The sequence below is a fragment of the Sminthopsis crassicaudata genome, chromosome 1 (assembly GCF_048593235.1).
Source record: "Sminthopsis crassicaudata isolate SCR6 chromosome 1, ASM4859323v1, whole genome shotgun sequence".
In the NCBI taxonomy this organism is placed as follows: domain Eukaryota; kingdom Metazoa; phylum Chordata; class Mammalia; order Dasyuromorphia; family Dasyuridae; genus Sminthopsis; species Sminthopsis crassicaudata.
The window spans coordinates 737,863,337-737,913,964 of record NC_133617.1 but is presented as its reverse complement, the minus strand read 5'-3'; the positions used below and the strand labels follow the sequence as shown (position 1 = coordinate 737,913,964).

Sequence of the window (50,628 nt, the reverse complement as noted above, 5' to 3'; positions counted from 1 at the left end):
AATTCCACCTCATGGTGTTTGTGGTCCAACTAGATCTGGATCTTCCTACCTGAACCTATGGGGATGATCAGTAATATGTTATTTTCTTTCTATCCAGCCAGAAAACTGGAAAATTTTAAAGGTAAATCAGATCTAAAATATTTAACTGATTCATTTTACTAACCAATATAGTCAAAGAATAATGATTGAGATATAAAACATTTCATTCAATGGGGTAGGTCGTTTGTAGGACCTACTTAGATTATCCATATGATACTTGGGTTGCCTAAATGTGGTTCATGGGGAGTCTTTGTAATATTGCCTACCCCTCTTGAAGGGAGACTGATTCCTGCCTGGAAGGCAGCAGAGAAAACCATGAAGTTGGTTTCAATGTTTTCCTCTGAGACAAAGGAGTACCATACTGGAATTATTTCTATTTCCCTTCCCACTAAATATTACTGGTTTAGGGGTGATTTTTAGATTTGAGTTGCTCTCTGTGTTCCTGTCCCTTATAGAGGAAAGGGGACCTCAAGCTTCACTCCTTCCCATAAAATGCTAGTTAAACAAAAAACCATTACAAATAGTTAATGGCAAGTAAACCCACCTGCACAGAGAACAAACAGAAACAAGAGAAGTTATACAAATTAAAATAAACTAGAAAATATAGAAAGTATATGAGTTCTTCCACTGACTGCGACATCTCGGCTCCACTGAATCTCCAACCTCACCCAGAGGGAAATGTCTCGGAAAGCAAATTGGAAATAAGAGACATGCTGATAAGTCGGCTTCCTCCTTTATGTCCAGTTTTAAAGATCTGTGTTATCTCCCCGTGGGTCTTTTTCTGAAGTATATCTGGAATTCTGTATGTCCTCTCCTGAAGCAAGAATGAGAAAAATAATGTCTCTCTTTTCTAAAACATTCATTACAACTTTGCTCCCACTGCGGACACACTGTGCTACGTGACCTTTCTCTCCACCAATGAGGAGAGTCTTCGGCAGATATTCCAGGTTTGAAGCTTAGATTATAATAATAGTAAGGCAACGGAAATTCTCAGCCACTTTTCTGAATGTTCTCATTTGGAATGGAAGGGGCTCAAGTGTCTCCAAAAGTCATGGCTCTGGGTACAATTTCTTTTCTTTATTTTTAATTATTAAAGTTTTTTTTAATTGACAAAACATAATCATGGATAAGTTTTCAGCAATGACCCCTGCAAAACCTTCAGTTCCAAAATTTCCTCTCCTTTCCCCCACCCCATCCCCTCATTGGCAGGTAGTCCAATACATGTTAAATATGTTAAAGTATATGTTAAATGTAATATATGTATACATATTTATACAGTTATCTTGTTGCATAAGAAAAATCAGATCTAGAAAGAAAGGAAAAAAATCTGAGAAGGAAAACAAAAGTGCAAGCAGACAATAAAAGAAAGAGTGGAAATGCTATGTTGTGGTCCACACTCATTTGGTACAATTTCTTTTTGGAGCCAGAGCACATCTAGGTTGGGTCCCTGAGGCTGAGTACTTATATGAATAGCTAAGACAATATAATCTAGTCAATAATCTGTTCCTTTATTAGTCACATTTAATATTGCAGTTCGATCTCTCCAAGGGTGGTTCCTAGTCACCCTTTCTCCAAATAGTTTGCCTCAGACACTGCTTTGTTCTTCATGGCCATAAATTCCAATAAATAGCTCAATTATTCCTCCATTTTTCTAGAAATACTGTTTGCTAATCAACAACTATTTTTTTTTTTCATGAAGAATTAATTAATCAATCAATCAACTTATTTATTTATTTATTTATTTATTTATTTATTTATTTATTTATTTATTTATTTATTCATTTTTCCAAATTATCCCCTCCCTCCTCCACTCCCTCCCCCCGATGGCAGGTAATCCCATACATTTTACATGTGTAACAATATAACCTAGATACAATATATGTGTGTAAATACCATTTTCTTGTTGCACATTAATTATTAGCTTCCGAAGGTATAAGTAACCTGGGTAGATAGACAGTAGTGCTAACAATTTACATTCGCTTCCCAGTGTTCCTTCTCTGGCTATAGTTATTTCTGTCCATCATTGATCAACTGGAAGTGAGTTGGTTTTTCTTTATGTTGAAGATTTCCACTTCCATCAGCATAAATCCTCATACAGTATTGTTGTTGAAGTGTACAGTGATCTTCTGGTTCTGCTCATTTCACTCAGCAACAGTTGATGTAAGTCTCTCCAGGCCTCTCTGTATTCCTCCTGCTGGTCATTTCTTACCGAGCAATAATATTCCATAACCTTCATATACCACAATTTACCCAACCATTCTCCAACTGATGGACATCCATTCAACTTCCAGTTTCTAGCTACAACAAAAAGAGCTGCCACAAATATTTTGGCACATACAGGTCCCTTTCCCTTCTTTAGTATTTCTTTGGGATATAATCCCAGTAGCAGCACTGCTGGGTCAAAGGGTAGGCACAATTTGATAACTTTTTGGGCATAATTCCAGATTACTCTCCAGAATGGTTGGATTCTTTCACAACTCCACCAACAATGTATCAGTGTCCCAGTTTTCCCACATCCCCTCCAACATTTATCATTATTTGTTCCTGTCATTTTAGCCAATCTGACAGGTGTATAGTGGTATCTCAGAGTGGTCTTAATTTGCATTTCTCTGATCAGTAGTGATTTGGAACACTCTTTCATATGAGTGGAAATAGTTTCAATTTCATCATCTGAGAATTGTCTGTTCATATCCCTTGACCATTTATCAATTGGAGAATGGTTTGGTTTCCTATAAATCAGGGTCAGTTCTCTATATATTTTGTATCTAATCTGTTCCACTGATCTACCGGTCTATTTCTTAGCCAATACCAAATGGTTTTGGTGACTGCTGCTATATAATATAGCTTTAGATCAGGTACACTTAGACCACCTTCCTCTGAGTTTTTTTTCATTAGTTCCCTTGCAATTCTCGACCTTTTATTCTTCCATATGAATTTTGTTGTTATTTTTTTCTAGGTCATTAAAATAGTTTCTTGGGAGTCAACAACTATCTTATGAGCACACAATCTCTATGGAAATAGAATCCTTGTTCTCTTTCAATAAGCATTCAAGCTCTAGGTCAAGGCATGCTGGGAAACATAGTCCTTTCCTACGTTGGCCATACGTATTCCTTGGGTACTATATTGTTAAACTCTTTTCACTTATGGCCCTTTAACAAGAGACGACAAGATCAATTTTACTTGAGTAAATTTTTGTAACTTTTAAATTGAATTAATTTCTAATAGTAGTTATAATTATATGTGCATTTTATATTATATGTAAATAATAAAGTAATATAATATAAAAATTAATTTTATTAAAATTAAAAATTAATTTTTTTTACTTGATCTTGGAGAGTGACTCCAAAGGCCAGACTCTCAATAATTAGTCTCTTTCTACCCTTAAAGGCTCACCCTTTAACTTGAGACCATCTCTCCTTTGTCTCATCATATTCAAATTTATATCATATTTATTTGAGTATCTATCATATTTCCTCTCTTATATTGTAAAGTCCTTGAGGTCAAAGACTCTAGTTTTTATAACTTTTTATCTCTAGCACCCAGAACAGTGCCCTTAGGTACTTAAGAAAAAAATGTGTTAAGTCAGAGGCTTGTCATGAAGTAAGTTCTGAGAGAAAACGAGGAGCTCAAGCAGCTGTCTGCCTCCATGCCGCCATCTTGGCCGGAAGCCCCTTTTTCTGATGGGTGAGTTCCTCTTGGATCTTCCATGATAAAAAAAAAAATATATATATATTCTCTTGATCCCCTTTGGGCTCTCTGGACATCTTTCTCCATGGTACCAAATACGGATACCTTCTCCTGCCTTTACCCAATTTTTATATAATCTTTCCCTATTAGAATGTAAAGTCTTAGAATATAAAATGTCTCTCTTTTGGCTTCTTGATGCTTAACATAATGTCTGGGATGGGGATAATGCTTATTGACTTGACATCAATTACGTTTCCTGAGGCTCAGTTTCCTCTTCTGTAAAAGCGAATGAAAACTGAACTAGATGGCCCAGGAGGTGCCTTTCAGCTCAAGATGTACAGTTCCATGATCCTAAGACTGATAGATTCATGCTTTTGAAAGGATTTCCTTTAGAAGACAGATGAACTGTCCTTTGTGTCTGTGACAGGAATAATAGGTGAAGCTGAGAGAATTTTAAGTGAAAAGTTTAAGTGTAAATTTTAAGTGTAAAACTAGAAACTTCCTAACTCTGAGAGCTGTCCAAAGTGGACTGAGCCATGGGGGGGGGGGGGGGTCCAGGGACATGGTGGGTTCCCTCTCACTAGAGGTTTTCAAGGAAAGATATAATACAAACATACTACAGTCTTACATAATTATATATGAATTTATATGTGTATGATTATAGATATCTGTGTATGCATGTCTATATACAGGTATACCTAAATGTATGTCTATATACAGGTATACATAAACATATTCATGCTTAATTGTAGCCATCTTGGGGGATTGAAAGAAGGGGGAAAAAGAATAAAGTAAAAAATGCACAACAGAGAACGAAAACCTACAAGGAAGCAAAGAAAAGATGGCCAGCTCTGAAAACAATGCATGGTATTTATTATATAGGTTTTCTTAATAATAATAATAAAAAATAAATGTATTTATTTCTTGTTTTAAATTTTTTTATTTATTGCTTTAATTTTATTTATTTGTTTATTGCCTTAAATTTTAATCCTCTCTTAGGTTCCAAGAGAATCTCAGAGAGGGCTATGATGATTTTGTTTTGTTCAAAAGTCTTCAGCTTTTTCTTGCTGATTTCAATTCTTCTCTTGCCAAGACATTAAGTTGAAATATTGGAAAATGAAAGCAAATGTGGCTTTGTTCCTTTCTGACAAGTGGGCATTAACTAGAAGCAATCTAACTTAAGGGACAGAACTAGGGCCATGGGCCTGGGTTTTCAATCTGGTACCTCTTCTGCCATAACCTTTGAAACTACTGTCAATGAATAAATGGTACCAACTTCCAGTCATGAAACTGTTGATTTGAGGACTCAGAGAACCTTGGTTTGAATCCCAGAACCATCCCTCACTGACTGTGTGACATTAGTTAAGTCACAAACTCTCTGGGTTTCAATGTCCTCAGGTATATAATAAGAGGGCCCCTTCTCTGTGACCCTTCCACTGCTTAATTTATGGTTCTATAGAGAGTGTAGAATTTTGGAAAGGATGAAGGGACCTTAAGGCTCATCTAGCCTATCGCTCTCCTTATTTTTTTTCAATAAGTTTGTGATGAAATTTTGTCCTCAATAATAATAATAGATAGCATTTGTATAATGCTTTAAAGTTTGCAAAACATTTTTAAAGCTTTTTCTTTTCAAACATATGCATGGATAATTTTTCAACATTAACTCTTGCAAAACCTTGTGTTCCAATGCCCCCCCTTTCCCAACCTCTCCCCTAGATGGCAAATAGTTCAATATGTGTTAAATATGGTAGAAAAATATGCTAAATCAATATATGCATACCTATTTATGCAATTATCTTGCTGCATGAGAAAATCAAATCAAATGAGAAAAATAAGAGAAAAAATGCAAGCAAACAACAAAAAAGTGAGAATGCTATGTTCCCACCCTCAGTTCCCAGAGTCCTCTCTCTGGGTATAGATGTCTCTGTTCATCACAAGATCATCAGAATTGGTCTGAATCATCTCAAAAAGAGCCATGTCCATCAGAATTGATCATAGTATAATTTTGTTGTTGCCGTGTATAATGATCTCCTGGTTCTGTTCACTCGGCATCAGTTCATGTGAGTCTCTCCAGGCCTCTCTGAAATCCTCCTGCTGATCATTTCTTACAGAACAATAATATTCCATAACATACATATATTCATATTTAGCCATTCTCCAATTGAGGGGCATCCACTCAGTTTCCAGTTCCTTGCCACTATAAAGGGTCTGCCACAAACATTTTTGCAAAACATCTTACACATGTTAACTCATTTATCCTCACAATCCTGTGGAGTAGATGATACTATTATCTTATTTTATGGATGAGGAAACTGAGGGATAGGTTAAGTGATTTGTTCTGGGTCATAGAGTTAATAAGTATTCTGAAACAGGCTTTGAACTCAGGCCTCCTTGGCTCAAAGCCTTATTTTCTATCTATTTTTTTCATTTATCAAAATATTCACTTTTTTCTTCTCCCTCCCATCTTCTTCCCCCACCTCTCATCCCCCAAAATTAAAAAAGAAACACTCCCTTGTAACAAATATGCATAGTCCAACAAAACAAATCCCCTTAATGGTCGTGGCTGAAAATGTGTGTCATTCTTCATATTCAGCCTTTCACCTCTCTGTCAGGAGATGGATCATATTCCACATCACTGATCTTCATTGAAGATGGCTGCTCATTGCTTTTTTGTTTGTTTGTTTGTTTGTTTGCTCATTGCTTTTTCTTTGTTTGTTTTTCAGTCAATTGGGCTGAAGTGACTTGGGGCTACCCGGTTAGTATCTGAGGCCAGATTTGAACTCACATTCTCCCGACTCCAGGGCTGGTGCTCTATCCATTGCATCACTTAGTTATCCATTGCATCACTTAGTTATCCTTTCTCCTTCTCATTTTACAAAAGATAAGAGTTCAGAGATTTATAATGCTTTAAGGTCATCATACACCCCCCCCCAAATAATTTCATAAGATAGACAGTGCAAATATGAGGATTTCCATTTTATATATGAGAAAATGGAGGTTTATTCAAAGCCACATGGGAGCTGGGACAGAACTAAGACCCAAATCCAGGTTCTGGGATTCCACATCGGGAGGACAAATGATTGTTTTCTGAAAAAGTTTCAAGCTGAGTTCATCTCCTTTTTTATTGACAGGGTAACCAGACTGGTGGATCAGGGGAATATCAATCTAAATTTCAGCAAAGCTTCTGACAAAATCTCTCACCTACGTCTCTTGATTAAGTAGGGTCTTCTGCATGTTTCTTTCTAAGGTTAGAGATTTACTGTAGAGGGCCAGGAACTACATTACTCTGGGCTCACCAATTCTTCCCAATATACATTTGCAGAGACAGACCTATTGGAAGCTTGATAGGGAATGCCTGTGACTGAAACTAAATGCAAACCTAACTGTATAATAGATCAAAGACAAGCCTTTGAACTTAGGCTAGGAAGAGCAGCCCACCACAGAGATCAAAGACATTTAGGAGAAAAGCACTGAAGACATTGGTATGATAATTTTGCTCTGATGTGTTTCACAACTATTTACAATTCTGTCCAAGTGGCCAAAATCTGGCCTAACCATTTGCATCCCAGGGGATTGGGTTTGTTAGAGCCAGTTACAGGAATATCAAAGAGTGTATTATGTATTGACTCTATAAGCATTGGAAACTTATATAAATTTGTCTCTCAGATCAATAAATTTGAAGACTGAATAGCACATCTTCCTCATAGATCTGTGGTTCATTTCACACCCTTTGTGACACGCTGGACCTGGACTCTGACCGTTTACTTAAAGTTGGAGAAGGTATTGATTAAATTTGGTGTTGATAATTAATATTGATTAAAGAGACAGTCTACCTTCAGACTTAAGACAGAATGCTCAATTCTGAAAGGGATCTGATGGGGGGGGGTTTAATTGGTCTTCTTGATTCACTGGCTGGCGCCCTTGGTAGAAGGCTGATCTCTCCTGATTTCTGATTGCCTCCTGATTATCTAACCTAGATTGCTCACTGCTGACATTCTCGTCATAGAAGATCATTTATCTTCATAGCAGATATTTTTTCAGCCTATAGGTATTCCTCATCATTCAGTCTGTGCCTGCTAACATTCTGACAGAGCCTTGAGTGACAATATTGCTGTTATCATATAAAATGTTTTCCTGGTTCTGTTCATTTCACTTTCCTTCAGTTCATATAAGCTTTTCCAGGTCTTTCTGAGAGCATCCTGCTCATCATTTCTTTCTTTTTAAAAAATATAAGTTAAAAAACAAATTTTCTCACTTAATAATATGCAGCTGGTGACTCAGTGGACCGAGCACTGGGCCTAGAGTCAGGCAGATCTGAGTTCAAACACAGCCTCAGACAGTAACTATCTATCTGTGAGACCCTAGGCAAATTACTTATTCTGTTTGCCTCAGTTACCTCATCTTTAAAATGGACTTGAAAATAGCTCCTGCCTCGAAGAGTTGCTATGAGACTCAGATACTGTTTGTAAAGTATTTAGAATAAAATCTGACACATAGTAGGTACTCTATAAATATTAGCAATAGCAATATTATTGCTATTCCCTTTAGCTTTGGAACCACTACAGTGAGTTTGTATCATCCTAGTTAGTCGTACTTCATGTTCCAACTACTATCCCACCTTATACATAGCCCCCTCTCCTCTTGCTCCTGAAGCAGTTGGGAATCAACATTGCATTTGGAAGAAGTATGACAGTTGATTTTTCCAAGACTCCCCAAAGTAAAACAGCCTTCCTTAGCTATGTGTTGTCGTTGTCTGCTAGAGAGTAAGTTCTTGAAGGCAAAGGTTGTATTGCTTGCTTATATTTGTATTTTAGGCACTTAGCATAGTGGCTCTGAACATATAGAATACATGCATTTATAGTAGCATAGCATAGTGGTATATATAGTAAGTACTTAATTAACACTGCCTTCATTTATTCATTCATTCCAGGTGTTTCCTGTGTGTGTTTTATTTAATGCTTTTAATTTCTTCCCCCCCCCCCCAGGCTGGGGTTAAGTGACTTGCCCAGGGTCACACAGCTAGGAAGTGTTAAGTGTCTGAGACCAGATTTGAACTTGGGTCCTCCTGAACTCAAGGCTGGTGCTCTATTCACTGCACTACCTAGCTGCCCCGCTTTTAATTTCTTTTAAAAGTTTTTCACAATTTTAATATTTGTTTTTCAAAAATTTGAGTTTCAAATGGTCTCTCCTCCCTACCTATTGAGAAGGCAAGCTATTTGTTATAAGCTATACATGTGAAATGTATTTCCATCTGAGTTATGTTGTGAAAGAAAACACAGATGACCCCCTCAAAAAAGCCAAGAAAAATAAAGAATAAAAAAATAAGTATGCTTCAATTTGTATTCAGACTCCATCAGTTTGTTCTCTGGAGATGGATTTCATATTTCATCATCACTGCCTCAGAATTGTCTTGCTGAGAATAGTAAAGTCATTCACTATTAATCATTGATCAATATTGCTATTACGATGTACAATCTTCTCTTGGTTCTTTCATTTCACTTTGCATCAATTCATGTAAGTCCAAGTTTTTCTAAGAGTATCCTGATCATCATTTAAAAAATTTTCCAATATAATAGCATTTAATGTTTTCTAATTTCATGTAAAGATATTTTTAACATTCACTGTTTTAATTTTATTTTTTATTATAGATTTTTATATACAAAACATATGCATGGCTAATTTTTCATCCCTGACCCTTGCAAAACCTTCTGTTCCAACTTTTCCCTTCCTTTCCCCCACCCCCTTCTCTAGATGGCAGGTAGTCCCATACATAACATGCAGTTTTATAACATTTTGAATTTCAAATTTTTCTCCTTCCCTCCCTCTGCTCCCTAAGACAGCAAGCAATTTGATAAAGATTATACAGTATGTAATCATATTAATCATATTTTCACATTAGTCACGGTGTAAAAGATGAATCCAAAAAAGGAAAAAGACCACAAGAAAGAAAAAAACAACAAAAACAATGAAAATAGTATTCTTCAATCTGCATCCAGACAAAGCTTTTAGTTTCTAAATCACAATCTTTGCTGGATATACTTTATCCCCTTAGGTTTCCTGACCTTCCTCCCTGATCCCAACCTCAATCAAACACTGGATGACAAAGAATATGAGCTCAACAGCAAAGCTTTTTGAGGGATCGTCTCATTTTGATTTCATATCCCCAGAATATGGCACACATAGAAATGCTTGTTAAATTGACCTGAATGAACAAAGAAACTCAATTAAGCAAAAACAACTGATAGAGTGATCTCCTCTGATAATGTGGGAAACATCCAGCCCTTAAATACCCACTCTTTATTATCCAGTGTCCAGGACCATTACTGGTTTTTCAGTTACTCAAAAATTTGTTGTCCTTTGAGAAATCTTTTCTTTAATACCATTGTCATTGACTGGTTTTCGCTTCTTATTTCCTTCTGCATCAGTTGAGGCAAATCTTCCCGGGTTTCTCTGAATTTAATGTTATCTGTCATTTTGTACTAAATAATATTCTACTGCACTGACTTAACCACAATTGGTTCAGCCATTCCCTACTTGATTTCCACTTATTTGTTGCCATAAAAAAAATACTGCTATAAATATTTTGGTTTGCAAGGGAGCTTTGTTTTTGTCACAGTGGACTGGGTCAGAGGTTATGAACACTTTTGCACTACTAGGTTCTTAGATCTAGAGCTGGAAGGGATCTCAGGTGTCACCTTGGCCCAATTCTCTCATTATACAGAGGAGGAAACTGAGGACAAGGAGGTACAGTTGGGTCACACGGGTAAAAAGTCTCAGAGCTAAGGTTTAATCCATTTTCTTTTGGCTTTAATCAAGCCCCCTTTCCCTCAATGGAACATGGTCAAACTGGTGTAAATGGGTTGGATGGTTTCCATGGTGCTTTTTTGTTATTAAAAAGGAAAATAAAAGGAGGGAGTTATAAGAATCTGCTTCTAGCCACGCTGTGACTTTTTCCTTCCTCTCTTTTTTTGGGGAGCAAATGATCTGACAAGGTTAGTGAAGCTTCCCCCAGGCTGCAGTTCAAACTCCACAGGAAAGTGATCACTGATATCCAGAGCCTAAGAAAAGAAAAGAACCAATAAGTCACAGACTCTCAGATAGAACTGTATCCATCCTCTACTACTCCTTTTGTAGTTATGAAGGAGCCGAAGCTCAGAGAGAGAAAGTGGCCTGTTATTTGTGGTTGTTAAGTCACTTCAGACATGTCCAACTCTTTGTTGTGTCATCACAACTGGGGGCTTTCCTGGCAAAGACACTGGAGTAGTTTGTATTTTGCTTCTCCAGCTCATTTTACAGATGAGGAAACTGAGGTAAATGGGACTATGTGACTTGTTATACAGCTGGTAAGTGTCTGAGGCCAGATTTTAGTTCAAGAAGATGAGTTTTTCTAGATCCAAATAAATTCAGAATTTGAGAAATCCCCCAAGTTTTAGAAATACTAGAACAGACTCTTGGTCCATCTTGCCCAACATTTATTGCCAATCCCGTGTGCCAAGGGCCAAAGATGGCTGTCCTCCCTGATTCCATGGGACGTCCAGCTAATTACAGATTCAGAGGAAGGAAGGACCTTCTGAGGCCACCTGTTTCAACCTCTTCTTTCACAGAAAACAAGATGGAAGCCCAGGCAGAACAGGTGACCCAAGTTCTAAACAACAACTCCGGGATGGAAAGATCTCCACCTTCAAATGTTTTCCCAGCACCCTCAGAAGTGAGAGTGCATGGGAACAAACTCAGGATCTCTAGAGAAAATGCAAGAGGGCAGACTTACCTCCTCTTCAGGCAACGTGTAGGCTATATGGAAGTGAAAGGTCTTGGCAGAATCTGGAACAATGGAATTGTTTATCTTCTGGCCATGGACCACAATCCTAGGACAAGGGAGGAAAACATCACTGAGTCAGTCTCTGGATTAGAGTCTTGATTGGATATTTATAGGTCTGTCTTTGCTCCTGCCAGAGGGTTGGAATGGGGACACAGCTGGGTTTAATGAGAGGAACTTTGGGCAAGGGGGAAATTCATCCTTCATGACTTTTGGTTTTGAAATAGCTGCTCCAAGGCTAGGGACGCTTCCTCTCATGAGGGTTGGAGGAGCTGGTGAGACTTCTCTTTTCCCTATCAGCAGATGCTGCCTTCCCACAGTGACTACTTCTGCAAAGGAAATTCCCTGGACATCCTGAGGGGAACCAAGGAGCTTCATAAAACAGAAACAAATTCCAAACTTCAGAACAAGAGAAACTAGAGTGAGCTCTTTGCAAATATGCAGAGCTACACACTTAGCTGATAGTGGCGGACCTCCTGGGATGAAGTAGACCCTCGGGCCTGGGGATTTTGATGCTCTGCACTTTGTGTTTCTGTGAACTGGTCTGCAGATGTGAAAGCAGCCAGGGCCCAAAGAAACCCAGACTTCCTGACTGAAAGATGAACTCCAAGGACTGTTTTAAGATGTCTTTGGTGACCAGTTCCAATTGTTCAGTGATGACAGAGACATCTACACTCAGAGAGAGGATGTGGGAACTGAATGTAGATCATAACCTAGCATTCTCACTCTTTCTGTTGCTGTTTGCTTGCATTTGGTTTTCTTTCCTTCTGGATCCGATTTTTCTCATGCAGCAAGGTAACTATATAACTATGTATACATATATTAGATTTAATATATACTTTAACATATTTAACATGTATGGGACTACCTGCCATCTAGGGGAGGAGGTGGGGGGAAAGAGGAGAAAATTTGGAACAGAAGGTTTTGCAATTGTCAATGCTGGAAAATTACTCATGCATATGTCTTGTAAATAAAAAGCTTTAATATATATATATTAAAAAGATGTCTTTGATGGTCCTATCCCAAACTTGGCTATGGTGTAATGAACAAATGATATTATTCACTTATTTTTCAATCATGTCTGACTCTGTGACTCCATTTGGGGTTTTCTTGGTTTATTATTATCTTCTCCAACTCATTTTACAGATAAGGTAATTGAGGCAAATGAGGCAAACAAGAACCTGCCCAGGGCCACACAGCCAGAAGGAACCCAGGAAGATGAAACTTCCTGAATCCAGGCCCAGCGAATGGAGCCATTTAGCTGCCCTTAACAACTTATACCTCATAGCTATTAGAATATTATTTCCTCTGACCAGGACAGGTAGTGTCCCATGGATTGTCTGGAGGAGGTGGCTTTCTGTTCATGTACAGGAAAGGACCTTTCTTCAAATCCCTGATGGATATGGACTGATTTGGGAAATATTCTGCAGGACCCACCTCTCCATTTAAAAGGTTCCAAATTGATTCAGAAATACAATAGAAAGAACACAGACTTTGGTGTCAGAGGATGTAGATTCAAATCCTGCTTCTATCAATACCTATATAACTTTTGGGAAGGACAATGAATCTCCCTGTGTAAAGGGCTAGAACTGAACAGATGCACTTAAGGCTAATTACCCATTGGACAATTCTCTATTAGCATATGCTTGGAGAATGACCCTCCCCAACTATTCTGTGCTGGCTCAATCCGTGGGTGTGGACAAAGAAGGAAAAGAGAGGGATGAGAGAAAGGAGTAAGACAGGTAGGATCATTCTCTCTTGGCTGTGGTGAGAGAGGAAGGAGGTATGGATTGATTTGAGACTCGATGTGACCATTATAAATCTTTTGGTCGTCTATCTTTTATCCACATTGTGGTAGACACCTTTTCAGGATTCACTTTTGCAATACCATCAGCAAAAGAGATAGCCCAACTGGTCACTGAATTCCTTATACAAGCATTTGCAATTATGGGTGTGCCACAAGCAATAAAAACAGGCAATGGACCTGCATATACGTCCAAACATTTTACACACTTTTGTGCACAGTATAAGATTTTACATACCACAGGCATACCCTTTAATCCTCAAGAGCAGGCAATAGTAGAGAGAAGAAACAGAGACATTAAGTCACTCCTCCAAAAACAAAAGAAAGGGGGAGCCACCGGTAACCCTAGAGAACTTCTAAATTTAATTCTCTATACCATTAATTTTTAAATTTTTGACAAAGATGCACTAGCTCCGGCAGACAGGTTTTATAACTCACCGGAAGGACAGTGTCCAGTGCGAGCAGCTCTACTGTCCTTAGATAATCACCAGGTCATGTGGAGAGACCCAGAAAGTGGTGAATGGAAGGGACAGATAGGTTATCTGCTGGGGGAGAGGGTTTGCTTGTATCTCTACAGATGGAGAAGGAATCAGATGGATGCCAACGAGCCATATTCGCCTTGTCCATCAGAGAGAGACAGAACAGACCCTTGAAACGAAAGAGAAGACCCAAGAAACATGGGGTGGTTCTGTTGCTGACTGTGCCCACCACTGAAAGAGCATGGCAGTTATGGCATTTGACTCATGGACATCAAAAATTATTGAACTTGAAAACCCTCAGGAATCATTGGATTCTCTGAGACATGATAAGACTATTGTAGGATTTCTAAACCCTCAGGAATCATTGGATTCTCTGGGACATGATAAGATTGTTGTAGGACTTGAAAACCCTCAGGAATCATTGGATTCTCTGAGACATGATAAGACTATTGTAGAACTTCTAAACCCTCAGGAATCATTGGATTGTCTGGGACATGATAAGATTGTTGTAGGACTTGAAAACCCTCAGGAATCATTGGATTCTCTGAGATGTGATAAGATTGTTGCAGGACTTGAAAACCCTCAGGAATCATTGGATTCTCTGAGACATAAGACTGTTGCAGGACTTCAAAAACTTGTGGGGATCATTAGATTCCCTGACACTTGAAGCAATGGACAATAGATTGGTTTTGGACTATCTCTTGGCTGCTGAAGAAGGTGTATGTGTGACTGATGTTTACATACCCTCCTTCTAGGACTTCTTTAAATCTTTTATAAAACTCTGTTGATTTATATTGTTTGTTATATCACTACTTGCATGTACAATTCATGTTTGTTACATCTCATGGAGCCTGCACTGACTGTGGGGAGAGTCATCACTAATAGCCTGTGCATTATTGCTATGTGCTTGTGTAACACCTCCCATGCTGATGGGTTTATGCATACCTGTCTCTAATAAGACCCTTCAGCCCAGAAACCCGCTAGCAATCCCCACTTCCCTTTGGTGCTTTTCACCTCCCTTCCTGAATAGTCGGGGGAGGGGGGATGTGATCACCTCCTTTTTGGTGTTTTCACCTCCATTCCTGAGAAGTCAGGGAGGGTGTGATCACCTCCTTTTTGGGGTTCTCACCTCCCTGAGAAGTCAGGGATGGTATGACCACCTATGTTCTAAAACAAAAGAAAGCGGGAGATAAAGGGCTAGAACTGAGCAGATGCAAGGTAACCTAGGGCTAATTACCAATTGGACAATTCTCTATTAACATATGCTTGGTGAATGACCCTCCCCAACTATTCTGTGCTGGCTCCATTGGTGGGTGTGGACAAAGAAGGAAAAGAGAGAGATAAGAGGGTGGAGTAGGACAGGCAGAGTCATTCTCTCTTGGAGGTGGTGAAAGAGGAAGGAGGTATGGAGATTGCTAGAACTAATCCCCTGATGGTGACCCCAAAAGGCCAGGAATAAAGACTTGCTTATCCTGACTCCTGCTGATTCTAAGATATCCAGGGTCTCAACATCCCTGGGCTGATGTCTTGTCTTCTGTAAAATGAGAGGGTTGAAGCACATGGTGTCCAAAGTTCCTCCCAACTCTCCATCTATGTTCCTTTGGCCTTTTGACTAGAGGAGCTTCAAATGAAGGCCAGGTGTAGTCTTCCCTTTGAAGTATCTCTCCCTCCCTCCCTTCTTTCCTCCTTCCCTCCCTCTCTTCCTTCTTATCTCCCTCCCTCCCTCTCTCTCTCTCTCTCTCTCTCTCTCTCTCTCTCTCTCTCTCTCTCTCTCTCTTTCTTTCCTTCCTTCCCTCCTTTTTTTCCTTCTTTCCCTTTTTTCCTTCCTTCTTCTATAGAGGCAGATCTGGGATTCTGTCCAGGTTCTCTGACCTCAACCCCATGATTTTTCCACTATACCACCCAGCTTCTCCTTGATGCTGCCATATAGATCCAGGTGTCAGCTGAACAGAGGTGATGACTAAAGTCATTGGGGAGGGGTCAGATTGCTAAGCAGTAGTCTCTCTAAGAACTCTAAGAACTTTGTAAGAAAAACAAAATAATGGTAGAATTATTCTCTGAACTAAATAGGGCAAAATGGAATCTCACAGAAGTTGAGTTTTTTGGCAATTAGAATAAATCCCAGAGCCAACTCAGGGTTCTGGGATGGCTGGTCTTTCATCTGGATGACTTTACTACTTAGTTGGGTGTTAAACCTTCATGCATCCCCTCTGATTTCCTTTCAGAAATGAGCCGGGCACAGGGCAGCCCTTTTTGGGGGGAGCTGCAATCAGCAGGAATTGTGAGTGGTTTAGGCTGGGGTGGGGAGGGAGCTTCTCACCTGTCATAGGCACACTTGGTGCTTTCCTTGACTGTTGTGTCCACATTATCACCGATCAGCCAGACAAACTTGGGGTCCATCCGAAGTCGGATCTCCTTCCAGGACTTCTTTGGGACATAACTACAGCCAGCATTGAAGTCTCCCATGAAGATGAAGTTCTAAAAGATACAAGCTTATTGAGTCAAGAAATATAAAGATTTTACAGATGTTTTTGCTTATAACCCACAACAGTAAAACCAAAGTTTTGTGATTCCCCCATACTCACAGAAACTGGATTTCTTTCTCTTCCTTAAAAATATAAAATCAACAAAAAAGAATATCCTGTATTAGAGTTAAAATTCTCCACTAGTCCTAGTTATGACAAGATTCCTGAGTATAGAGAAAAGAGTGCTACGTTTGGAGTCAGATCCTGAGTTCTCATTATACTTCGGTAATCCTGCACAAGTCATTTGGGCCTCAGTTTCCTCAAATGAAAAAATGAGGGTCTGGATAAAATGGTGTCCAAGGTCACTTCCAACTCTAGCGTACAAAACTGATTCAAGAACTGAATAGGGAATAAGCAGGAGAGAAGTGGCCAGAACATTTGGGGGAACACTGCCCAGCCCTCTCAGCCATAAAGCTTCTCCTTGAGACCGGGGGCCATCTTTTTCACACTGTTCTTTTCTTGGTGCTTTCTGGCTGATTGTATGGAGCGTCTCCACCTCCAAAGAACCAGAATTGTGGATGACAAAAAACGTCAAGACAAGCACTCGTGAAAAGGTTGCGTGGGGTAGTGAGTCAAGCTTTGGGCTAACACTTTGAACTTCCTTGAGCCTCAGTTTCTCTCCTGTGTAAAAATGGAGGTAAAATAGCACCCACCTCCCAAGGTTTTTCTGAAAATCAAACAATATAATAATTGTAAAGAGTTTAGGACATGGTAAATACCAGATAAGCATTAGCTATTATTAAGGCTATAAGTGTCACCTATCTCTATACAATGTCACCCTCCTCTATATCGTAATGCTACTTATAATTATACGATATTACTGGTATCTACACAGTACCCATACCTACATAAAATCACCCGTGTTTGCAGTGTCACCACACCAACACAAAGCTATCCAAAACTATATAATACCAATATCTATATAACGCCGCCCATCGCTATACGACCTTACCCACTGCCCCTCATACAAGATACTGTCGACATCCGCACAGTGCTTTCCTGTCTTTACACAATGCCTATAAACTCTACAATACCGGCTATCCCACATCATCCACATTTACACAATGTCAGGTCTACACAAGTCTCTATATTGCCTCATAGATCTATAAAAAGTTACATGGCATCCTCCACATTCATGCAATGTCACCCAGGTCTACACAATGACTACACAACTCTGACAGATCTTCACCTAGTACATACACATGTGTGGAATTAACTGAGTGAAGACCCTCTCAAGGGAATACGGCCTTAAATTATACCTTACTTGTGACTTGAGACTTTATAATAACCAGTAGAGCTAGAGCTAAAAAAGTTGCAAGGTGTTTGTCCCCTCCTGTTTCCCACTACCTCTTAATTAGCATTTAAGTCCCTCTTTTGAAAGCAATTTATTCTTTTATTTCTGGGTTAGATTTCTGATTAGAATGCAAGCTGGCTCCCCCAAACTATGGGAGAAATGGGGGTTCTGTTGTTCAGGTTATTTAATCTTGCATTTTGCAGTTTTTACTTTGCACTCCTTTTACTGACAAACACCTTGTCAGATGGGAGATGCCTTTTCTCAAGAGATCATAATAAACCCCTTTTTGCTTTTATTTGGAGAGTCTCTGATAGTTTTTGTGGCTGATACTGTCCCCCCCATATTCCTTGTAATCATGTATGAGGATAAATATTTTCTGCCTTCAAGCAGGAGTATTATACTTACTATTTCACTGTACTGGGTTGGGGACTCCTCTCTATCATTTTGAGAGGAGTTTTCTTTTATAAAAAAATGCATTATACTTTAACATATTTAACATGTATTGGTCTATTTGCCATCTAGGGGGAAAGGAGGGGAAAAATTGGAACAGAAGTTTTTGCAAAAGTTAATGTTGAAAAATGACCCATGCATATATCTTGTAAATTAAAAAAAAAAAAAAGGAAAGAAAAAAGGGCAGCTGGGTGGCACAGTGGATAGAGCACCAGCCCTGAAGTCAGGAGGACCAGAGTTCAAATGTGGTCTCAGACACTTAACACTTCCTAGCTGTGTGACCCTGGGCAAGTCACAACCCTAGCCTCAGAGAAAAAAAAAGAAAAAGAAAAAAAAAAAAAAAGAAAACACATGTCAGGAAAGTTTGAATGTCAAACTTTCAGGGTACTTCCTTCTCCCTTTAGGAGAAAATTCTTTTCCTTACCAAGCTGTCAAGTAGGAAATCTCACCTTAGACTTGAACAAGCTTTGTTCTCTGTCTTTCTTTGAGCTCCACTTATGCTGCCTGCCCAGATTTCTAAGGAGTATCAGACCTTGGCCTTGGACATACTGTTCCCCCCAAAATGGTGAGTGTAGCTGGAAATGGCCTTTCAGTGTACACTGCAAAATTAAGTTTCCTTCTCTTCCTGATGACCCCCACCTTCTCTTCTATTTTCTTTCTCTTCTACCCAATTTGCTAGTAATTCTTCTGATTTCCACCTCCTCCTATTACTTTCTCATCTAATATAAAGGAGCCCAGAGAGGTTGCCTGTGATCACAAAAAGGGAAGAAACCTCATACATCATCTCAAACACTCCCTAGAAGGGGAAGGAGCTTTATGCATTCTCACATGATTCTGACATTCTACAGAACAGAAAATGAGCTGATTCTCTTTCTCTCTGAATCCACCTGTCTCCCTAACTTCTCCATTTCTATTAAGAGCACCTCCATCTCTCCAGTTCTCCAAGTTTGCAACTTCAGAATCATTCTTTGCTCTTCACGTTCTCTGCCTGAACCTATCAAATCAACTGCCAAATGTTGTGGGTCACATCCCACTTCTCTTGCATCTGTTCCTTTCTCTCCACTCACCTAGCTGCTTTCAAGGTCAAAATTTCCTATCTTTGAACCTATATCTTCCCTAGAGCTGCCATATTGATATTTCATAAGCACAGGCCTGACTATGTCCAATGGTTTATGGGGTTGCCTCTCTTGATCAATATTTAAACCCCGTGACAGAGACGGTAGTAACCTCAGGCTTCCATCGACGTTTTACATCCATGTAGACATCAAAGAGCTCATCGATTTCTCGAACAGACGTCTCAGGTGTCGTATGTAGAGGGATGATCACAAAATCTCTGACAGCTTTGGGAATAGGAGAGAACAGGGATTTAGTCAAGCTCTCCCTTGTCCAGGTCATAGAAACAGAATAAAAAGGAAACAGCATCCCCCTTATTACTGACCAGAATATATGGTTTCCTTAGCCTAGGATCAGCCTAGGAGTTATGCAGGTAGTTTGATTATGACCTTTGGCATCTTGAATTCAATTCACCATTTAATAAGCACCTAGTATGTATAAGACACTTTTACCCCAATTTGAATCCCAGCCTGGATTGGTCCAGAGGTGATTGGGCTATAAAATGCCTTCTTTCCTCCTTTCCCTTAGCATAGTTATAGGTTGGAGATATTATATATATGTATATGTACATATATGTATATGTATATATATGCATAAACATATATAAATATATACACACAAATATGTATATGTGTATGTGTTCACACATATAGTCAAATGGAAAGATAAAATAAGTGAACTGCAAGTTCTCTTGGTGCTGATTGACAGATGAATTCTCTTAGAGAAAGCACAAGTTGTACTATATGAGGACAGAGGAGGTGCCATAGATCATTCCCATCAATCTGGACACTTCCAATGACGCACAATTATAATTAACACCAAAGGATGCATTACAAGTTAGGGAAGTCATAGGGTTAGAGTCAGGAGTCGGGAGCACATTTAGGGCAAGTTACTTCCTTCTGAGCCTCAGTTTCCTCATCTGTAAAATGAAGGGGTTGAGCTCTGATCTCTAAGGACCCTCCTTGCTCTATGATCATCTGATCCAATAAATTTGGTGCTCTTAGCTGACTCACCAGTTTTAGGGGAGTAGAACCAGACCACAAAAGGTTCTCGGGAAAAGACATCTTCATCTCCTTCCTGGGTGTCATGATAATGATAGCTTTTCTTCACAGATACCATCCTTTCCCTAAATAAAGTAAAAAGGAAACAGAAATCTGGTGTGAGCCACTTCCATTTTAAAAAATTTTTTTAAATCACTTTAAAGACACGAAGACTTTGGACTAATATCCTCTTTGGGGGAAAGCACCTATAACTTTCTGATTTGGCAAAACTAAAACATGTGAATCTCCAGCTTCCCTCCAAGTTCAGCTCAGGGGATCCGGACTTTCCCGAGCCTTGTGCTCTACCCATTTTGACTTTCTCTGCACAATATTACTCATACTTGATACGTATATGCTATTTTACTCCAGCAGAAGATAAGCTCCTTGAGGGTGAGGATTGTTGTGTTTCTTTGCATCCCTATTTCTAGCCCAGTGCTTTGCACGTCCTAGACACTTAATAAATAGTCAATTGAATCCAATAGGCCAAAGGTCAAACTACCTACCCAACTGTTAGGCTGTTCCATAAACTATGATCAACCTCAATAAATATTATGTAATCCAACAAATACCATAAATTGTGCAAGTGCTAGTTGTGATCTCTAGCTCATTTTGCAGAGGCGATGAGGGTTGTGTAGTAATCAAATGGACCTGTAATTTCACTGCTACTATAGGAAATACCCTCTACTAATGAACGTCATCCACCCTCTCTGCAGCTTAAAAGTCTTAAACATTTGGTTGGGGGCACAAGAGGTTAAATGATTTGACCAACATTTTTATTTATTCATAATTTCAGAGATGGTACTTCCTCCCCCTCCCATATTTTCCTGGCTTTTTGAGTTCAGCTTTTTATCCAATGTGTTACACTACCTCTCTGAGATAGGCTTTATAAAAAAAAAAAAAAAAAGTCATTTCTACATGGGGTTATGGGTTCCTGTGATACCTGGAAAACCCTGGGATTTCATTGGAGGTAAAGCCTTCGCCAAATGTACACCCAAAATGCATCTATACCTTTAAAGATAGTTTTTGTGAATTGCCATGGCAACTATAAGAACTGGTTCTAACTGAAAGCTAGTGTCAAAGGAAAAAAAAGATACATTGTCATTGATAGCCATGCTACATTAAGAGACAGATCTAAAAGGATGGAGGCCTTGGAAAGAACCTTGGATTTGGAGGCAGAAGGCCTACATTCAAGTCCCGATTCTGTCATTTACTACTTCTATGATGTGAGCTCCCTGTGCCTCAGTTTCCTCATCTGTAAAGTGAGGGGATTGAGGGACTCTCTCTAAGTCAATGGTCCTCCAACTTTTTAAATAGGGGGCCAGTTCACTGTCCCTCAGACTGTGGGAGGGCTGGACTATAGTAAAAACAAAAGCTCACACTCTGTCTCTGCCCCTCAGCCCATTTGCCATAACCCGTCAGGCCACATAAACATCCTCTTTTTTTTTTTTTTTTTTTTTTTTTTTGAGGCTGGGGTTAAGTGACTTGCCCAGGGTCACACAGCTAGGAAGTGTTAAGTGTCTGAGACCAGATTTGAACTCTGTCCTCCTGACTTCAAGGCTGGTGCTCTATCCACTGCGCCACCTAGCTGCCCCCCACATAAACATCCTTACCAGCTGCATCTGGCCCATGGGCCGTAGTTTGAGAACCCCTGCTCTAAGTACTTCAGCCTATTGGGTCAAGTCTCCCAAAGAGAGAATTACAGAATATAGATAAGAGTATCAGCTAAGAGCTTGAGAAGGGAACATGAGCAACACAGGAAGAGCATTAACATTACTGACCTCCCAGATCCACTGAAATTTGTGCTCACCTATAGAGAAAAGCATACTGTTCCTTGTAGGCATTTCTTCCCAGCCGGTTACTAATTATGCAGTTGTACTCTATGGTGCCTTTTTGGGATTTCCTAGAAGACAGAAAGATTTCCCATGAGCTTCCTAAGTCAACATTGTCCCACCATCTTGGGTCTTTAGTCTTCTCATCTGCAAACCCACTATGTGCTTTTGTTCTTTCTTTAGCTTCTCCTTTCTGAGTCTGGTTTCTGGGATCTTGACACTTAAGCACAAGAGCAATGTATAATGATAGTGCTTTAAGGTTTTCAGGGGGCTGAAGTTCAAGTCCTCATTCTGATATTTATTTCCTGCATAAGTCACTTAATGACCTCAGTTTCCTCATTTGTAAATGAAGGGAACTGGTCTGGATGGTTTTTGAGATCCTTTCCAAAAGTCATTTATTAACAAAAGCATCTATGTGACAAGTGGGGCAGCTAGGCAGTATAAAGGATAGAATGTCAGGCCTAAAGTCAGGAATATCCAACACTTACTAGCTATGTGACCCTGGGTAAATCACTTAATCCTGTTTGCCTCAGTTTCCTTGTCTGTAAAATGAGCAAGAGAAGGAAATGGCAAGCTCCTCCAGTATCTCTGCCAAGCAAACCTCAAATGAGGTCATAAAGAATCGGACAGACTGAAAAATGACTCAAAAACAGTCTGCTTAGGGCTGGAGAATGAAATATCCCTATAGATACATTATATCCTGTATATGTACTGTATATAATATAATGTATAGTTACATTATAACAAGAGGGATAATGAGTCCACATAGAAGTATAAATAGCAATCTATTGATGATTCTTGAGTTAGATATTATAGATGTTATTCCCATTGTACATGTAAGGAGACTGAGGTGTAAGGTGATTAAATGACTCTTCTGATTGCTAATGAGCATCAAGAAAGAATCCAAATCCAGGTCTGACTCTAGGCCTAGTGCTCTCTTCTCTCCTTGAAAGTACTACAAGTTAACCTAGAGCAGATTGCTTGCTGTCTTGGGGAGAGGGGAAAAAGGGAGGGAGAGAGAAAAAATTTGTACCTCAAAATCTTACAAAAATGAATTTTGAAAACTATCTTCACAGATAACTAGAAAAAATACTATTGAGGAAAAAATTAAATTTACAGGTTTTTTTTTTTTAAGTAATGCATGTCTTAAATTGCTTATTGTTTCAGGGAGAGGGGGGAGATGAGGGAGGGAGAAAGAAAATTTGGAACTCAAAAATTTTTTAAATAAATGTTAATTGTTTTTACATGTAAGTAGGAGAAATAAAATATTATTATTTTTAATAATGATAGCTTTTTATTTTTCAAAATGCATGCAAAGATAATTATCAGCATTCATCCTTGAAGAACCTTGTGTTCCAAATTTTTCTCCCTCCCTTCCTTCTCCCTCCTCCCTTGAATAGCAACTAATTCAATATAGGTTAAAATGTGCAATTCTTCTAAATATATTTCCACCTCCATCATGCTGTGCAAGAAAGATCAAGTCAGAAGGGGAAAAAAATGAGGAAAAAAAAACAACAAACAACAACAAAAATGAAAATACTACGTTGTGATCCGCATACAGTCTCCATAGTCTCTCTGGATACAGATGGCCCCTTCCAGTTCCTAAGTCCACAGTGTAAGGAAGGGTTTGAGTCTCTGCCATATGGAAGAGGGATTTAGGCTTCCTATCAAGAAAAACTCCCTTACTGAATTACACTCAAAGTGACCTCTGAGATGGTGGGCTCCTTCTCATTGAAAGTCTTTCAGAACAAATAGGACAGCCACTTATCAGATGTATTGTGAAGGGGATTTCTGTTGTTATTATCCTACATATTTAGAAAATAAATGGAAAGAGCTTTACAAGCTCTTAAAGTACTATTAAAATGTTCATTTTTGTTGTGGTTGGAAGACGTTAAGATCCCTTCCAATTTTGGGATTTTGTGGCTTTGTATGAATGCCTGAAAATAATGACCATTGTAGACTCTTTTAGTGGAAACTGGCCTTCTTCCTTCTGGGCTTCATCTGTCCTTTCTCCATCCCCTTAGCTCCCTCTACTTATTATCCTGAACTTGTGAGATTTTGGTTTTATTCATGTTTGCCAAATACATGCTGGAACCAACTTTCCCCCAAGTTGTAAGAATTCAGATTAAAGTGACTATTTTCTGCTCTCACTCTCTACCAGGAAATGAAGGATTCAGTCCTGGGAAGGCCCCAACAGGGCGTAGCATCCTAGCTCAGTCGTCCCCTTCTCTATGTGTGCAGAATCTGGAGTCTTGGAGAACTTCGGAGTTCTATTTTGGGGAACTTTTGGGCCCCTTGGCAGCCCATGCAGAACTTGGGCTTTCAGCATTTTTTTAAAAAGCCAAACCCAGAACTTGGTCATAGTAGATTGAACTCCAGCTTCCTGTTTATGTAAGGCTAGGCTTGTTTTGAATAACTAGAATAGCCCAGTCTTATTTTGATGATTTGTATGCAAATGACTCATTAATCTAATTTCTTTTAAAAGGATATTGTAATGTACTTGTGAGAACATGTGTCAAGCACCTCTGGACTTCTGTCAAGTGAGAATGGGAAACATTTTCCAATTAGGGGATCTGAGGGAGAGTGGAGGCCATAGGAGGCAGCTAGGACATAATGGAAAACTTTGAATTAGGATCAGAGCTCCCTGACTTAAAAAGATCTGTCCTGCCATTTACTTATGGACAAATCACTGATTTTTCTTATCAATAAAACAAAAGGGATGGGTTAATAAGCCTCTAAGATCCCACTGTGCCTTTATACCCATGATCCTGTCTGTCCCTTCCATTCTCTGGCCTTCAGATTCTTCATCTATAAAATGGCAGCATTGGACTTAGTGTCTAAGGGACCTTTGGACTGTAAATATCTGGTCCTATGAGGCAGAATTGTGTCACCTAGCAGTGCACATGAAGAAGTCTCCTGCCCAGCTGCCTATCTCTTCCACCCTGAGACTGATCTATAGCACCCAGAAGGGGAAAATGGTGAAAGCTGAAGATGGTGGCAGGTTCTCAGGAAGGCAGAGTTCAACTTTGGGCTAAGAAGGCCAATTTACTATTCTCAGCCCTCCCTTCCTTCCTCCTCTCAAGAATTCTAAAGTCTTAGAATGTTCTTGCTGAAGCCTATCTAGCCTCATTTTACAAATGGGGAAATTGAGTCTTAGACTCAAGCTAAATGTGCCAGATGGCTTAAGAGGAAACTCTTGACTCTTCAATAAATGGACTTCTCATATCTTTCCTTCCTTTATTTTCAATTTTGTGATTTTAACCTTTGCATATTCATTCTGAATGGTTCCTAAAGGCCTTTCCTATAATTAGGAGCTATCTTGCCCAATTATATGCCAACAAATCCGACAATCTAATTGAAATGGATGAATATATAAAAATATAAATTACCCACATTAACAAAAGAGGAAACAAAGTACTTAAATAAACCTTTAGCAAAAGAATTGAACAAGCTGTCAATGAACTCCCTCAGAAAAAAATCTTTAGGGCCAGATGGATTCATGAGAGGATTCTATCAAATATTCAAAGAACAATGAATTCCAATACTACATAAATGGTTTGGAAAAACAGATAAAGAAGGAGTCCTGTGAAATTCATTCTATGACATAAATATGGTGCTGATATCTAAACCAGGAAGAGTCAAAACAGAAAAAGAAAATTATAGACTAATATCCTTAATGAATATTGATGCAAAAATTTTAAATAAAGTATTAGTAAAGATTCTTCCTTGGGATATAAGTGCTCTAGGAAATGTGAGCAGATGTGACTAGGTGTTTCAGCTTCTGTCCTTCCTTCCCTCTTTCAGTTCTCTTTTGCCCTTGTCTGTTGGCATAAAAGGGGGCTGAAGACTTGTGTTTTCTTACCCATTCAGCATTTTCATCAAGGTGGGACAAATGATGTTTTGGGAGTCCTTGATCTCCATTAGAAGCATGATGTCACAGCGGCTGATGATCTATGATAAAACAAAAACAAAAACAAAAAGCAAGACATCAGAGGAAACCTGTTCAGTATTTTTTAGCTAGGTCATGGCAACAAGGGAAATTGAGTCTGTTTATTCATCCCAGAGAGCCTAACAAGTGACACTGATAAAATGATGGGCACACGCATGTGTGAAATATTGACAAGTCTGAAATACTGTGATTCTGAGAACAAAATGGAGTTATTACCCATGGAGTTCAAGAACTCCCTAGTGAAGAGACTCCTACTCAAGCAGGTGGGCACCTCCTCTGAAGCGTCTAGTCTTTAAGAACTATTTAGAGAGAAGTCCAGCTCAAACCAGATTCAGATGTAATAATGACATTTTTAACAAAGTGAATAAAAAAACAATTAAACAACGATAAGATTATATTTTTAAAAATTGAATCAATATATGCCTCCCACTCCACCCTGGAATTTCTGGGTATAGTTGAGTGAACCTTATTTCCATGTGAGTTGGACACTATTGGCTCAGATCACTATGAGTTTAAAGGCCAAAAATCTGTCAGAAGCTAGACTCAGGCTTTTCTGAATGAACTCAGCTCTCTATGTATTATGTCACATTGCCTTAGGGTAACAGGGAGTCATTGGATGTTCCTGATCAAAAAATTGACAAGTATCTAACAATGTTTTTGAAAAAATTAATCTAGCAGCAATATGTAAGTATCTGGTTCTAACTAATGCTCATCTTCTGACCTGGTAAGCCTTTTCACCTATAAAATGAGGGGGTTGGACCCCATTGCTTCCTCCATTGATGCTTATCTGCATAAAGGAAGAGATTACATCAAAGAAACAAAACTTCGTTTTTGTCTGCTGGTAGACTGACTCTAGGATTTTCTGAAGGCCAAAAAATCAGGCTGTAAATGTCTGTCAATCCTTCTGCTTCCAATAGTCACTTAGCATTGCCATCACATCTTCTTTTTGTGCTATGGGCTGGAGTTTTTAGAGAGAGCTCTCCTTGGTGAGGTTAAAAGAGATAGCCCAAGATACAAATGATTAACAGGAATTTCCTGTCTTGGGACAGGTTGAAGGAGATAACCTGAGACACAAATGATTAATAGAATTTTACATCCTTAGGAGAGATTCCTGTCTTATTTACAAATCTCTTTGGAACTTCTTGGATAACATCTCTATATCCGAAGAACAAACTTTGTTTTATGGCCCTGATTATGTATAAAATGAATTTCCAAAATTCTATTTCTTGCACTTGGTTTTTCCTTGTGCCCGCCAACTTTGTTCTGGAGTCCCCTGCCCTTTCAGGCAAGTTTGGCCTTTCTCAACCTAGAGGCCAAATGCCAGTCTATCCCTTTACTATCAATAAAGACTTTGTTTTAACACAGCATAGAGTAGCGAATGAATTGGCTAACGGGACCCGCCCTTTGGTTACTTTGGAGGAGAAGAAAGCATTGAACCATCTTTCCTTTTGAGCCTCATTTATTGTCCTCATCATCCTAACGCAAAGAAATCCCAGGTGTGGAGGGCTCAGCAACAGGACACACGTCCTAGGTGTCACATATTTCTGTCCCTGTTTCCTGATCAGTGTGAGACAAATACTGATGAATGTGTTCAACCATACGTTCCCTTTGTTGATATTTCATGTCACCTGTTCCAGATTTTCTGATAGGAATAATGACAGATGTTTACATGGCAATTTAAAATTCTTAGATCACTTCAATACACAATGCACATGTATAAATACACAGAGTACTAGATCTACATATACATAAACACAGACACAATTACATGGGTGTATATTATATATCCATATATTAACATGTCATGTCATCTGTTCTGGATTTTCTCATAGGAATAATGACAGATGTTTACATGGCGGTTTAAAAGTCTCAAATCACTTCAATACACAATGCACATGTATAAATACACAGAGTACTAGATCTACATATACATAAACACAGACACAATTACATGGGTATATATTATATATCCATATATTAACATGTCATGTCATCTGTTCTGGATTTTCTGATAGGAATAATGACAGATGTTTACATGGCGGTTTAAAAGTCTCAAATCACTTCAATACACAATGCACATGTATAAATACACAGTGTATTAGATCTACGTATATGTAAACACACGTGTAAGTACACCGACACAATATATAGGTGTACATATTATATATGGCTATATTAACATTTCATACCACCTGTTCAGGTTTTTTGATAGGAATAATAATGACAGATGTTTACATGGCAGTTTAAAATTCTCAGATCACTTCAATACATAATGCAGATGCATAAATACACAGAGTACTAGATCTACATATACATAAACACAGACACAATTACATGGGTGTATATATTATATATTCATATATTAACATGTCATGTCATCTGTTCTGAATTTTCTGATAGGAGGAATAATGACAGATGTTTACATGGCGGTTTAAAAGTCTCAAATCACTTCAATACACAATGCACATGTATAAATACACAGTGTATTAGATCTACATATATGTAAACACATGGGAAAGTACACCGACACAATATATAGGTGTACATATTATATATGGCTATATTAACATTTCATACCACCTGTTCAGGTTTTTTGATAGGAATAATAATGACAGATGTTTACATGGCAGTTTAAAATTCTCAGATCACTTCAATACACAATGCAGATGCATAAATACACAGTGTACTAGATCTACATATATGTAAACACATGTTTAAGTACACTGACACAATTCTACAGGTGGACATATTATGTATGTTTATATTAATATTTCATGTCACTTATTCCAGGTTTTCTGGTAGGAATAATAATAATAGACGTTTACACGGTAATTTAAAATTTGCAAATCACTTCAATCCACACATGCACATCTGTAAATACACAATGCACTATATCTACATGTATATAAACACACGTGTAAGCACACAACACAAATACATAGGTGTACATATTATATATGCATATTGACATATACTTTGTCTCAGAAGTGTGAATATCTATGTGTGTAGGTATGTCTATATCACATGCACAGTATCCTAAAAGGATTGGTGAAATTTTTGAATATTTTAATTTTAATAATTAATAATTTAATAATTATTTTATGTGCATCTCAGTGACACACAATGGGTAGTGTGGGGCCTGGAGGCAGGAAGACATGGCAGTCTTCCTGAGTTCAAATCTGACTTCAGACACTTACTAGCTCTATGACCCTGGACAAATTATCCAGTTTGCCTCAGTTTCCTTCTCTGTAAAATGAGCTGGAGAAGGACATGACAAACCATTCCCACCCAGAAAACTTCCAAAGGGATCATGAATAAGTGGACATGATCGAAATGACAACAAGCTTTAATGTGTCCTAAGCCATTTGAGTCTTATGACAACTTGGGGGGAGGTAGGCACTAAAGTTTTATTACCCCCATTTTCGAGGTGAACAAAGGGAGACTCAGAGATATTCGTTTCCTTGTCCATGATCCCCCAGCTGGCAGTGTGAGAGGATGCATTCTGCCCTCAGCTTGTGAAGCCCTAGCCCACATTCTGCTCTCCATATGCCATTGTGTCCCTGCTTGTGAAAGGATTACTTTAGTGATTGTAAAATGCACTCCTGATCACCAAATGCCATTTTCCACTTGAGTAGCTCTTCACTGGGGCTGTCTCCTATTTGCCTCTGGAAGAGAGTCTCATTTTTAAAGCCAGCAACAGCAAAAATCTGCTCCCTCCCACAGATGGAAGCCACTACTGGCTTCAGTGAGCTGGGATGTGCTGGCTCTGACCCCTGTTCTGGGTCTTATCTGCCAGGGAACTGTCCATGGCTCACATTCTTCCTGTGGATGTAACCCATGACCTTACCTCATCTGCCCATCACCCCCCTGATGCGTCTGCTTTTTCCTGTTAGATCCTTAATCTCTTTCCTGGCTTCGGAAGATGGGCCAGGGCACTAACCACTGGAGAGAATTAGGCTTCCTGCAGGAAGCAGGATTGGATCTGAGCCTTGGTACTGCACTAGCACTCAGGGAGATCTTACGTCAAAAACTGCCTCAAACACTTAACTTCAACTCTGCCTCAGTTTCCTCATCTGCAAAACCATCCATCTCCCAGGATTGTTGTGAAGATCATTGAGATGATGTATGTAAAACACCTTGCAAATCCTAAAATGCTGTACAAATACTAGTTACCGTCATCACGAATCATAGTTCCAAGAGCAGAGGGTGAGGGAGGACTGCTTGAAAGATCATGGGAGAAAAGGCGGTCAGATTCAGTCCCATCCCTGGACCCTGACTGCCTTTAGAGCAGAACTCCAACAGGAAAGTTCAGGGACATACTTCTGTCCTAGTCAAGTTCTACTTATTCTAAGGAACAGGTACCTTGCCATTTTTCTCATAGCTTGATATCTCCAGGCAGCTATAAAACCTTCCATAGCTCTCTATTGCCTATAGACTAACAGACAAAAGTCTTTCCCCTCAGCATTAATGGCTTCTGTGATCTGGCTCCCACTTTTACTTCATGATGTTCTCTTGCATGTGCTTTACATCCCAGCTGAACCAGACTGTTCATGGTTGATACACACAAGCTGTGTCCCCTCCAAGGCCATGAGTACCCTCTTTCCTCTTTCCCCCTCCTCCACCCAGTGTCTTTTTTCCTGCCAGGGAACCTTCTCTGATCCCCACTCTTAGCCCTCGCTATTGGCATTTTCTCCCTCCTCAATTTTCCCTGTGCTCTTGACTCTTCACATCCCCTCTCCCAACATCCCCAAGTAGAAAGTAAGCTCCTTGAGAGCAGACTATTTTATTTAGTCTTTGTCCCCAGCACCCAGTACAGTGCCCAGCACATGAGAGTCACTTGTCAAAATTTTCTTCTGGAGAGTAGGTAGTACTGAACAAGGCATCCCAGAGATCCCTGCTCTCAGGAACTTAATTTAAACCATAAAGTCACTGAATGATGGAGGTGAGGGGCTCCTTGAGAAATCATCCAGTCAAACCCTTGCATTCTACCAGTGAGGACCCTGAGGTGTTACGATTTGTTTTTGTTAAGTCACTTGGTCAATGTCACATAGGTTTGACCGTACACACCTTGACCCCTAAATCCTATGGTCTTTCAGCCATCCCAAGGCCCCATAGATAGCGGGCATTAGGAAAAGGCTCCAAACTCCCCAGCTCTCTCTCTTTCCATCATCCCGTGCTGTTTCAGACACATTACAAAAGCAAACTCATTCAAGGTGGAAAAGGCCATGAATCACCAGTAAACACACTGGGCGTAGTTTGATTTGTAGGGCAAGGGGCAACTCATGAATCATCAATCTCAAAGGAGTGCTGTGTGACAGGTCTTGCTTCCTGGGCAGGGAGTCCCAAGGCTCCTCCTTCCATGAGAATCCTTGGGACACACAAACCTCTATCATTTTTTCCCTGAGGCAATTGGGGTTAAGTGACTTGCCCAGGGTCACACAGCTGAGGCTAGGATTGAACTCCTCTCCTCCTGACTTCAGGTTGGTGCTCTATCCACTGAACCACCTAGCTGCCCTTCTGTGCAATTTTCCATGGTTCCCCCTCCACTGCAAAGAAGGGAAGAGCATTTTCTCCACCCTTTCAGGACATTGAAATTACACAATTTTCAGTTTCAGGTTTTTCTTTGTCTTGTGTAGTCATTAAGTAGCCTCAGGGAAAAAATAGTTACATGGAACATCATTCCCAACTCACATGTTGGTTAGTTTTGCTGAACTTTTCATCAGCCCATTTTTTCCCTCTTTTTGTTGTAAGGGATAACTCACTGAGTGGTAAGGGAGAGGAACTATATTCAGAAATTAAAGTGATATTTAAAAAAATAGCAGTAAAACTTAAAAATGTAAAAAACAAAACAAAAAATAAATAAAACTTCCAAACCCAGCTAGCATCTTTAGAGTGATGAATAAGCAAGTGGGATAATGCTACTCATCACCTGAGTTACTTTAGGCAAATTACTCAATACTTCTCATTTCCTCTGAAATGAGGTTGGACTCATGAACTCTAAGGTCCCTTCTGGCTACAAATCCGCCTCCTATCCCACAATACCTCCCTTAGCCATTACCGAGTTAACATGGGGGTCTTTACATTTTGAAATAAGAAAATATTTTCCTTGTATAGAATCCCTCCCTATTTACTCCTAGCATGATTGTGCCTCTTATGCCATAAAAAATATCAATTGGCTAGATAACAGGCTCAGACCCAGCCCCAAAGCCCAAGATTAAATAGGTCTTAACTCTGGGAGAAAGAAGATGATCTTAATTGCTGTTAATGCTCAGTTGACTTTGCTGGCTTATCCCCAAAAAAGAGCAGAATTGGAAGAAGAGCATCTAAGCTAATTACACCCAGACAGGAGGAAAAGTGACTAAAAAATGATGGAAAAGCAAAGATCTTCATCCCAGTGTTGAGGTTGGGAAGGGGACCCCAAAAGTTTGGGGTCACAGACCGGTATCACGAGTGTCTCGAAAGAATTTTCAGGCTTGAACCCATTTCCTAGTCAAGGGGCAAAGTTTTATTGTAATTGTACAAGTGGGCTAAGTTCCAAATGAAATTAGCAAAAGCCAGGAGAGCCCTTTATCCAGCTTTCTATCATTGACAAGCTAATTCTATGGCCCACAGGTAGGGCAGAGGGGTGGAGGTCTCCAGAATTTGGTGCTCACTGACCAGATTATGAGTCAGCAATGAACTGAGGAGAGGTCTATTCACAACATTGTCCTTCTTAGATCGGAGTGTGGGAAGTCCTGAGGCAGACTCCAAAGCCAGGAGATTTAAGATTACTGACATTGTTAGAACAGAAATCTCCCTAAAATCAGGGGACCCCCATATCATTGCTGTATCACATCACAAGCAAACAATCATCCATCCAAGGCTGGAGGGAGACTCTGGAAAATGATTAGGAAGTTCTATGGATGGGAGGGAATTATTTAAACTTTAATAGTTACTAATCAGTTCAGTTAACTTGTACGAGTGTTTGGGATTGAGTTTTTAAGCACGGATTCTCAGATTTGGAAGGGACATCATTGGCCCTCTAGTCCAACCTTTAAGTCCCAATGGACCTTTGCTCGAAGATATCTAGTGCAGGAGAATCAACTGTTCCTAAGGCAGCGCACCCCACTTTGGGGCAGCCAACATGGCAGAAGTTTTCACTGTTATTGAGCCTCAATAATATTTCCACTGATCTTTCCTCTGTATTTTGCCTTTTGGGGCCATTGAGCCTCAATATATATTTCCCCTGATCTTTGCTCCTTATTCTGCCTTTTGGGGCCAATGAGAACAAGGTATCCACTGAGGACTCAGTCTCTGATTTCCTTGGTAATGATACTCTTTGTACCGATGTACTCTTTTTAAAGAGGGGTACCAAGAGACTAAGTGAGCCAGGTTCACATAGTCAGTATGGATCAGGGGCAGAACTGGATTCAAATCATCCTCACTCTGAAGCCAGCTCTCTCTGGGGCTGCCCTCTCTAAGCATTCTTTCTAAGTCCATTTTTCAGATGAGGAAACTGAGATTCCGAGAGGTTTATCAGTTTGCCCAAGGTGACCAAATGTCAAAAGCACAATCAGAACCCAAGGGCGTAGGATCATTGCTCTGGAGTTGGAAGGGACTTAAAGTGACCAACTATCCCAATCCCAGCATTTTGCAAATAAGGAAACTGAGGTAGAGAAGAGTTGAACAATTTGCCCAGGGACACACAGCACATAAATGAGGGTATCAGGATTCAAACTCCACACAGCTCCTGGCTCCCGTTCCAGTATGCTTCTCTCTACTCCACACTAGCCCTCCTAGACCCAACTTTGTGAAAGGGGAGGCTTGGTTGGGGCATTTAATTCAGCCGGAGCTTGAGTCTAGAGGCAGAGAGCTCCCTGGGAGAGCAGCCAGACTACCAGGGGAGTCCCAGGTGTGGATCTTACCTTCACAATAACTTCCATAGCCCTGGAGTTGCTTTTCTTGGCTTCCCCAAAGGACCTGACATTGAAGGAGCAGATCCTCAGGGCCTGGAAGCCGTCCAGGGGGAGCAGCAGCAGCAGCAGCAGCTTCAGGGGGACCCCCAGTCTTCCTGCCATGTTGGGGCCCGAGGTGCAGCTGGGCGAGTCGCTGGCGCTCCGAGCACCGGCAAGTTGTGGTGCAGCCTGCTGCTGTTTGTAGGGTGCAGACAGCAGGAATAACTGGCTTCCTTCCTTCTGCCAGCTTTCACTTCTCTGAGGAATTGAAGGTCACAGGCTGCTTGCCCAGAGGGAATCTCCTGCCTTTTAAGCAGCACTAATTGCGGCTTGTCACTTGTTTTCCACATTAGGAAATCGGTTTAGTGTTACTCCCCAGCCTTCCCCATCCTGGGGGGTAGAGATGACTAAGAGTTAGGGTGGATTCCAGAGGTTCATAGCTGCCTCTCATCTTCCCTGCTCTTGCCACAGCTCCATCTCCACAAGTCCCGTTTCCTTCCTCTTATAGACCTCTGGTGTTCCCAGGGTTGTCAGAAATGGCCTGGGTTTTTGGGGAGGGGTCACCTGGAACCCTCTTGGGGGAACCCAGTGGAGAAGCACCTAGCATCATGACTTTTACATCAGAGGGTTACTGTGGGAAAGCCTAATGGCTTGGGATATCTTACCACTCACCAAATAAGCAAATTCTCAAGCACCTACTATGTCTAAATAGTGAAGTGATAGAATGATGGGCTTCAGGAAGACTCATTTTCCTGAGTTCACATCCTGCCTCAGAAATTTACTAGTTGTGTGACCCTGGGCAAGTCACTCAGTCCTGATTGCCTCAGTTTCCTCATCTGTAAAATGAGCTGGAGAAGGAAATGGCAAAGCACTCCAGTATCTCTGCCAAGAAAATATCAAATGGACATGATGGACATGATTGAAAAGAGATGTGCCAACCATTGTGCCAAACAGTTGTGATTATATATTTTTTACATATAGTTTAACATATTTAACATGTATTAGATTACCTGCCGTCTAGGGGAAGGGGGGAAATTAGAAACACAAAGGCTTTGCAAGGGTCAGTGTTGAAATATTACCCATGAGTATGTTTTGTAAACAAAAAGATTTAATAATTTAAAAAAAGTTGTGGTTGCTGTTCATCCTTAGTTCTCTAAAGGGACCAAAGGGAGCTGGGGGGGGGGGGGGGGGAAGGATGTCTTGACTTGCAAGTGAATTGGACTTAAATGAGGCCGGCTATGCAAAACCATCAGCCCCAGTCTTTCCTCCAGGGGATAAAAAGAAAGGCAAAAAGACTGTCTTAACGAGTTCACTGTCTAAAAGGGAGACAATTTGTTGAGACAAATTGTAGATTGGATAAATTGGAGATAATTAGGGAAGGGAAGAAATTACCATTAAGGGGGTTGGGAAAGGTTTCCTGTAGAAGGTGGGGTTTGAAGGAAGCTGGGAAGCCAGGAGGCAGAGTGGAAAAGGGAGAGCATTCAGGTCTGGGGACCACCTGGTGGGAAAGTATGGAGGCAGGAGGAAGGTCTTGTGTAAGAAAGTGCCAGGAGATCCGATTACAGAGTACATGGCGGGGACTGGGGGCAAGAAAACTGAAAATGTAACCAGATGGTAAAGGATTTTGAATGGAGCATTTTACACTTGCTATTGTTGGAGGGAGACACTTGATTTTATTGACTTGGTGGTCTGGTGCCATAGTCAACTGTGCATTAGGAAAATCTCTTTGGCAGTTGAGTGTGGTTGGACTGGAGTCCAACTTGTGACAGGTAGACTAACCAGCAGGCGATTGCAATGGTCCATGTGTGAGATGATGAGGGCCTGTACCAAGATGGTAGCAGTAGCAGAGGAGAGGATCGGTCATATATTTGTAGGATATTACCAAAGTCAAGTTGACCGCTCTTGGTAACAGACTGAATATGGCCGGGGTAGGGAGGTGGGGAAGTGAAGATCCAGGATAATCCGTAGGCTGTGAGAGGAATTAGAAGAACTAGGAGGCAGTGGTCCCCTGGGTGATGATAGAAAAGGGAAGACTTAGGAAAAAAGGTAACGAGTTCATTTGGACATGTGGGATGGAAGATATCTGTGGACTATAGCAAGCAGGAATGGTGGAAACCACCAGCAGGCCTGAGTGAAGGGGGCTAATATGAATGAGTTGGGAAAGGTAGGTGGAGGGTTTTTAATGTCAGCTTGAGTTTATCATTTGATCCTAGAGGCAAAAGAGAGGCAAAGAAGATTTTTGAGCTGTGGAGTGACAGGAGTAGAGATGTGATTAGGAATCTTATTTTGGCAGCCATGTGGAGGAAGATATCGGAGAGAAGAGAGATTGGAAACATGGAGGCTTAGATGATGAGGGCATGAGCTAGGGTGGCAACCATGTGAGCAGAGAAAGGGAAGGATGAGAAAAAGCAAAAAGGAATCCAGTGAAGTCTTACAGATTCATTCAAATTGAGGGGACCCCCAGGTCAGAATCTGTGAACAGCTGAAATCTTAAAGAATTTCATAAAAAGAAAATGGTTTTATCTGTAAAGGTGTAGGGCCTTTGGAGTCTGTGGCAGCCTTATCTGTCCACAAAAGGGCCAGGAATATGGCTAAACATTAGTTCAGTCTCCACCTGCCTTCTAATCTCTCAGCTTGACCCTGTACCTTCTCTTTACCTTCTCACCTACATGGACTAACAGAAGAGATTTAGGGTTTGCAAAAAGGAATGCTGAATTCTCAGAGCTGTTGGATAGTTTTTAGGCAAATCCCTTTTACTTGGTTTTTAGCCTAGCCACCATCAGAGATAAATATTTAGAAGAATATTGACTAATAAACATGGGATCAGTAGACTGATTGAGGGCCTCAAGTGGAAGAGGAGTTCAGATAAAAAAAAAAAAAAAAAAAAAAAAAAAGATTAAGCCTGAAGGTTTCAGCTGCTTGAAATAACCTTGTACCCTGACCTGAAGAACTCAGCCCCTCGGATGATGAATCTCTAACTGGAGAGATAAAAGGCTTTGCCAACCAAATATCAAAAGGAACCAGAAAGGGAAGGCTTTTCTTCTGGTCCTGGGCAAAGACTCTTTCCTGAAATTTCTAGGAAAAACTTCTATCTAGTTATAAGCAAAAAGAGTATGGCAGCACTCTACCCAAGGATTTCCTCTGAGCCAGATTCTGGAGGCAGTAGAGACTAGAGCAGGGATGCACCCAGCAGAGAGCAACATAAAACCATTTGAATGTCACAGGAGGCGGTTTATGACATCACAAAAAGATCCCAGAGGCCCCTCAGCTTTGAGGTGTGCATATCCTTCCACCTGACTTCCTTAAATATGCACTCCTCCATACCTCCATGGACCCTGGCCATATGTGTAGCCTATCGGTGTTCTCCATCTCGTGTTCTCTCTGGGTGGCTACTTTCCCCACTCGTGCCATATGTATTTGTGGGAGAGTTCCTAGGTTTATGGGGGATATATTTTATTCCTACTTTTTCTCCTGTGTCAATTCATTATAAGCATTTGCTTTGAATTAATAATTGTTGTCTTCTGGTTAACTATTAAGAGTAACCCACCGGTGGGGGCTTTTGAACTCTAGTGTCTTAGAGGATGTAAATAAACACAATATATCTGAAATTATATACATTGTTTAAATATATTCTAAAACTAGGGTAGTTATCTGCTAGGGAACCTGCCCTACAAGTTGGAGGCTCCCTCCGGTTGCTACATTTGGTATACATTTGAACATACATTGTATTAACAATGTATTGCCAAATAGAACCTGGCTAGGATGGTATTATAGACCTACTTTATACTCACAAACAGAATTTGACAGTTGGAACAGTTTGCATCCTAGTCCAGCCCCTACATAAAGAATCCCCACTGACAAATGGGCATTGAGCCTGTGCCAAGGAGTGGGGACCCACCCCCTGTCTTGGCAACCTGTTCTGCTCCTGGATACCTCTGAATACTAGGATGTTTTTTCTTTACATCAAGTTTAAATGTGTCTCTTTGAATTGACTACTTTTTTCTAGGTTTTTTTTTCTACTGGGTCCAAACAAAACAATTGTAATCCTTCCTCCATGTGACAGCCCCTCAAATATTTGAAGACAGATGAATCTTATCGTCTCCGGGCTAAACTTGCCCCACTTTCTTCAAACAGCTTTTACATGACCGGAATCAAGACTCTCCCCCATTCTGACCGACTTCCTCTAGACTCTCTGAGCCAGCTCATCAATGTTTTTCTTAAAATGTGGCCCCTGAGCTAAGTGTGGAATCAGCCCTTTCATTATGTGCCATTGGATGCTGACAAGAGTTCATTCAACAGATCAAATGTAATCCATGAAATTGGTTTAAACCAGATTTTGAGGGGGGGGAGTGTGGTACAATGGAGAGAGCTCTGGTTTGGACTCAGATAACATGCCACATGTAAGATGGCAGCCATCATGACTGTTTTCTGGTCCTCATTTATAATTTGAGGGGCGAGAGTAGAAAACCTCGAAGGTCTCTTCCAGTTTATCATCCAAGTAAACCCTTTCACTGAATCATAAAATCTCCAAAGTGAAAAGAACTTCAAAAGATGTTTTTTTCCTTAATGTCTATCTCCTGCTCATGGCTGTCCATACTCTGCCTGTGGCTCTCCAGACCTGGGGAAATCACAATCTCCTGAGCCAGCTCATTTCACTTTGGAATAGCTCTATGAATGGATTTCCATCTATCACTCATAGTTCTACCTTCCGAGACCAAACAGCTAGGTTGTACAATGGGTTGAGCAATGGATCTGAAGTCAGGAAAAGCTGAATTCAAATTCAGCTTCAGACAATAATACTTCCCCCGATCAAGTCACTTAGCTTCTGTTTGCCTCAGTTGCCTCATTTGTTTAGGGATAAAAATAGCACTTGCCTTCCCGAGTTGTTTTGAGGATGCAATGCAGAGTTGTTTTAAGTTAATACAATGCCTGGCATGTTAGTTAGTTAGTTAGTTAGTTTAATAATAAAGTCTTATAGTCATTCTATCCTTTTGGACAAAGTTGCTGGGTTCAGGCTAAAAATTCAACTGATGCTCACTTTGTATCATGGTCCCAGGCTTTTCATTCTGCTCGTCCCCTTTCTCCAGACTCACTCAATTTTGTCAACTTCTTTCTAGAATGGGCTGCCCATCACTTCATGTGACAGTCTTGATATGGGCTGCCTGGGATACATCAGGACTGCTCTCTCCCTCCTCTGGACACCCATTTCTTTCTTTCTTTCTTTCTTTCTTTCTTTCTTTCTTTCTCTCTTTCTTTCTTTCTCTCTTTCTTTCTCTCTTTCTCTCTTTCTTTCTTTCTCTCTTTCTTTCTTTCTTTCTCTCTTTCTTTCTTTCTTTCTTTCTTTCTTTCTTTCTTTCTCTCTCTCTTTCTCTCTCTCTTTCTCTCTCTCTTTCTTTCTCTCTTTCTCTCTCTCTTTCTTTCTCTCTTTCTTTCTTTCTTTCTTCTTTCTTTCTTTCTTTCTTTCTTTCTTTCTTTCTTTCTTTCTTTCTTTCTTTCTTTCTTTCTTTCTTTCTTTCTTTCTTTCTTTCTTTCTTTCTTTCTTTCTTTCTTTCTTTCTTTCTTTCTTTCTTTCTTTCTTTCTTTCTTTCTTTCTTCCTTCCTTCCTTCCTTTCTCTCTCTCTCTCTCTCTCTCTCTCTCTCTTTCTTTCTTTCTTTCTTTCTTTCTTTCTTTCTCTTTCTTTCTTTCTTTCTTTTCTTTCTTTCTTTCTTTCTTTCTTTCTTTCTTTCTTTCTATAGCTGTTCATTTACAAGACATATGCATGGGTAATTTTTCACCATTGACAATCGCAAAACCTTTTGTTCCAGTTCTTCCCCTCCTTCCCCCATCCCCTCCCCAGACGGCAGGCTGACCAATATATGCCAAATGTGTCAAAGCACAAGTTAAATACAATATTTGTATACATGGGACACCTATTTCTTTAGTCTTTTGAGCTGCCATTCCACATTTTGGAGCTTATGATGGGGTGGTAGTTCACTAAGAACTTCTAAATCTTTTCTCTCATAAACTTTTGTCCAACTACATGTCCTCCATACATTATGCCATAGATTGGTTTTTTGATGTTGTTGAGGCAATCAGGGTTAAATTACTTGCTGAAATCACTTTACTAATATTTTATTTAAAATTTTTGCATCAATATTCATTAGGGAAATTGATCTATAATTTTCTTTCTCTAGTTTGACCCTACCTGGTTTAGGCATCAGCACCATATCTATGTCAAAAAAGAAATTTGGCAAGATTCCTTCTTTCTCTATTTCTCCAAATAGTTTGCACAGTATTAGAATGAATTGTTCTTGAAATGTTTAAATGGAGAATTTTTCTTAGGGAGTTCATTAATAGCTTGTTCAATTTATTTTTCTAAAATGGAACCCTTTAAATAATTTATTTCCTTCTCTGTTAATCTGGGCAATCTATATTTTTGTAAGTATTAATCCATTTCACATAGATTATCAGATTTATTGGCATACAACTGAGCAGCATAACTCCTAATTATTGCTTAATTTCTCTTCATTGGTGAAAAGTTCACCCTTTTCATTTTTGATACTAGCAATTTGATTTTCTTCTTTCCTTTTTCTAATCAAAACAAATATTTATGTTTTGTTTTGTTTCCATAAAGTCAACTCTTAGTTTTGTTTATTAATTCAATGGTTTCTTAATTTCAATTTTATTAATCTCTTTTACTTTAAGAATTTCAAATTTAATATTGGAGGTTTTTAATTTGTTCTTTTTCTTGCTTTTTTAGTTGCAAGCCCAATTCATTGACCTCTTTATTTTATGCAAGTAAGCATCTAGACATATAAAATTACCCAATAAAGGTAATAAAGTGGTAATAAAACCACTTTGGCTGCATCCCACAGATTTTGGTATGTTGTTTCATTATTGTCATTCTCTTGGATGAAATTATTTATTATTTCTCTAATTTATTGTTTCACCCACTTGTTCTTTAGCATTAGATTATTTAGTATGAAAAGTGTTTTAAAGTTGTGTTCATATAGTTTCTGGGTTATTTTAAATGGAATTTCTCTTTCTATCTTTTGCTGCTGGAATTATGTAATATGTAGAAATTCTGATGACAATTACAGGAAGCCTCTTGAAAGCTCTCTTGATAAACAGTGCCCCTTCCAATAATTACCTTGAATTTACTTTGAATATATTTCTAAATGTACTTATTATCCTCCACACTCCTTACTTCCTCTCTCTGTCTTCCCCCATTTGGCAGCATGTAAGCCCTTAAAAGGGTTTCCTTGAAAGGAAGAATCATTTAATTTTAGTCTTGGTATATCTAACTGCCAGCAGTGTTTGCACAGAGTCAGTATTCCTAATCCCTGATGGATTGAGAAATATTTCCCTAGAATAGATGCTAATAATAAATGTTACTCAATCGATCGACCGATTAAAGGAATAAAGCATCTTTCCTGAGTTTGGAGAAGCTCCAATTCCTTACATTGTGTTCGTAATAAGAAATCGGGTCAGGTTATAAAATAATGAAAACTCTTCAAGAGTTTGGATTATATTGGCAGCCTGGGTCAGCAGGTAGAGAGATGGCCTCAAAGCCGGGAAGACCTGGCTTCACATTCTGCCTCTGGAACACACTGATCAACTGACCTTGTACAAATTGCTTAACCTCTTAGAGTGTAGGTTGTAGAGAAAGTACTAAATTGCATTGGTGGAGGGAGTTCCCCCATCTGGGAGTTCTCTATTCTAATCAAGTCTTTATCAGACAGATGAGATTGTATACTCTTTCTTGAACAAATAATGTAATTGGTGAAAATACTAACTGGTCTAGAATGAAACAGGAGAAGGACAGCAAACATGCTGGTTTGCCTTTAGGGAAATGATCTCTAAACAATCTCAAGTGCTTCTTGTCTCCTTAAAAACAACAGTCTTCTAGTGACATGTACAGCTGTGAGTTATAGATCATCACAATTTCTGAAGAACAGCAGCTGAAGATCAGCCAAAGGGCAATGCAGAAACCCAGGATAGGGTGAGGGAACTGAGAAATATGACAAAAAGGGAACCTCTGTAAGTGCAGGTGCTATGTATATCACTAGATCGGATCTATAATGGATGCAAAAGATGAGGTGACCAAGTAGAAAGTAGAAGGATGACTGATCAATTAAAGGATCAGAGATTAATGATTAGAAGGGACCTTAGAGTCCAACTGTTTCAATTTATGGATGAGGAAACTGAGGCACATAGATTAAGTGCTTTTCCCATAGCTCATAGCTATTAAATGTCTGAGGTAAGATTTGATTTTAAGTCTTCCTGATTCTGTGGTCCTGCTTGCAATCCCCTATTCTTCTATTCTATCTCTGAGGGCCAATTGGTATCTAAGATAGTTCAGGGGAATGGGAAAAAAGCTTTCAGCATGCTGTAGTGGACAAATATGAAGGCATGAACAAGTGTGGTCCAGTGTAGACTGCGATGGATGGGCGATAATCTGAAAATTGGAGGGGGCACCCATATTGGGAAGATCCAAGATCCATCATAGTACCCACAATTAATCTTTGCACTGGCAACTCATCTAATTGGAAGTTAGAATATTGGCCAACAGTTGATGACCAGTTGATGTGCAACTAGAATGATGATAATAATAACAACTAAGGTTTATGTTATGTTTTAAGACTTGCAAAGTATTTTAGAAACATCTTCTTATTTCAGTCTGTCGGGTAGGAACTCAAGGTGCCTATATCCCCATTTTCCAGATGAGGCTTCTGAGGCTCAGAAAGGTTAAGTAGAGAAAGCCATTTCTTACTGTATAACTTTGGATAGGTCACTTGGGCTTAGAGATTTAATTAGAAGGGGTCTTAAAGGTCATCGAATCTAGCACTCTCATATTACAGATAAAGAAACAGAGGCAGAAAATTGTCAAATGACTTGCCTAATGTCACCTGGCTAGTAATTGTCTTAGAACCTAGACTTTTTGTCTTCAAACTGAGTGTTCTCTCCACTGTGTTACGCTTGGTTTAAGTTTCCTTAGGAATGGTGAGATGAGGGCCTTAGATCTGTTGGTTTCTAAGGTCCCTTCCAATTGTGAATCTATGATGTTGCCACTGGGTCAGAGATAGAAGTTGAAGCAGGCTTTTCAGGTCCAAGACCAGCACCGTATTTACTACATGCTATTTGAAGCTATCAAGCACTAGAGAGATAAAGGTTAACCAAAACAAAATAAAACAAAACAAAAATCCCACTATATCACCAAAAGATAGTCCCTGACCTCAGATTCCTTCTTTCTAATGAGGGGAGACAACATGTCCTTGGATGATGCAAGGTGATTTGAATGGGGAGAGAAAATTGGCCACTGGAAGAATCAAGGAAGGATTCCAGAAGGAGATGGCACTGTGGCTAAGGCCAGAAAGAAGAGCTGGACTCTGAGAGGTACAGATAAGGAGGGGACATATTTCAGGAATAAGGAAAAAGTCAAAGGTCCCAGCATAAATTGGTTTTCACTGGGGGTTTCTGAGAAGTCAGAGACTAGAACAAAGATGGCTTCAGGGCTTTGCCTAGCTGAGTGGCACCTAGGGTATGCTGGGAAGAAGAGACCCATTTCCTACTGTTTAATGTTTTGGAGCACAAGGAATATCTAAATCACAAGTATTGTGTTGCAAAAGTTCCTTCTCCTTTTCTCTCCCCAATAAAGTCTATGGAAGAAAGCTCACTTGACTGGAATCCTATCATTTGATAGGAGGATAGGGATCCTGATCCTGATTCTACCCAATTTTAAGAACTTAATTTAAGAAATTAATATCTCTGTGTCTCAATTTCCTCATTTGTAAAAATGAGAGGAGTTAGACTAGATGTAGTTGCTCCTGATTTGGTTGAATTTGACACCAAAAAGTCTGTTCAGATTTTGACTCAGCTACTTCTTATTGTTTAATCATTTTTCAGTTCACATTCAACTCTTCTTGACTCATTTGGGTTTTGTCTGTTTCACCAGTGCTGAGTACAATGCCCAGCACATAGTAGGGACTTAATAAATGCTCATTTTACAGAATTGAAGTGATGGAACTGGAATAGATGATATAGATGCAATAGATAGGTCTTTTCCAGTTCTGACATTTATTGTTTGGAGCATTTTTCATGGAAACTGTCTAAAGTTTGTTCCTGAGCTAAGCCACCAAGAGATTAACCCACAATGCTTCTAACGTATAGGACCCTTCCAACTGGGGACATCAAGAACCAGCCATTATCCCTTTAATAGTAGTCTGCTATCTGTCAATAAAAAGGAAACCACCAACAGCTGCAGTGGCAGTCAGCACCCAGCAAGAATGGCTTGAGGAGGCCCCCTCCCTCTTCAGGGCATTAGACCAAAGGACATTGTTCATAAAAGACAATTGGGTCTGTGTGGAATTAACTGAGTAAAAACACTCTCATGGGAATATAGCCTTAAACTATACTTTAATTTCTATTTGAGAATTTATAATAACAAATAGAGCTAAAGCTAAAAAGTTGCAGGTGTTCCTCCCCTCCTGTTTCCCACCACCTCTTAATTAGCATTTAAGTACCTCTTTTAAAGTGTGTGGCTCAGAAATGGTGAGGGGTCACCATTTTTAAAAAAAGCTGGAGAGATCTCTAGGAGCAAAACAAAAGTTTATTGTACGTTCTGGTGAGATCGGGAGTCCCACCTGTGGAGCAGGCAATCGAAGGGAGGAGGCACCTTTCAGGACAGGTTTGACATTTAAATCTCTAAAGCAAATACCCCTCCTACCACTGACCCTCATCCTCATTGGCTGAGGGTCTCACATTCTAAACACAGAAACTACCCAAGAAATTAAACTTGGCCAATAAGTACATAGTTATCCATATTTGATTGAAATAGGGAGAAAATTAATGTCATGGGAGTATAGCAGGAAAAGGTTGCCCTTGAATCAATGCTGAAAGACTTTCAGGCCTACTCTGAAGTAGATGAAGCCTTACTCGATTTTTTCACAACTGTCCTGAGAGATCTCACCTCATCTCGTTCAAAAGGCAAATTGTTCTTTTGTTTCTGGGATAGATGTCCATGTAAGCCTGGACTCCCCCAAACGATAAGAGAAAAGACCAGGGCTGGTGAGATGGGAACCTCCAGGGCTCTGTATTCAGAGTATTTAATCTTTTTGTTTTGCAATTTTTACTTTGCACTCCTTTTACTGACAAATATCTTGTCAAATGGGAGATACCTTTTCTCATGAGTTCGTAATAAGCCCCCCTTAGGTCCTCTGCAAGGAATGAACCCCAAGTTGCCCCTTTTTATAATTGAAACCTTGGCTAGAAACTGGGGCAGCTCTTGATGGGGGTTGGGAGCAGTTTGAGCTGGAATCAGAATAGAAAATCTTGGAAGTGAATGAGTATCTCTGGGCTAATTTCCAACTCAATAGGATTAGGAATGGTCCTGGACTCAACCAGTCCCACCCAGATAACAGAATGCAAACCACTTTATCTTAATTCTCTGGGGCAGGTCTCTCAGGAGAGAGCTTAGTGATCCCCCCAAAGTCAGAGAGAGAGAAAGAGTTTCAGCGCTCCCCTCGTGACTTGCAGAGGATCTAACATGCCATGGCAAAGAACCTCTCTCTCCCCTCGGCATAAGCTGCAACCCTCTGCCCGCTGAAATGATATTCTCTTTCAGTGTTACTCCATCTTTATCTTTCTATTTCCCTAACAAGACCTTATTCATTTTCTCTGCTAGGATAGGATTTTTCTGCTAAAAACTTTATATTCCTCTTTCAGGACCTTGCCACCAAGGAATTCAGTCTTTCCATTTATGCATAGCAAAGGCTGACTTCCCAATGCCAACAATAAACTTTAATTTTGCCAGTCTAGCTTTTCAGGTTTGTAAAACTTTATGAAGGACCTCTGCACCAACCAAAGGGGTTCTCACAACTCCCTGTCCTATGCTGAATTCTAGGAGAATCGAGGGAACCCTGAACCTCTTCATTTGGCTCCCTGATCGAGAATCGAGGGGAATCCCCTCGATTCTCCGTCAGGGAGCCAAACCTCTTCAGTTTGAACTCAGCAATCCTGGAAGGATTTTAGGTATTGAGATATTATTATTCTCAATTTACATGAAGTTGGGTTTGGAAGGTTACTCTGAGGGATTCCCAGGACTTGCTTCATCATGGGAAACCGTAGTTTCCACTACCTATTACCATCTTCATATTCCTATAATTGAGAGAGGCTGCCTTAGAATTGGGAAAACCTCAGTTCACACATTCTCTGTGTGACTCACTTGGCCTCTTGCTATCCTAGCAGTTTTCCAAGACCATATGATGAGCATCCAATGTGTTTCCAAAATCTTCATCTCTGTAGACTAAGCCGTAACTGAGCAGTGACCATTTGCCCAATAATCCCTAAAAGGTACAAGTGAATCTAAGCTTCTTCTTGGTCGTGTCAATAAGTGGTGGGAGATAGTGAAGAAGCCATCCTTTTCAGTGCAAATGAGCTCCCCAAAGCTTCCGTGTCTTTTACAGGGAGAGAATGATTCATTCACATGAAGGGGCTCACCCTCTAAAAAACAAATTGAGTTGTATGCCTCTTGTGATTTGAAAATTAGCTGAACTTTGAGGTTGCAGATAAGGAAACTGAGGCTCATGGAGGTAAGTGCGGTGCACAGGGTTGCACAGAGGATATGGCTCAGAGGCAGATTTCAAACTCAGTCCAGAATTGCTGACTATCGTGTCCACAATTGATTTCCATTAGCTTCCAGACATAGTTCTACCTTAATGGGGAAAACAAAATCTTTATGCCCTTGTGACATCTAGGCAGCTCTTTGCATGGAGCCTCTGTATGTTAAAACCGGTTCAACTGGGTATGAGCTGCTTTGAAAGCAAACCCTTGAAGGGGTATCATGATGTTGTGGAAGGGGCCCTGGTTCTGGAGGTTGGAGCTGCCAGGGTTCCGGGCTTCCTCCTGCCAAGTGAACTCCACTGAGTCACTGAGCTCCGTCTGAGACTTAGTTTCCATATCTGTAAAGTCTTGCTAATAGTACCTGCCTTGCCCACCTCCTACAGCTGTGGGGAAGATCCCATGACCCAATGGATCAGAAATTTGCAAATTGAAAATTGCAAAGTGTTAACTAAGTGCCAGGGTGGGAGGAACTAAAGGGGAAAGTCCCTTCTCAGGTGCAGCTTAACAATGATTTGGCAATTTGTTGATCGTTTATCATTTATGTGATGTATCCTGATACTTGGGAGAGCCCAGCCTCAGAGCTGGGGGTTCAAGCACTGTGCATCCTGATTGTGAGTAAGCTGGTTGGCATCTTGGGGTCCTGGGCAGCCCTGTCAGTCATAGACTACTGGTGGAAGTGATTTCTACAATCCCGTTCCGCCATTCTGATGAAATCAGGAATTCAGCCACCCTCCCTCCCCAGATCCCCAAATCAGCCCCTGCCAATGTTTCAGGGGCTTTGGGAGCACTTGTCAGATAAAACTGGTCCTGGAGTACACGCTGGATCTTTCGAAACAGTCCAGCCTCTGCGATGTCACCAGAGTATCGGTCTAGTAGGAAAGAGGGGAAGCCAATAGAGAGGAGAGTTCAGTTTTCAAAGACCTTAGTGACTCCAAAATTGCTTGAATCTCCAGCAGATCTGATTCCTTGGCCAAAACATCCTCACAAGCTACCCTTGGGAGATGGACACCCCTTCGTACATCCTAGACAGAGCCCGGATCTCTGCGTCAGGCCAGAACCCAGGGGTCCAAGAGTCCAAGTCTATCATTTTGCAGGGAAGAAACTGGGGGCACAGGGAGAGCAGGGACCAGGCTGGCGGTGGTGGAGAGGAGTCTCCCTCTTTCCTCTGTAGCACATGGCTCCAGGTCATGATGACTTAAGGGTCTCCATGCCTCCCTTGTGGGAATATAGAGTGCCAACAAAGGAACAGGAAACATGTGTTCAAGAAAACCCAGTGATCAGAAGTGGGAAGTGTATTTTTTTTAACCTCTTTCTCTGGGAGGTGTTTCCATGGAGACGCCAACGCATCCCCATGTCTTGTGTTCCCTGCATTCATAACCCTGGAGGTCCATTTATTTTTACTGAAACTAGAGTCTGCTCAGAAAATGATACCTGATGCAAATAAACCAGGCCCTCTGTGCCCTGTGCCCCTGAGGGGGGCTCGCCCAGTTCCAGGCACACAAAGGGCACCCTGCTGGTGCTCAGGGACTCCTGGATTGCTCTGCCACAGGAGCTTGGGATAGTCCTAGGAAGCCTTCTAATCTAATCCTCCCATTTCTCAAATGAAAAAATGGAAGCCGGTGGTGTGAGAAATGGATGGGCATTTGGTTTCCACAGTTAAGATAATTAAATTAGAGAAATGAAACTTAGAGAAACTAAGGACGTCAAAGAATAATCGAGGGTTAAGTTATCACTAGAATGTGAGTTCCTTGAGGACAGGGACTGACTTCTGTAATCAGGAGTGATGGTCTGAGATCTGAAAATAATTTTTTGTTCTTTGTCCCTAACCCTTCCCCCTTCGAGAATGGAAGCTCCTTGCAGGCAGGGACTGACTATGTAAGGAGGGGAGGAGATTCCTGTCATGGGGAATCAGGGAAGGGACTTGTCCTTCTGCATATGGAGTTTCAAAGGTGGGTCTGCTTACCTAGGCCCCCATTCTTGCAAGAACGTAAAATAAATCTTTCCTGCATTCAGCAGTGAGCCAGTGAAGTTCTCGCTCAGATTTTTGCTTCTTCCAATGGTCACAGAGAGATCTTAGTTGGATTCCCTGATTCCAAAGGGAAGAGAAGAAACATTTATAGAGCTTCAGATAAACCATGTACATTTATAAATACTACATGTCAGATACCATGTTAAATCGCTTTACAAATATCACATTTGATCTTAGGAGGTAAGTGTTGCTCTCATCTCCATTTTATAGTTGAGGAAACTGAGGAAAACAGAAATTAAGTTACTTGTTCATGATCACACCGAGAGTGTGTCTGAGTACAAATTTTACTCAAATATGCTTTACTCCAGGCCTATGGCCCTCTATCCACTGTACCCTCACTCCTTTCTCTGACCCAGTTTGCATCTCTGTCTATGATGTTCCACTCACTACTGAGCTCCAAAAACTCAGAAGAAAGAATAAAATAATCAAGCCTCTGTCTTCTCTTTGATAAATTGGATAGATAAGGAGGCAAGATGCATCATGGGAAGGCCTTTTGGGATCCTTGAATTCAGGTCAGGAGCCAATCAACTGAGCTAATGCAGGTAACTTGGAAAATCTTAAGCTTTCAGGTTCTTGACTTGGAGCTGGTGGATTTTAAAAAAAAAAACATATTTTGATCACTATTTCAATGTAATTACTGTTCTTGTAGCCTTATGAGTGCATTTAAAATCATGATTCTGAGGGGGGCTCCATGAGCATCACCAAGGGGGTCTAGGAAACCAAAAAGAAAGAAGCTCATGAAGTGCTGTGTCTGCTCGCAGTGGGTTCTTCTTAATAAACATTTATTAAATGGCTGACTGACCTGAGAATGGGATATAAAACACAATGGCTCAAAATAAGAGAGAGACAGGAAAGCAGAGCAGGAGGCAGCTATTGGAGGAAGGCAGAAGTTACCACAATCCTTCCCTGTGCAAAAGCCACTACAGGCTTTCCTCTGACCTCCTCCAAGATATTTTGGCACACCCCCACACCCACCAAGGGATGTACATGGCTCTGTTCCTCCCTTCTCTGGTCAGAGAATCTCAGCTGCAATTCAATTCAGTTAGCATTTATGCAGCACTTACTGTATGCCCAGAGAGAGCATTGTAGGATAATTGTCATCTGCATTTGGAGGGGACTTCCCAGTGGTTTTCTATACAGTCCCAGAACAAGTCCAGTCCAGTCCACAGACAGTTACTAAGAGTTGGGGATACAAAAGAGGAAAACAGAATAGGCCCTGCCCTCAAAAAGCTTCTGTTCTTCAAAACACATGGGGACAAAATGCTACTGAAGAGCACTGGCTTTTATACATTCTGATTTCATTCATTCCCACATTTAAAAAATAAGAAAACTGCCCTTTATTCTGTCTACAAGAGAATCCCCAAGGTTCAGTTGGCTCATGTACTTGCTGAGTCATTGAAGGAGATGGCCTCTTGTACACCAGTGGGGCGCTCCCCAGGGGTCCATGTCCCTCAGGCTGGGAAGGGCAGATCAGCTAAGGCGATCAAGTCTTATGGGATTCTGTTCAAGTCTGCACTCCACAACTTCAGACAGAAGGATACAGCTCGGAGAAGGCTGAAGAAACAGGAAGGGGGATGATTTAAGAGATGAAATAATGTTGTTCAGAAAAAGGCTTAATAAGTCCAAAGGAGAAAATATTGAAGTTATATGTTTGAATATTTGAGATTTTTATATATGTATATATACATATATATACACACACACATATACACATAAATAGTTATATATGTATATATTATATATACCCATATATAATTATAGATCATTATAATGATGTCCAATTTTAAAAATAAACTATATATATTTTTGGCTGAGGCAACTGGGGTTAAGTGACTTGCCCAGGGTCACACAGCTAGGAAGTGTTAAGTGTCTGAGACCAGATTTGAACTCAGGTCCTCCTGACTTCAGGGCTGGTGCTCTATCCACTGTGCACCTAGCAGCTCCTAAACTATAATACTAAAATATTTTTTCATCATTTGTGTCAAAATGAACCCTCCCCCATTTGCTAGTTATTTGACTATGGGCCTATTTCCCAGGTC

General features: G+C 40.2%; 1 protein-coding gene across 1 annotated transcript; it reads right to left on the bottom strand.

Moving 5' to 3' along the window:
- Nucleotides 1–9,343: 9,343 nt before the first annotated feature.
- On the bottom strand, nucleotides 9,344–34,226 carry LOC141551973 (deoxyribonuclease gamma-like). Its single transcript, XM_074284271.1, has 8 exons — nucleotides 33,930–34,226; nucleotides 25,939–26,027; nucleotides 22,055–22,147; nucleotides 20,221–20,333; nucleotides 19,322–19,434; nucleotides 16,146–16,303; nucleotides 11,495–11,591; nucleotides 9,344–10,784 (listed from the first exon to the last, which is right to left on the bottom strand). Exons 1-8 carry the CDS (start codon nucleotides 34,080–34,082, stop codon nucleotides 10,659–10,661), a joined length of 942 nt encoding a protein of 313 aa, XP_074140372.1. The 5' UTR covers nucleotides 34,083–34,226; the 3' UTR covers nucleotides 9,344–10,658.
- Nucleotides 34,227–50,628: the final 16,402 nt, after the last annotated feature.

Coding starts and splice junctions, on each gene's coding strand:
- LOC141551973 (XM_074284271.1), bottom strand. CDS start 34,082: ATGGCAGGAAGACTGGGGGTCCCCCTGAAGCTGCTGCTGCTGCTGCTG. Junction 26,028..33,929: donor CTATGGAAGTTATTGTGAAG/GTAAGATCCACA, acceptor GTTTTATCATAG/ATCATCAGCCGCTGTGACAT. Junction 16,304..19,321: donor AACGTCGATGGAAGCCTGAG/GTTACTACCGTC, acceptor TGTATCTTTTAG/AACTTCATCTTCATGGGAGA.